Genomic DNA, 60,948 nt, shown 5'->3' with positions numbered 1-60,948 from the left:
AGCTATCCCAACATTTTTAATGACTGCAAATGTGGCACAGAATAAATAGGAATGAAAGACCCTGTTCTCTATGGACAGTGTTTCACAAAGAAAAGTACCGTTTTTCTGTGCTTGAAAAGGTTTCTGTTTCTCTTCTGTTCTCCTATTTGCAAAAAGAATTAATAACTTGTTTGGGAAAAAAAAAGTCAGGTTTGTCACAGAATTGATCAGCTAATGTAGTAATGTAGAAAACAGAGTGTTTTCATGTAATATCCGTCACAATGAAATACATTCTTCAGTAGATTTTGTACATCATGCACCGCTAAAATAGGCTGTTTACATAAAATGATAACTACTAAAATATGTGAAATCCATTCAATAACACGATGCTTAGAACTTGCCAAGAACATATTCTAATTCCCATCCACCTCCATTGCTACCTTAAGAGCAACTCTCTCCATAGCAACTGAAAACTTTTCAAGGCAGCAATAAACTAATCCTCTCCAGCTTCCAGAGCACCATCAAGGAATTTTAAAAACATTGGACTTCCAGCAGCTAAAATACCTCTAAGGATTCAGAAGGCCACAAAGCTAGATACACAAGCATTCTTTTTCCCTTCAGAAGGTAAGAAAATAATGTTTAGAAAAAAGTGCTTCCTCGTAACAAAGATGCATATTCCTAACCTCTAACAGTGAAATATATTTAAATACCAAAAGATTTCCTAGCTTTTGAAAACATATTAATCTTTATCTGAGTGAATGCCAACTTGAATTTAGCAGTTCTTTTTTCATTGTCAACACTTGGTTAGCAGAGTTGTCTTTAAAACAAGACACACATATCATGTTGTAGTTAAAAGAATCTGAACTTGCATGTAGCTGTTTAACATGTGCATTACCATCCAAAAATGTAGGTCACTGCCAGCATCTGCCCATGAATAAAATCAAAACTTTTTTTGTGGAAAACAGAAGTGAAACTCTTTCATGTCTCTTGCTCTTTGATATTGACTTAGATTATTGCTAAAGCAGAGGTGATGGTATATTAGGAAAGATAGTGACAAGACAGATTTACAGTACAAAATGTCTTTTACATCTAGAATTAACAAGTTAAACTTGCTCTTTCTGGTGCATTTGTCTTGTTTATTTACCAAGTTCTGTGAATGAAACGGTGACCTCAGTTTTGTATCTCTTTCATCTGATCATAAAATATCACTAATTTTTACATACACCCTGTTTGTTCCTGTTTTGTGTTGTATAGTTAGAGTTTGGTAACATTGGTAAAGTGTATTGAAAATAAAACCTGCTCTATATCATTTTCGTGTAACATAATTACTGCACATTCATATCAGAATTAGACTAGTAATCTTTACTTAAAGCTATTTTTGCTACTAAAACCCTGTTTCATAATGGAAAGAAAGCGAAAGCTGTAGTATTTTCCTGTTCTTACTGAAGAGGATTGTTAGTGAATGCAATAGCATAGCACTGAAATGACAACCATACACTTTACTTTTAAGAGGAGAGAAGGGCTCTTTGAGTCAACCTCTTGTTGGTAATTCTACAGAAGTTTTAAGGCCATGGTTGTCTTAGTTTCCTGCTGTTCTGAGCTGTAAAGCCCTTACAGGCTCCCTGTTGTTCAAAAACAGCTTGTCACTGCAAATCAGCTTAGCTGACCAATTAATAAATCCTTGCAAACATATTGCATTCACACTAATTAAAGGGTTGGTTGTTTTGTTTTTTTTTCCCTTTTACCATTCAGATTTCTCAGGTTTCGAGTTTAAGCTGTGAAGTGCAAACAACAATCCAACATTCAGTGCAGATCACGCACTGCAGGAAAAGGAGATGCGTTTTCTGACCAAGCACCCAGCTCTTGGGATGGTATGTTCCGCTTTCATATTCAGCGTGCTCATTGCTGAAGGACAGCTTGGGGAAGAGCATGGTCAGAATGGCAGCTATGCTTCCAGCCGAGGCTATCTGATGGAAGTTTTACGCGTTCTTTCAGCTGACAACACTGAGCTCCACGTGAACCATTCGCAAGAACTGGTCAGAATATTACTGGAGAGAACTGAGTGCCCACAGCGGATTTATGGCATGCAAGAGGATTGTAATCTGGTTAGTGCTTCAATTAATGAGGGATATATTTACAGGATCATCAGTGAGTTTGAAAATTATTTATTAGAGTGATATTCTCCTGAATATAAAACCTAGACATGTAAAGGGCTTGTTGTTGCAACAGGAAGTTGTCCCTGCTTTAATCATTTCATTCGGCATTATTATTTATTTTTTGAGCTTATGAAGAAGTATTCCAAACATGACAGGCATTCCTTTAAAATGTTGTGTTTCAGTTGCATAACACCAATAATTTTCCTTTGAAAGTCAGCAAGTGTTTATTTTCCAATAAAGATCTTTCTCCTTTAGCTCGATCTAACTATGAAAGCTTGAGTTTGGGACACAGAGGATTTCCACTGTGGAAATACATATATAAAAACTGCTGACCACTTCTGCCACTTTGTTTGTTTTTGGTTTTGTTTTATTTTTGTTTTATTTTTCCTGTATTTTAGATCATAAAAAATGAAACCCAGACTGGGTTGTCTTAGATTTATGGGCCACCCCACTGAAATAGTCAAAATTTAAGGGAGGGTTTTGGTAAGCCGTTCAGGTCAAGGAAAATGAAAGGCAGAACAAGGAATCTACAAATCCAAACTGAAACTGCAAAAAGTCCTGGGTACAACTTCACAGAGGTTTGGTTGTGTAGTTGAGTTTAGAATGTTTTCAGAACTGATCCCCCATTTGACAAAGAAAGGAACAAGTCTAATAAGATCATAGCTCCTGGTAGGATGGAGACAGTGGTGAGTGAGCAGCTTAGCTAAAGGGACTACAAATGGTTTGGTCGGCCTTAGCTTTGATTAATGTTACTCTAACTCTGACATTGTTCAGTGACTTATTATTAGCAGAGTGTCATTTTCTATCAGAATTATTAGGATGGTCAAAAAAGTGAACAATTTCACAATATACTATTCATGGCAATCTGTCAAGCCAATGTAACGGAGAACTTTTCCTCCCTTGCAGTAGAAGTCTACTTGCTTACCTGGCCCTTTCTGCAAATGCTCCTGCTTGTTGTATTAACCCCAATGTGAATTTCATACGTAAATAAGGCAAGTGTCTGTTGTTCCTTAACTGGGCAATTTTCATGAAAGAGATCATGCAGTTTTTCTCTTTGCACATCCAGGCAATGGATGTGTACCAGATACAGACTCAGATCAAAAGGTGATAACATGTTAAAAAGTAATGGGTATAGAGTCTTCCTAAACTTCACAAAGCAGGGGTCTAGACCTTCTTGTTCCCCCTCTCAGTTTCACTTCTCTTGATTGTTGTATTTTTTTCCTCTATTTGTGGAGAGCATGCACTCTGTGTCCTTGGAAGCTATCTTACTTTGGTCAGGACTTCCACTCAGTGTAGGCTTCATCTTGGTAATTTGCTGGAGGAAGAATTTGAGGTTTTTCACCATTTTCAGTACTTCTCAGTGTCAGCTGTGTCAGTAGGACTTCTCATATTCTGCACTGACAGTGCCACAAGATCACAATTCTCTATGGAAAATCCATGAAAGATAGTATCTTCAGTCACGTGCAGCCCACATACCACAGAGATGAAATCTTCCAAGATGATTTGGTAAACCAAGATAGCAAAAACTGTGCAAGAGGCACTATCGTTCAAAATCATAAACATTTGAAAAAGAATGCCACACCCTAGCTTGGCATTATTTTCCCATATTTGTTGGAAATTACTAATTGATTTCAGGCTCAACTTTCCCTTGTAAATCTAGAATTCTGGTCATAGTACATGACTGTTTTCAAATTGATTTTTGTTAATGATATCTCCAATGGGTATTGTCCTGGTTTGAGCAGTAGCAGTCATTTTTCTCCTTCTTGGTAGCTGGTGCAGTGCTGTGTTTTGTCTTTCGGGCTGAGAACGGTTGCTGATAGCAAGTATGTTTTGAGTTACTGCTCGGGTGTTTGGTTTGTCCAAGGCCTTTTCTGAGCTCATGCTCTGCAGGGAGGAGGGGAGGCCGGGAGGAAGGAGAGACAGGACACTTGACCCAGGCTAGCCAAAGAGGTATTCCATACCATAGCACATCATGCCCAGGATGTAACCAGGAGAAACCTGGAAGGGCTGGAGCTCTGGGGGGATGGAGGAGGTATCGCTCGGTGCTCGGTCAGGCAGGGTGGGGTGAGTTATGGGTTGGTGGCTGGTGAGGTGTTGTATTCTCTCCACTTGTTATTGGCTTTATCATTATTATTTGTAGTAGTAGTAGCAGTAGTCATTTATGTTATACCTTAGCTATTAAACTGTGCTTATCTCAACCCGTGGGGCTACATTCTTTGGATTCTTCTTCCTAACTCTCCGGGAGCTGGGGGAACAAGGGGGGGAGTGAATGAACGAGCTGTGCCGGTTTGGTTTTAAACCACGACAGGTATTTAAAAGCAGTGAAGTTTAACACTTATATAGACTAGTTTTTTGGTTGTAGTTATATATTGGCCCCAAGACTATTTGGACAGGAGCTGGAAGCTATTGAATGGCATTTGAGTCTTTTTTTTTTATCTCCTGAGAACACAATTCATGTATTTCTTGCAGTGGTAAGATGTTGTTTTCTAACTTGTCTTCTAACTGAGAGAAACTCAGGTTCATTGCCCAGCAAATAAGTATTTCTAAAGCAAGGCCATGCACATGGTTATGGCTGTAAAATACTAGTAACAGCAAAATAACCAGTGATGAAGAAATTTGTATTCTTGATATCTCCCTAAGGTTTATCCTCTAAGTGCTACCAATATCCTATGCAATAGCTGCATCTTTTGCAATGAACTTGCTTACTTCCAACTGGCAATATCCTTTCCAGTCATTTTCCTTGCAAGAGCAAACAACAGCCTCAGTGATTACAATTCATCCTTACTGGGTTTTCAAATGTTATAGAAGTCTTTGAAAATCTTCCACTACATGCAATATGTTTACTTTAGTATTACTGAGTTTTTGAAAAGACTAGTTGACTAACTTGAGGGCTTTGGGGACAGAAAACAGGATAGCGATATTCCTTCTAGGCCAAATACTGATGCTCGGAGACATGCATTCGGAAAAGAATTACAGATCTGTTTAGATTGAGTGTTTGTGAGAATTTTTATTAGAATTGTTTCTATTGAAAAGTAGCAGTTTCCCCAATTCCTCCAGGGTACATTGGTTTCTGAACAAGACGATGCATTTGATTCTACTCAGGTTCTGTATAAGAAAATGAATTAACATACAAAGTGAGACACACCAACCAGCACATCATGCTTCCAGGCACAAACAATTTAGTCTGACAAACTAGATTCTGTCTGGATTCATGATTTTATTAAAGCACAGCTTTGATCATCCCATGGTACCATCATGAGTTGTACTTTGCTCTCTCAAATGTACAGTCTGGCTGTTCTACAATAGTAGTTGAGATTAGCTTGCACGCCTATAACATGCTGGGAAATGAGCCAGTTGGAATAAAACAGCTACACAATGAATCAAAATAGTTGCAGGATCTCTTCAAGAAAGGTTCTTTATTCTGGGATTCAGCATCTTACTTCCCATAGTATGACACAGAGCTCTATTCATCTTCTGGTCTAATTTTAAAGACTAACTTTTGCTTGAGCTGGCAAAAGTTTCTGGAAAGCGTCTGTATCAAGAAAAATTGCAAGGCTTATATGCATATTTAATAATATAGGTATTAAAAAATCTGTGCTCAGACAGAAAGCCTGCACAACGTAAGAATATGATTTCAGCCCCTCTTGAAATGCATCTGGAGAACTAAATGGTGTTGAGACTTTGTGCAGGCTCTCTGCACAGGACCAAATGTTTCCAGTTAACAGAAATCATTGAGAAAAAATAAAAATAACTGAATAATTGCAGGGTCAACTAAGCCTCTTAACAGTGCATTGAATATGATATAACTTCTGTTTACATACCATAAATTATCTATAGCCCAGATACAGTAGTTGTCTTATAAATGAACATAGAATGCACAATTGAAAATGTTAATAGCCCTAGTGCTTATCTAATATATTTACAACCACAAATATAAACTGTTGAAGCCAGTTGAAGGCTTTTAGTTTGCTACAATGATTGATCAGCTAATCCTGGTTTGTAGTAAATCTTAAATCCCTTTGATATTTGACATTTCTTTAAAACTCAAGGGGATCTGGAAAAAAACCATGTGATCTTGCCTCTATAGAACTGCTGTGAGTTACTTGCCCCCTCCTCCTGGCATTCCATCAGCCTGCTGCTGTGTAGTCTTAGGTTCAGTTCCTTAAATATGAGAGTTGAATTCTCCTGTTTCCTCTCTCACTGTATTAACAGATGACTTGCAATGTGTTGCTTGAGTTGAATTTCCATTTATTTTTATTTTTTCACAGTGCCTTGAACCAGATGCTGTATTACTAATAGCTGGTGGAAATTTAGAAGACTATCTCAGTGAAGAAGTATTTGAGAGAATTTCTCTTATTCTTCTCTACTACATTCTTCATCGTAGAGATGCATGCTCTTCAGAACTCAGCTTGAATAACAAGGATTATAAATTTTACCTACAGAGTATGCTTAATTTAAGACATGATGAAGACTGTTATTATTTTTCACGCAATGAAACTGAAGATATTTTGGCTGCAGTAAGGCAACATTTTAAAACTTCTGAAACACAGGTAAAGAAAACATAAAAATAGCTTCATATTTATTACTGATATAGTGCCTTTAAGCTAGTTCAGACATTGTGTCAGTGTTATGGTCCTTCAACAAACTGGTAAATAACAGTAGGAGAGCATAGGCTGAACATTAGTCTTTTGTTGCACGCGCTGTTTAATACTATCTTTCTCCTTGACTTCCTTCTGGCATGTACACTTCCAGAGTCTGCTGAGGCATGGTTGAGGAGATAGTGCATATTAGGAACCATTCCCAAAAGGCAATTTAGATACAGTTACCCTGCTTAAGGCAGATGGAAAAGAGTATAGCTGTGTAGATGCAAGACCTGCACTTGACTTCAAAGGCAGAAAACACTTTCTCACCTCTTGTATTTATTAGTATAGATATACTAGCTTGTATTCTAATGGTATACAGAACAGCTCCAAAATTGATCTGGCTTGATGAATCATTTTGCAGTGATTAAATCCTTGCCAACCCCTGCACTTCCATGTCCATCCAAAGCAGGGTGGAATAAGGAATCTGTCCAAAGATATGGCTTCCTACAGCTGGGACACATACTTTCGTGTCTAATTATCTATGAGCAGAAATATGCCTTGTATGGCGACTGATACAGATAAGCTTAAATTCAAATTTTTCTTTTTTTTTTTTTAATGCATATTGGGTATATCCAGCAAAAAAAAAAAAAAACAAAAAACAAGAAAACATCCTTTTTAAGTCAGGCAACATGAAGTGATTTTTCTTACTATTGTTTATTATTCCTTAGCTCAAGTAGGGTCTATAAAATAATAGGATAATATTGTAAGGTTCACTATCTAAAGAAAAACTGGTTTCCTTGTAATGGGCAATAAAATATTTTTTTGGCAGATTAGATAACTCTTAAAGTACAGGTTGACCTCCTCTGAGAAACCCCTGAGATGTGTTTGTAATATACATTTAACTTTGGTTTATTGCAAGGTTTGAATTTGCCCTTTCCTTTTTTATATAATTAGATTATAATTTACACCATATTCTAGTAAAGTTTCCTACACAGAAGAAGATGGCTAGGAGTCCTGGCTGTGCAGTAGAATATTGAGGGACTTCAGTTCCTCTTTCTGTGTTCTTTGTCTAACCATTTCCTATCATAAATTATTCATTGACCAGTACTTTTGGTTCTGAGTCTTGGTGAACGTGCTGATTTCCAAGAACTCCAGTGGTAGCTGGGCAACTGTAAAGAGGCATCAGTGGGTATTTGGCATGTCAAGATAGAGTAACAATCCATAAAGTGTTTTACTGTGTGGTCTGCTTGTTTATGCTGGCAGTATAATCAGTTGTCAGGTCTGTTCAGTAACTGAGACTCTAAGCTCAGGCATGAAGCAAGAGGGGGTTTTATGAAAGGTACTCAAAACATTATAGTCCAAAGCTTTGAATCACAACGTTTGAATTATGGTAAGGGCCAATGATGCAGGGTAGTAAAAGCATTTTTAGTGGCTCTTTATACGTTTTGATTTCACAGAAAATATCTTCTTCTCGGTCATAGCACCTAATATATTATTTGAAATGAGAGATGAAATCTAGGTTGTGGAAATTTAAATGTGTAATGGGTGGGGAAGAAAAGAAATGCCAGCCTCCTCTCTGCAGTGTTTAGGGCATATATAAAGAGAGATGAGAATGTGTAAAATGTACTGGCTTATCTAGTTGACTTTTCAATTTAGATAATATGGGTTTGAAATGAATTAATAATGTTGGCCAAGTTAAGGGTTTGGGGTGGTTTTTTTTAGTTTGTTTGTTTGGTTGGTTGGTTGGTTTCTTTCTCAAGGGCCAACTGTTTGTGATGAAAATAAACAAGGTGGGCAGAAATGGAAGAAAGCAGGGATGAGCTTCCAGACAACTGAGAGGGTGGTACGCTGCTTTCTCACTTCAGACCTGCACATGTCCATGCACAAGTGTACACAAGTGTCTGCTGCTCCCGTTTGGTCACCCAGCTAGGAGGTCATCCTTTATCTGGAGAACTGTATCTTTCCAGATAGCTGCAACATAGCAAATTATAGATTCCATTTAATAGATAGGGAACTAAAAACATTGGGAGAATTCTTGATATAAAGCATTAAAGTCTGTATTTGAGCCAATTTATTGTACCTTAACAAAAATTCCTCCCTTTTCTACTGCTTTCTGGAAGTAGATCTAGATGCAGTTGAAGAGGAGCAGAGGAATAAAAAAAACCAGCATGAAAACAACAGCACAAATAATCTGGATGAAGGACTATACTTCTTCCCCATATACTGAGTAAAATTCCAGGATTTTTTGTTTATGTCTGTTCTCCTGAAAATGTACTGTTTCTCATTTGTTGTCAATTACAACTTTAATCTTGGTATTTTTTCTACTCTGGCTGTCTGTGAAAGCATTCTCTCCATTTTCTCCTACTGCCACTCTGACTATTTGAATGAAGGTCACTAGAGCTCTCTTCATGCAGTTTTCTCCTTATTTCAGTGTGTTGATGTGAGTACTCTGGAGAAAAATGCTGATATAATGGACAAAGATGGTGCTGATGAAAACACTCTTCCACGCCTTGCTGCTTTAATCATTACTCTGGCTCTCCAAGGAGTCTGTATGGGGAAAGCAAGTTTGCCATCCCCAGAGTTCTTTACAAAATATATTTTCAGTTCTCTAAACAGTACCACTGAACTCCAAGTGACAGGTAAGCTATTTATTCCTTGTCTTTTGCAACACACATTTGATGTAAACCATCTTTAAATGCCTAAAGGACTTTTTACACTCAATTTTAGATTTAAATGATGTTTCATTTTAGAGATGTTAAGTAGTTTGCTCTAAATTTAAAAATAAGGTTGGATAAAGAACTTCTAATTTTATAAATCTTCAAGAGGTATAAACCTAATTGTTACTGAGATCATTCAATGTGTACCATCACAATAAGTTATTAATTGCTCAGCACAGTCTGAACTACCCAAGAGAGCTCTGAGGGTGGCGATCTAGCTGTGAGAGCAGAGTTAACTGGAGCCCCACTTACATTTCTTCTTTTTGCAGATCTTTATAGATTGCAAGACTCAGTTAGGCATAGATAGGATAATTCATGTACAGTAGCCAGGTTGGAAACCTCAGTCGTGCACACCTCAATGTAGCAGTACCCCCAGAAGAGATGAAATAGTTACAGATCACTATGTTGTGACCATGTGCTCTCTGATATCTGGTTACTGTACCTGAAAACATCTTTCTGGTTTGTGCTTCCCTACTCACTTTCTGACCTTAGTACCCAGTGAGTCTGGAATATGCAAAGTTTATTTTCTTCAGGAGCTCTATTGCTAGATGTATCAGAAATACCACTTAACCATAAATAGAAGAATAGGAGAGTTCCAAGTGGTCAAAAATAATAATAATTTAAAAAAATAAATGGAAAGCACAGGTGTTAATAGCAGCTGCTACCAAGTTCTGCAAAAGATTCAGCATGTTCAGGACTTCAAGAAGCTAAGCCATCAACCCAGGGGCCTATTACAGATTTAAAGGTTTTTTGTAAGACATCTACTTTTCCTTTTTTGTTGTAACTGCTAATAGCAACACTTTGCAAGCTTTTCAAAGCACTTTAAAAATGTTACATTAAGTAGGGTTTAAAACAAGTTTAAAAGTTCGGCTGAGTATATAGGTGCTGAAATTCTAGAGGTGTGAAGCAGAAATCACATAGGGTACCAAACTGAGGAGGTAAAAAATTGTTAAAATGAAGAGTTGAATTAATGCTGAAACCAATGAAATTTTAACAATTACTTGTGATTTTATCTTTTTAAATGTATATTTTCCCATGGTAACATATCTGTTTTTTAATGAATTACTAGAACTGGAACAACTATTAAATGTGCTTGCGGCCAAAAAGACCTGCACTGTGAATGGACAATTTCACAGTCACAAAAGAAGACGTTATAGTACAGCAATCAGAGATATTGGAGTCAGAAATATTCCAGTCAAAGGAAATCATACGAAAAGAGAGTATCTGAAAGGCTATTCTGAAGATCGTGAAAGGAGCACAGATTGGGACCAGGTCAATTTATTTTTATGTTATTATAGTACTGATCACAGAATTTCAGTGATGAAAGTTCACATTGGTTTGGAAACACTACCTTATTTCTGAGCTAAAATTTACTAGTTTCAAAGTCACGTTGATAATGCTGAAAATATATTTTTATATACATATATTTGTTTAAATATTAATTGGGTTAAGAACTTCATGGATGTTGAATGTGTGATTAAAGTAGCTGAGAATGTCTAATGTAATGGTTAGTGTTAGGCAGAATCAGGTGTTTCTTCAGGACACAGAGGACTAGTACCATGGCTTCAATGTCTCCACAAATTCATCAGATTTGTTTTGCTCTTATGTCACAGAGCTTCTAGGGCCCCCTGTGCTCTTGTAGAAAGAAGGGTTGTTTTGTACTGAGAGTACATTAAGGTTTCTGCATAAGTTACTTCTAAAAGGCTTCTGTAAACTAAAGATTGGGCATTTCCAAAAACTTTTAATAGACATGGAGTCCAGAAGCTCCTTTAGAAAGTATAGAGTCTGTAAGACAGAAATTTAGCTACTACCCAGTATCCTCTTTGAGGGCTTTGAAGAGCTCATTGCAGGTGATTTTATTCTTATCCTAAGTATTTGGAAATAAACAAATTTTGCTTATAACAGTGATTAAGGTGGCATCCATTAGACTGGAAATAACTCTTTATTAAAAAAAAAGAGATTTCAAAGTATGTATTTTGTATATAGTTTGATGTATACATTTGAAATGTGTACTTCAAACAATGTGTTTCTATTATTTCCAGTTCTTTACAATTTAAGTTAACTTTAAGTCATTGTTTCTTCTCAATTCAGGAGAATAAGCAATGTGCAATTTACTTTTGCTGTGTGATTGTTTTATGATGTGGAACTAAGACAAACAGCATCTGGGTAAATGCCATTCTGATAGATATTTATCTGTGTAATTTTATTACATTTGGAATACATACTCTGTCGATATGTTTATTTCTTTCCAGCTCCAACAAAAGAAAATAATGCTGATCAGCATGATGGGGCATTTAGTGGGGTCTCAAAATAATTTTAAATAAAGCTCATTTTTAATGTGTTTCATATTAATTTTAAGTTACGAAGGATGGTAATAAGCAGTGATAGTATCTGTTCAAGAAATAAAATTGTCCTCCAACAATAGAATAATTTATAAAACACAGTTTTTGATTTCTTGAACTTCTGAGACTGTTCGTAACAACTCCCCTGCACACTTGTCTTTTTTTTTTTTATCTGAGGCTTGGGAGTCAAACTGAGAGGCAAATATTCTGTATAGATGAAAAAATCACAAAGAAACAACTGGAGAGAAAATAATTTCTCTTCTGTATTAGTTCCTACTTTCTTCTGTTTCATTCTGATTCTTTCAAGCTATGTCTGTTTTGACATATCATTCTGTCAGAAACCTTTGCGTTTCACTGTTGTGCTGCTAATTTTGCCTCCTGCTTTCTGCACTTATCTATGGCAGCCATGATGCTCCGTTAGTAACAGATGCTGCTACATATGAGGCATTGACTTGCTTATAGCTTGTATTTGCTAGCTACCTGAAGATCTGAAATTAAATTTTCATATCGGAATTATATTTGAAAGAAGTTCCATTTTATTATGTAACAAGGTCTATGTATTCATTTATTATACCTCATTAATGAAACATTAATTTTGGGAACCAAAATCATCCATACATGCAACCAGTTTTTCATATAAAAGTATGTAAATTTGATTCACTTGTGTCTTTAGTATCATCCTTTAGGACTATACACATAGTTGCTGTATTAATGGAGACTGAGTACTCTGCTTTCCTTTGCTAAAAAGCTTACAAGAGTAGGGCTTGAAACTGGAAAAGGTACAGGTCCTCATTCCTCAAGTCTTAAAGAAACATTTTACAAAATAAGACTTTTTTTTTTTTATGTGCAGTTGGACAATTTATTTTCCAGATGAGATCTTGTTTTTTATTTAAATTTTCTGGTAATAAAATCACATTAAATTTCCAGCTCATTAGTAGTCCTGGACCTCATCTTTACCTTACTTCTCAACACTGGGCCAACATCAAAGTCAGATTAAATTTCACAGGGTCATGTCCAGTTGAATTCTGATTGTCTCCAAAGAGGGAGATTCCATAGTCTTTCTGGGAAAACTGTAACACTGCTTTATTACCCTTGTTTTGATATTATTGTTATTACAAAGTGGAATTTTCCCTGTTGCAGCTAATAGCTATTGCCCTCATCTTTTTCCTGTACACTTCAGGAGAGGTTCTTGCTGTATTTTCCTTATAACCTCATTAGATAGTTGAAGACTTAAAATATTCCACAACCCTTCTTCAAACTGAATAAACCCAGATCCTTCAGCCTCTCCCCTGCACATGATGTGCTGCAGTTCCCTAACCATCCTGGTGGCCTTCCATTGGACTTCCCCCAGTTTGCCAATGTCTTTTTTACACAGCTAGTTACTAAAGTGGATATAGTCCAGATGTGGACTCATTATGTCCTGAGTGGAGGGCAATAATATTTTTTCACTGCCTGTTGGCTACACTCTTGCCAATGCAGCCCAGTATGCAGTTAGCCTTCACTGACACAAGGGCACACTGGTGACTCATGTTCTATTGTCTATTAGGACCTCAAGTGCTTTTCTGTAAAGCTACTTTACAGTTTTTCACACCCTTTATTGGTGCATGGGTGTTGGAAGCACAATAAATTTGCTGATATTCATGAAGGTCTTGTCAGCCGATTTCTTTGGCTTGTCAGGATCCCTCTAAATAGCAGCCATGCCCATCAGCATATTGACTACATGTCCCAGTTGGATTTTTTCTGTGAATGTGATATGGTAGACTCTGTTCCATGACTCAGATCATTGGTGAAGGCATTAAATAATAACAGTTTCTGTACAGTGAGAGATGCTGCTCTTAACCAGCCCCAAGCTAGACATCCAACTTGATACCACTTGTTGGTGTACCCTACTTCTAGGCCACCACTGCCCAGAAAACGCAAACTGGAGGTTTTTTCCAATATGGTAGCCCCTGAATTGTCTTAATTATTTCTTTTTCCTTGGAGGCAGAAAAGTCTAGATCCAGGTGATGAGATCAACTGTTATCCTGAAGACTTCAGTCTGGCATTCACAATATATGTATCAGTGCTTAATTCATTCAGTTGCTTAGTGAGCTACAAGGCATATTTTACTTTAATAATCGATGAACAAAGGCAGGAAGGTGTTGGGGCTTAATTGGGTTATTTAAAAGTAATGATAATTACAACTCTTTCATTTAAATAGTAATTTTCTTTCAAAAGAAACCTAAGCTTCAGTGATTAGAAAAAGAATATTTAGGAATCCTTTGATTCTCAGATGGATACTTATTCAATTGAATCACAACAGATCAGATAAGATTAAGAAGTGACAATTATTCCTTTAAATATAATAGCATATTTGATCTGGACTTCTTTTTAAAACTTTGTATAGAGATTGCCACTGGAACTGTTCTAATGCTAACTGCATATGTTTTTTACAAGAAGCTTCATCCTGGAGACTTTTCATGAAAATATAGATGTTCCTAAAAAAAAAGTTTATTTTCTTTTTGGCAAAGAGACCTTTCTAGCAAAAACAAAAAGTAATCGAAATTCTTGAGTACCTCTAATAATACAATTGTTAAGCAATATTCAGACCCAATTTAGACTATGTAACATCTAATTTGCTGACCTTAAAGCGAGATGCTATTGTTAAAGAATTTTAAAAAGCACCTTAATTTCATATCTCACTAAGCATGCAGCACAAGGCAAAATTCAAGGCAGTATCTTCTATTAATTATTGCTTCCATAATATTATTGCTATTGCAGTCATATATTAAAAGCTAAGACTATGATTTGTGTTAGCATTAATAGGTCTTTGTTAGCATATATGACAATAAAATTTTTAGAGATATTGTTGTGTCAGATCCTCATGATATTAACAGGCTTCAAGAGAAAATTTGCTACTTCATCCCAAAGATTCTGGTCTTTCTGGAATATAGTAGTATCAAGTTTTAATGGGAAAACCAAAAAATAATTAGAAGTTTTTGTAGTAATTAAACTAATATAACCAGAAATGGGTATATGGAATATATATACATATAAAACAGTGTTATATAGCATATATTTCTAGACTATATAACTGTTATTATAAGAGTCCATGTTTAATCTCATCACCAGATGCAGGTATATGCAACATATTCAGTAACTGTATATACTTTCCTGCATAGGTTTGTTTCTCTGCCAATGAACTGGTGAAGATATTTTTAAGAAACAGTTCTTCCTCCATTTCTAAGGACCACTTCAAGCAAATCAGTCCAGCTATCATTCAGCAACTGTTAAGTTGTTCATGTCAGCTTCCTGACTCCGAGAAGACAAAGCTTCCACCAACAACTCTGGAAAGTGAGTTTTGTTCTCACCAGTAAACTACTGTGAAAACTTGGATAAAGGGATGCAGGGACTTAAGTATCGGAGGCATTTCATTCATTAACAAACTTAAACCGAAGCATGATGAGATCTATTCACTCTCTAACTTGTGAACTCTGTAATTTCATAGCATACGTGTCAGATAATAGTACTATATTGAGAAGTGAGGGAATGGCCTCAATTTTATAGTGGACAGAATTCTACTTCAATGGCTTTATTTTCTTCATTTCTTAGAGGACTGCTTGAGGGGAGCCATGACAGGTCCATATCAGTGGATTGCTGTGCAGTAACAACCTATTTTGTGAAATTTCCACCAGGCTTACAGTGGGATCATTACATTGCTCTTACATATAGTTTCAAGGTCATGTTAGCTGGCGTTTTATACCATGATGTGGCAAATACTTCATATAGATAAGTTCTGTGTGCATGTTGCTATTTTTCCATGTTGTGATTATTTTACAGCAGTTAAGTTTTGAGGATACTACTGTGGGGAGAAAAACAACCAGAAAACCAGTCACATGTGCTTGTGTGACAGAGTTGGAACAAGAAGAGTATGATCAGATTGTTTCCAGTTGCTGTGGTAGTCCTCACATGTTACTGCTTCAGGGATTTCTGCCTCATCTGTTCTGCTGTTTCAACTTCTCCTGTAACCAATCTCTAGTCCACATTACTGAGAATCAATACGAATTTGATCTGACCTAAAGGCTTGTTAATGTGTTTCCTAGTTTTGTTTTCACTTTAAATCAACTATATCTGGCAAGTGGTTACAAACCTAGAGATGTTGGTGTATTACAGGGGGCATTAATTTCTTGTGGGTGACTGAGGAGCTGGGATTGAGCGAAAAGGAATGGGCATCTAACCATAATCACCTGCATCTAGAACAGCACTTTCAGGCTACAAATTAATGCCTTCAGTACCTTTATCCTAACATGTACATGACCCATTCTAGATAACTAGATATTTTAGGAGCTAGTAAGTTTTCTCCACATCCTGCTGGCCAAAGATCCTTATGAACAGCACTTTCCATTTCTAAATTCTACCTATAGTTTAAGCTACATATGTTAAGCAGCTCATCAGAATGAGCTGAGCTAACATTCCATGATGTACAGAATATTGAACTATGAGTATGAATTAAAAAAAAAAAGATAAGGGCATGGAAGGACATTTGTGGATATCCCAAATATTGTTAGAGCAGAAAAAAATATGCAGAATAGGAAGAATCATGATTGCCTCTGCAGGAGGCAGCAGTCCTTTTTATGTTATCTTTCTTCTCATTACCTGAACACCTTCCAGTCTTTACCACTTTTATCTTTTCTATACTACACAGATATGCCCATTTTTCAGATGAGGAATCAAAGGACAAAGAAAAGAAATAACTTATTTAGATCATATACAAGGTCCGCAGCAAATTCACAGTTGAGTGAGATTCTTCCAAGTCTAAGGCCATCAGACCGTTGATGACATTTTAGTGATCTCATAAAGGTGAGAGATATGTGTAGACAAGAAAAGCCGAACTATACAAACACAGAATTGAATTAATACGAGACCTTTCTGCAGCCCTTTCCCTGTGTTTTTTTTTTGCACAGGAGGGTTTCTATGACCACCGGAACACTTCTGCTGGCTTTAGAGAGACAAAGAACTTCATGTTTGACCTATGTGTGACCTAGTGACCTGAGCATAGGCTCATTAATTTTATTCTCAGTTCTATCTTACTGACAGACTGTGCTGTTTTAGATAAGTCACAAAGATCTGACCTTTCATAAATGTCTACCATACTCTTGTATTTGGATGTGCAGTCTGTGAAATTTATGGTCTGATTTTATGAGGTGTTGAGCACTTTCAGTACTACTGAAGTGTGAAACATTAAGGGACGCTTTTTAATATTTTGGCATTAGTTTCTTTATGTCTGTTTCTCATCGGTGTCTTACCTCCATCATAAGACTTCCATACTTATTAAACAGGATTCATGTCATGCAAAAGGTTGGTAATGAGAGCAGTGTGCAACTCTGAAGAATTATAACTACCAAAAGTCCCAGTAATGTGGGAAAAATAGGTCCTGATGTAGTAAATAAAGGAGTGCATGTCCACAACAAATATGTAAACATAATTTTGACAAAAATGTTTATGCTTAGAACCTAAATTAGATGCCTGCATTCCTCTGAGGTTTTAGGCCCCGGTTTGCTTACTGAACATGATTTGGGTAAGAGGTGTTGACAGTAAAGATACACAGGTGTGGCATATGAGGACATGGAATAACAAGCAATAAGTCTGTTAAGAGAGGAAACAAATGCAGGCCAGCATTCACTGTGCTGCTCTGAGTGTCTGTAATCTGCACAGTCTATTTAGCTCTTTGAGGTCTAAAATTTGGAAACATTAGACTGTATTTCCTGTAAAGCATGAAAAAAATGAGTGTTTTGTAAGCTTCCAATCCTGTAATCTCTATAACAAACGACTAGATAAATCTGTGTGCTTGTACACAAAGGTAACAAAACACAGCCTCAAAAACAAATACAAAACCAAATACTCAGACACAAATAGAAATACTGAACGATTAAAAGGTGCCCTTGTTTTGTTTCATTTGTTTTTTCCTACAGAATATGGTTACAGCACTCTTGCTGTTTTACTTATTACTATTGGATCTATGTTTGGTACAACCCTCATTTTATTTAACTCCTGCCAAGAAATCTATACACTCATTTTACAGCTGTTTGTCGGTTTGGCTGTTGGGACTCTTTCTGGAGATGCATTGCTACACCTTATTCCTCAGGTAGGTAACACACACTTCTGTGCTTTTAAATATACATGACATATACATGCACACACACAACACATACTCAGAGAAAAGTTTAGTTTAAAGCTGGCTAATATTCATCTGTTTAAAAATAAAGCTTTCCATGAAATCTGTGTACCAGCTATCCAGCATTTCAAATACATTTGCACTTTGTAGTTCAGAGACAGATTCGCAGTAGCAAGAAGCAGAAACCAATGAGTAATGAATTCAGGGAAAACCAAGTTCCTATTTTCACAAAAAAAAATCCAGAAACCCCACAAGTCCTGTGCAAGTTATGTTTCAAGATATATTAAACTCTTATGAGGCAGATTCTGCAATGCATCTTAGGAGAAATTGCTCAAAGATTGTATGAGGCATCCACAGTCCCCTCTACATATTGTTCCAGAGAACCAGGGCTATTAACCTAATTAATCTTGCTGCCTAGAACTGTAATAAAATGAGTTCTATGATATTTTCCTAAATTAATTAAATAAATGTTAAGAATAAAACAATGTGTAAAACAGAACCCAAATTTTCCATGGTATATTCATTTATCTTGGACTGAGTCTCATCTGATAAAATGCAACTGTTATGAGTAAGCTTCAAGTGGTTGTTGAGAGACCTTCACACCTTCACTTGAGATTCTGGTCAAAATGTTCTTTGTACTCAATACACCATCTCTGGAAACAGAACTGGGAGAGTGTTTTAAGAAAGGCAATTCTCAGTAAATATCAGAGAAAAGACTGTCATTTAGAACACATTTTGAGTGTGAAAGTATTCTCCTTCATCAGTTTTAAGTGACGAAGTCAGTAGCCTTTAAAAGGCCCACATACAGAGCAAAAGAAGGGCCACCATCCTGTGCCCCTGGAGTAAAAATGGAAGCACACCCACCAGCAGAAAGCTTTCTGGATTCTTTTCAATATGAGTTTTACATCTGAAGATGATGAAAGTAACTTTTTAGACTTAAAGGATCAATGCACTCTAAACAAAATTTACTAAATATATATCTATATGTATGTAAAGGGCAATTTCGTTAAATTGTCTCTAAAATCACTTTCATCACTGTAAGATTTAGCAATTTAGCAGAGGCTCGTAATAATTCATTTCATCCATCTACTGTTCAGCTGATTAACTCAAAACAAAATCTAAATTTGAAAGAGAAGGCAGAAGAAAATGTTGATAGTAAATTGAATTAAGACACTATGGATTATCAAAAATTAAAGGATTGTCATTTTAATTTTTTTTACTTTATCCCTTTTTCTTTAGACTCTTGGTTTACATAAACATGAAGCACAAGAGGTAGAACATTTCTATGAGGGGAAAGAATATATTTGGAAACTTTTGGGAATGATTGGAGGAATTCATGGATTTTTTCTGATAGAAAAGAGTTTCTTTCTTCTGGTAACACCCCATGACCAGGTAAAGCTTTTACAGTTCATCCATTAAAAATCTCTTTTATTTTGAGATTTTATAGTGCAAACAATGTAAAAATGATTGGAGAAAATAATTATAATTTGTGTGAGTTAAGTGAAGTTCTAAAAACTGCTTTCCAAAGTCTTCCTACCAGCTTGACATTTGATTTCTTTTTTTGCTTAGCTCTATGGATTTTGTATCCAACATTAATGTGTTCTGTATGTCTTTGACTCAAGAAGGGAACAGTTATTTGTGCGTGTTCCTTAAGAATGCTTTCATGACTAGCACTGGAGCAGGTGAAGAGTATGTATCTATATGAAATAGCAATGACAGTTGTTTACCCTAGGCTTTGTTCGAAGAGGAGGAAAACATAGAAATAAGCACAAAATAATTTCAAGAATGATGTCGTAAAATTTCCGAAGTGTTTTTGACCCCTATCCTAATTTACCTGAAAATCCACTATGTATGTTGCTGTCAGTGGAACCTAATCTTACATTAAGATAATATCTCCTTGCTCATTGCCTCGTTTATGGTAATTCTATTACTGTATTTCAGTGTGGCTGGTGCCTGAAAATACGATTACACACAAGGATATAATATAACACAAAGTGTGATGGCTCATTAAGTTTATCAGCATGGGAGGCTAAAAAAAAAGGCTAAACCTTTGCTTCCTCTGTATTACCAAGACTGTCTAATGACTGGCCTGATTTAGATACGTAGCAATGAGTCCCTTCACTATCTTTGAGTCAGCTATAAGAATATCACATGAGATTAATAGAATGAGAATATTTTGATGATGGTGATATTTTGCTTGTTTGGTAAAAAATAGTCCTTTTTGCTACTTATTTGGAAAGAAGGGCTTTATAATCATTCCACAAATTTTTAAACTTGTTCTACTGAGAGCTATATGAATTCTCAAAATTAATTTTTATATCCTTCTCAGGCTCAAATGTTAATCTTCAATTTTAATACAAAATAAGTTTTATCAGACTATTACAAATGTCACTGATTTATCTGATTCCCTTTTCAGGCTTTTTTTTTTAACCAAAAAAAGCATTAGGAAATGTTGATGCCAGACAACAATCTTTCTTTTTCTATAGGGTTTGTTTTGTTATAACTAATTCTTATAATTGTAAGGTTTCACAAAAGCCTGAAAAAGACTATACCTCTGTTCATTGGGTTTCAGAACTAATTGCAAAGCATCTTCATTCAGCAGGGCTTTTCTTTAGTTAATGGGCACTGGGGACATTCCCATGATCTTCCAGTGGAATCTGAATTAAATGAACATACAGGCAGAGGCAAATCTACTTCAACCATACAGTTGGTAGGTTGCAAATATGACATATTTCCCTGATTTTATATCCTTCTTTTTCTGTTCCTCAAAAAAATGAACCAAGTTAATGTCATAAATCAGTATTATTTTTCAGTCTTTATTAATTTTTCCTTTATTACATGATGTGATTGTCAGGAACCTCTAGGTTTTGAAGTTTATAATGAGCTTTTACAGTGATTTTTAAAAGTGAATTCTTACAATAACTTTTCTTAAGTGTGTATCGTATTGTTGTAATAATACACTTTCTGTTCTACCACTTGCTGATTAAATTTTGGAAAATTTTTCTTCTTTCTTTTAAAAAAAATTATCACATGTAAGGGCAGATTCTCTCATGGGAAAAACTTCAGGATTTTCTTTAGTAAGAAGTAAATGCACAGTTAGTGAGCAGATTATCCTGGAATTTTTTGGGCAATTTCCACAGTTTTGAAGAGTAACAAAAACAAGCTGCAAATGTGGGAGTAGTGTTTACCTATAAGAAATTACATAATTTTCTATTGGTGGAGAGTATCCAGCCAGATATATCTTTGCAAACTAAATTGCCTCATACCTTTTAACCTGGGTTTGGCTTTTGTTTTGTTTTTTTCTCTCAACAAATCTCTTCATTTTATGTGTAGAATCTAGATACGTACGTTCCTGGTTATTTAAATCAGGATTGCCAGAGATCTACTATAATGTGACCTCCATTTTACTTAACACAGTTGTGATGGACAAGAACCTCATGAGGCACTGCTAATTTTTCAAATACAGTTGGGGAACCCTCAATTAAATGCAGTGCAGCAGACCATTGAAGGATGTTTACTAATTTGTGAACCACATCATAGTTTCCTGCTTACGATAAAGAACAACCTTGTCATTCCTCTCAGCTGCAAGATCGCCGTAATATTCTGTGCAGATCACATGAACTAGCCTTGCCTAGCTAGTTTGTACAAGAGTGGCCAATTTTTCAGAATCATGTGAGTAATAGTAAGACAAACACTGGCTGACTAAGAAAAGCTTATAAATCCTTCAGGTCAGTGATTAGTCTTGCAGTTTGGACTCAGAGTTCAAAGAAGTGGCATGTGAATAAATATTATAAGAGGAATGAAACAATTACTGGAATTCATATGACTGGCTGCAGTCATGGGAATGAAAGACTTTAATTTTTCCTTTAAAATGTAGACTTTAAAAGCCAAATCCTTTCTCTTCCCTCCTTATGCTGCTACAGCACATACCCCACATCACAACCAAGCTAATACAAGCAGAGAAACGTATTCTGTTTTGCCACCAGTACACAGCTCTGCTACAGTTTGTGGAGTGGTGGCTGCAGTCCCTGACAAAGCACTCTTTCAGGCTGATGTTGACTCTTCGCTGGCTATCATAACAGTTTTAATATGCTTTTTTGGCCAATAAAAGAAAAGATAGTGATTATAAGTTCATTTTCTTTCTGATTTCTGGCAAATAAGGTTTTCTGGTTTATCTCACCCTTGTACAAATTTCTGATAATTTGTCTCACCAAAAGGAAAAGCCCCAGGAGGTATGGGGAGAGAGGTTCCTCATGTTCTCTCTTCTCTCCCCACAGCAGCAGTTTCTGCTAAGTAAATACTAGGGCTGATGCATCAAATTAACTCTCTAGGATTAGGGCAAAGATACTTTCTCTCTCTTCACTCACCCACTGCAGGGGAGTGTACTTATGGGCTTCTATACCCAACCAGTGATGCCTGATGCTAACCAAGACAAAGCCCTAACTAAAGGCCACAAGGCAAGGCACTGGAGGCTTTATCACCCTGAATAAAAAAAAAAAATCTATATTTTAACAGGGTGTGAGACCTACTTATGATCATCTTTTTTAGTCTTGTGTTTTCACAGAGTAACTCTGAAGTAGGTGAACTCCAAACAGACACCAGTGTTTACCCGTTTTTCCTTGGAAATCCTTTAGACACCCTATCCATCAGGAAACTACAATTATCTGGTCATAACAAAATCAAAAGATACAATTTGAATTATAATGTCCTTTTTAGCTCTGTGTTTGGCTCAGATTTTTGTGTATGCAAGCAGAAGCATGATTTTCTTGGGTTAAAACAGTGCTTATGAATATCTGTCTTCCTACCTGAATTAGACTGTAATCTCCTCTGGGCAAGGAAGATTTCTTTTTTGTGTGTTTCTGAAGTACCAATCACGCTGCCAGTGCTCAATAAATTATTCTAATGATATCTATCCAAATAACACCTACTATCTTTAATTCAAAAAGCTTGAACTTATTTGATATTTTCGTGTATTTATAGCAGCAGCTGGAAGAGCCCCTTAACACTGATCTATTATCTTTGCTTTTAACTAGAGAAGCCCAGAAGATTCTGAGTCTGCTGAAGATCCTCCACAGAGTAAGGCCATCAGCAAAAAAAGTTAGTATCAACAAAAAAGACTAGAGAAGTTACAGGAAAAATCTTCAGACCTAAGATGGAATTGAAAGTGTGAAGCTGGCTTAGCTCTGCCTTTGCTATGCACTACATCACCACCTCTGATGGTGCTTGGCTACGTAATTTAATCTCTGCCTGAAGATCTTTTCAGCTGCCAACCCTGTAGTTGTGAATTTAATTAATCTTATAATGTCCATGCTTTAGTGTTTGTTTACTCACTGTTGCAAACTATTTTTCTACAGCCTTTGCTTTAAGGAAAATATTCAAAATCTAATGCAAACCAGATTTTTATAATCATAAACTTTGCTAGGGCTTTTATTTCTGAAAGTAGTGAAATGATGGGTTTGTTGGCTTGCTGTACTAACACAATTCTGCTTCCTTCTTTTCATACATGGTAAAGCAATAGCCTTTTAAAACCAATAATTATTTGTCACATGTATGGAAGTATGGGCTCGTGATGGCTCTCAATTTTAGGATAATCTGTTTTCTCCAGAGAGCTTCAAAGTAGTTCTTCTCTGTCTTGCGGATGCCTCTTCCAAAAACCAAGAAAACAGAGAATAAAACAAACTCTGCCTTCGACTGTACTTGTGTGACCTTGGTAAATTTCATATAGTTGTAGTTATTCATTTTAATTGAAATAAATTTTTTTGCTATAATCAACTCCCCCTTTTTTTATGATCTTGTATTTCAAGTCATCAGTTTGATTTATTTGAAAATGTCATTATCTTCTAAGTTTTTAATATTCTTTGCTCTGGTGCACTCCATTTCCATTTCTGAGGCTTTTGAAATTGGGATTTCCATTGCTTCAGTCTCACCTATCCAGCAGTACACAGTCCAGTGCCAGTTTCAGGTGTATCTAGTCCACCTCTAGATGTTTTCCTTTTGTTCAATCATCACTACCTGCTAAGCACAAACAAATTTCTGGTGTTCTCAGCATTATTTGTTTCAAACAACTAAATTTATTGTAAAACTAAATTTGAGATAGTTTCTCAGTAACAATGTTCTTTGTTTGGTTCCATTTTTATCTCATACCCCAGTTTTACTTCTATATTAGAAATCAGTGAGAGGGAGCATATTAGGAAGGAGGCATTTTTTTTAAGAGCATTTTTTGAGACTACATGTTTTCAAAAGTTTTTATTTTTAAAGATCTTATGGATAGCAAAATGTATAAACATGTCTAGCTACTTTGGTACTGAGTTAAACTTTTAGGTGGGTTTTTTCCCCAAAATGGAATGGAATCTACAGCTCTAAGACAGAGCCTGACATCTCCAAAAGTGCAGACTTCTCTGTAAATAAATGCATGTCAAGTAGAACTGCAAGACAAGTCGTCACCTTAGATAGCCAGTGAGTAATTCAGAAAGCAAGAAGCTACTCCAAGAAAAAGTTGTCTTAGTGGCCTTCTCCTTGTTCTACCAATATCTGAAAAGATCAAACATTAGCATTATATGCTTGGTATACTCAGTGAGCCTTTACATTAACTAGAACTGATTTTGCTCTATAAGGAATGAAAACATTAAGAAAAGGACCTATTTATTGATAAATATTTGCTTTAAACTCTTATTCAACATTTAAAAGGCTTAATCTATGGTGGGGGTGTTGTACCCATCAGCTTTATGAAAATTATGAAGCAGAATTTGCTATGAGTTCTGATCACCAATTTGAGAAAATGATCAAAAAGTAATGCAGAATTGTTTAAGAAGAGGCGTCTTTGTAGAAATAGGGTAGTAAGTTCATAGTTAATAGTCACTGTTGCAGCAGTATAATGCCATGTGATAACTGCTAATAACAAAGTTGCTTTAAAATAGGCTCAAACTAAATTAAGATAAACATTCAATTTTGTTTATATATGCATCATCTTAACTTTCAGTCAAGTAAGTTCACAAAGCTTACATTCGCAATTGCTCCATAATGTTAACCTGATCCCTATGTTACATTATAAACAACACACTGGAGTGAGTTCCAGTAACCATGGTATATCTTCTTCAACATTCAAATACTTGAATAAAACAGACTAATAATATCTTAGGGCAGGCCACAATTTTGTCCTTGCTGGTGTTTATTACAAATCACAAGCTTAATCTAACGCAGCAATCTATTATTTCTATGTAATTCATGCTCTGCACTATTGATTATAAACTGCCCGTAGTGTTTAGAAATAACTGTGTAAACTGGGGACATCCACTTCCAGCTCTGTAAGCTGGCAGGAAAATCTAACAAGCCTGCCAATTTTTCTGAACCCGCAGAGCTCCCAGGCAACTAGGGAGGATTTTCTGAATACAGTTGTTAGGCTTTTATGTGCTATGTGTTTTTTTTATAATAGTCTGAAGACTTCAGTTCTAGCCAGTTTCTGTAAGAAAAAAGTCTCCCCCATCACCATAAACCGGTCATCTTTGCAAAAACATTGCTGAAGTGAAAACTTGTAATAACTATATTCAGACAGTTCTGTGCAGCTTCACATTAGCTCCTTAGACTGTCATGTCTCTGTGGGACCATCAAAAGTCAAGAAATTACATGTTTAGGATTTAAATCACGACCCTGTTTTTTCAGGTGTAAAAGGAATCATTTGCGAAGTGTTCTGTCCATACTATGCAGAGGGAAGCTGGATGAGTTATCTCAGACACATTAGGAGTTCCTGCATGTAAGATTATGAATAAAATGATTGGAACAATGTATAAACTAGTGGAGCCAACTATATGTTGCTAAGCCTAGATAGTGAGCCAGTAAATGGAGCCTCCTTGCTACCTGAGGAGATAAAATCCCACCCCACGAATCATTCAGCATCTTACCCAGCTGTCTGTGTTACAGGGTGGACAGAGAGATGCTCCATAATTCCCTAGCTTGTTATCAGTATCACTACTAGCACCTGTCCACTCATGTCTGATGCCCAATGATGAACATAAAATGTACTGTTCCAAACTAAAGCAAGGTCACAGAACAGTATGGATAAAAACAGCCACTGCATCCATGAATGGCGCTGCAGGTAGGAGTACTATAAGCATAACAGCCACTAATTGATTGTAACAAAAGTTGGAAGTGAGAATGCTTTAGTGCTGTAATAGGGATGCACTGAGGCTTGTTGCCTTTCATATCTATTTTTCACTGCAATACAATCTCATAAAAAAGGACTGAAAATAATACTCAGTAGCAGCATGCTTTACAGTATTAAAATGATCAGCTGCATGAGACCAAACATTTGTCTTCAGTATAGCTATATATTTCTACAAGCAATATTGGGAAAATTCACATCTTTCAAAGAAAAACAACAACAACAACAAAAAAAAACAACATAAGAAAACATGAATTTCAGCAACCAAAGAAAGATTACCAGTAAAACTTAGGATATGTAATGAGGCTGGGCTTAAAACATGTTCTTATTTTTTGTCTAGTAGTTTACCTAGTAAAAACAAGGAAGCTACTTCTTGGTATTTGTACCTCTGACGTATTCTACACCTACTTTTTGTTTCAAATATACCAAGGGAAACAATAAGAAGAACAAACAGGATAAACTATTTTTCTCTGATTGTTATGACTTTTCATAATGTTATATGTGAAGTGACCAAAAACCCAAATAATTTGTAACATAGCAAAAATTACAGTATCTGTGTTAAAAATGCTGGGCTTTTTTGTTTTTTGTTTTTCTTAGGTAAGAAAATTAGCTTGTTAGCAATAATGGTTCTGGTGGGTGATAGTCTTCACAATTTTGCTGATGGCTTGGTAATAGGAGCAGCATTCTCATCCTCAACAGAAGCAGGTGTGACAACAACAATTGCTATTTTATGCCATGAAATTCCTCACGAAATGGGTAAGAAATATAATTTGTATTTCTCATTATTGTCTTTATAGTTCCAGGTTTTCCAAATAATTCTTTCTTGTATGACATTAGTGGGAATTCTCCTTGAACTCTAAGAATTCAGTGTTCAGTTCACTGAACTCATGAACTCTAAGATTAGTGTGTGAGATGGATATATAGAGGCTGTGTTCACTAACTACTACATAAAAAAGAAGGGAGGCTTCTGCCCTAATTATTGGATGCCACCCCATCTTGCCTTCTCCAAATGTGAATGCCATCAGATCAAGAGTGACCTGTTTTTCTCAAATATAGTGAAACTGTGAGCAAGAGCATAATAGATGCATAATAGGTATGCCTGACACTGGGCTATCTAAGAGTGTTAATATGCAGTAGAGCCATTTAACAATACATTCTTCATGCTACCCTCATTTCTCCTGCTAATTAAGTATAAAAAGATAATAAAGGAAGATATATGAGCCATTTTATTAGTGGACAGGACAAGCAGATCATTCTATTGGACATTGCCTTCAATCATCTCTTTGTGGTAAATGTTTCAGTATGGCTGAAGTTTTTTCTGATGTTGCATTGATAGACATATATAACCTGGCAAATCTGAGGGGAGAACTGCAGGTTCCCATTTCTGTTCTTAAATTAATGGAGATTTCATGCCCTGTGTACATAGAAAATTACCCCAAATAAAAATGTGGGGTGGACAATTGCTGTAAAACTTGAAACTCCTATTTGCATATCAAAGAAATTACCAGAATACTGAACAATCAACTCTAAAGACAGACCTTAATCTTGCGACAATAGTGGTCTGGTGTTAAGGTGGCATTTCTACATTCACAGGGAAGAATTTACTTGCAAAATCTTTTACCATGGGCCTGTTGCAGGATTGTTTATGTTAGGAGAAAAATCTATTCTGATGTACGATTTGCCAAAGCTAAACAGGTCTGAAACCAGTGGAATTAAACAGGAATCATACTGGCACAGGTTTTTCTAACTTGCAGCACCTGTAAAAGACTCACAGACCATACTGCAGATATACTTACATGAATTGTATCGGCAAGTTGCCAGTTGAGAAGGATTTAGAAACACTGGGAAAGCATGTGACTTCGCTTTTACATGGATCCAAGTTGGAAATGTCACAGAACATCAAGAGCTAACAGAAAGCCACTCCTGTATACTGTCTGCTATCTTTAGGAACAGCTAAACAAATACAAGTCAATATGGGGGTTTGGGGTTTTTCACACAGGATGAGTTTATAATTAATTCTACAGAAATCTAAGGGCAGTCCTCCATCATGCCCCATGCATATCTTAATTATTTTCCTTCATTTTTTATTACAAAGAGCCTTACAAATACATTTATCACCTAAATAATAAATTTTCTGTCTTTTTTTCTCTATGCAGGTGACTTTGCTGTGCTGCTAAGTACAGGGATCCCCACAAAGATTGCAATTATGATGAATTTCATAAGTGCACTAACAGCATTCTTAGGACTTTATATTGGCCTTTCTGTATCAGCTGAACCATGCATTCAAAACTGGATTTTTACTGTTACAGCCGGAATGTTCTTGTATTTATCTTTAGCAGAAATGGTGAGAACTTCAGTCTATCGTTACATTTTTCTTTTAACATAGCCATATCACAGATGAGTGTCAGACAAATGCAGGTGGATAAACTTGGAGAGAAAAAATGTTCATAGGCTTCTTGGGAAGAGCATGTTGCCTGCCTTGTGTTTGTACAGTGCTTAGAACAACAGTCTGCTTCTGTTCCATGTCACTGCCATGACAGCAATAAAAAGATGAAGGCAATTAGGAGGATAATATATGAGAAAGACATAAGGGAATTTTAAAGGGGAAAAGGTGAACAGTATAGTTTTTTGGTCTGATAGAGTTACTTAGTCAACATAAAGAAACATTTGAACATTCAGGGGTTTTTTTTAATTCCTGAAGCTGGTTACTTTTTTTCTCTTCACTGCCCTTTTCTTTATATATTTTTCATCCATTGTTTCAACATGAATTTGATGTTTCTGAGCTAAAATCCAAGATGCTTATCCTATGCTCTTCCTGGTCAGCTTTTCTGTCTCAGAGAGGTTTGGATGAGCTCCTAGGCAGTTACAAATCCATCAGATTGCCTCAACTTTTCCATATTTGGCCAACATTTTTCATACTCCCAGTTCAATAGCAGTGATCTGACTATAGAAAAACAAAGTGTGAAGACATATAGTAGGAAGAAGGTCTAAGGACTGTAGAATAATGTGGTGGAATCATAACTCATGCCTCAGGCCACATCATTTACTGAAGAGGCTGCTAGCTGTTACACTTGTAACAGTGCAGAACTTAATTACCTTGCCAGCTTTGACACATGGCTTTTTAACTAATATGTGTTTATGTAAAGTTGTTTGTATGCTTCTGAACAAAGATAGAATGCTTAGAATGATTAATCAAGAGGTAAAAAAGAGGTCTGTCTCTTGCTAAATTATTACTAGATTTTTCCCAAGCCTGACTGTCTGTTGTGCTCATTACCACTTCCCACTTCATACCTTCAAAATCATTCACCAGGTTCAAGCATAATACTTTAAACATGATGTGCCATGCCAGCTTCAAAAATCTACTTGTAATAATTGACCTTCGCTTTGGGTATATTTTAGTCTATTTTTCCTACCTTAACAAAAGTAAAATAACATAAACTAGTCCTAAGAACTTGTGTGGGAACTGCCTAAGGATTGTGGATGTGTCAACAGTCCTGACTAAGATGGTAAACAATAGACAAGAACACTGTGTACCAAGTTGCATCTTGTTCTGGCACAGAGAAACATAGAAATGAGGCTGCCTACCTACTGAATAGGCACGGGTTTACTAATGTGGCTAAGAATGATTTAGGCATGTTTTTCCTTCAGTGCAGGTTCAGCATCCATCAGGGATCCACAGGCTTCTAGAACACCATGTTTTCCCCTGAGTCTGCAAAGCAATGTGACAGCTGTAAAACCCAAGAGATGACACAGTTCCAGACTGAGACTGGGACATATTTTCCCTTGTTCTCAGCTTGTCAACATAATCTTCTTCTTGACATAAAGAGGAGAAAGGAGGAGGGAGAGGATCTTATTTCTCTCATCTCACTTTTATTAATATGGTTCCAATCAGCTTTTCTCTGCATTTTGACAAAAGAATTGCCATTGGGTTCCTCACCTGTGCTTGTCAGAGGTGCAGGTGTTAATACCACTGGGGTTATTTTAGTTTAAAAACTGTTCCCATGGCACTGCAGGAATCTATAGGTCTGAAAAATTTTGTGTGTTTGTATAGTACATCTCAAAAGAAAATTAGCCATTCTTTATGTATTTTTCAACTTTCTGTTCAGAAATCATTTTTATTCTCTGCTGCATTCTCATTGGCAAACAGCAGTCATCAGTGTCACTGCCAATAGTGTACTTCATGGTGCACAAAGCTTAGCTGTAATTTTCAGTATTTGTTTTATGGGCTTTCAGTTATTCATGTACTTGTCAGAGCAGTAGTTAAATAAAACCGAACAGCCTCACAGGTTTCTGCACTGAGGAACGTTGAGGAGTATGAGTGGAGGTTCATTGACAGGACAGCACTGTGAGACTGCTGCTGCAGCCAAGGGCGCACAAAACTACTTCTGTGGTTAATTAAAGGCTTTTCATTTCTACAAATGTCATTCTAGCTCCATTAACAAGTGGGGGTAGACTAAGAATTATAGAAATCTGAGGAAAAGGACAAAAGATAAAATTATGCACAACATTCACCATTTTCCACAAAGGAATTCTGCAAAACTACATCTTCCCAGTAACTGGGGAAGGTGGAAGGGAGGAGTATTTTGTCTTGCAAATGTGTTTGCACAGGTGAAACATTGCAATATAAATTGTTTGTTGCTTCAAGGTAGGCATGTTTGTAAACACCTGTAATTTTGTGGGTTTAGTTGTCATTTAACCATAATTAAGTTCCCTGAAAAACAGCTTTTTATGAGCAGTAAAGTGAGATTTTTTTGCCCTTGGTGTCTGTTTAGATGTCAAGTATAAGTATAATCATAACTTTGCGCTGTTTCCAAAGATCTTTTCATTAATAACATACCATTTCTTTAACATACTTTTAATCCGAACTGAAACTTGAGACACTAATATATGGAATGGAGAAGACCAAGTCACTTCTGAGGAAATGGGTTTTTTGACAAAATATATGCCCTTTTCCTCTTGGGAAACAAACCTGAAAATTCTGTATCAGCCTCTTAAATGTGTCTCTATGAAGCAATCATTACAGATGAATGTTTATGAAATCAAATGTATTGTATTAAACCCCAAAGACTGGATGTCATTTCTGAGTGATTTTACAGATCATAGGGGTTTATATGGTTCCTGACCAGAAAGATTTGCTGTCTAATTTGAAGGAAGGGAGATAGCAGCCAGAAAGAAAATAAGGATATTAAGAAATAGAAGCTAGCCAACCACTCCTTGAGGTAACTTAACTGACTTTTTCTCTGACTAACTTTAAGAATCTTTGAATTTTGGAGATCACAGCAGTAATATCATATATACCCCAGATTGGTAGAACTCCTGTTTAGCCAGCACATGGTTGAGTCCCTCAACAGCCTGCCTCAGCCTGCCTTTGGCATGCTGCTTCCTAGTTCTTTGTATCTTTTGTGTGCTCATGATAATGAGCTGCAGTATTAATAGAGTAGTCCCTTGATTAACAGTAACTATTTTGCCTCCAACAGACTTTAAGCATTAGCAACTGCAATGGCATTTAACAGCTTGTATGTTCTGCTATCTTCCCTGAATTTGTGAAGTGGTTTGCATCTGCCAGTTGAACAGGCTTATGCTTCCTAAACAAGCTTTTCTCTGCCGGAGCACACACATTTGTGTCCAGAGAGAGCTGGGGAACCATAGTTGATACTGTGGCGTGCTTTCAGACATAAGCAGGGATGTCACACTACGTAAGGTTGTAGAAATGATCTATGTGCTTGATAATATGCACATAGGTTAGGTGGAGGGAGCAGACATCTGCATTGGATATAGGAAGGGCATTACCTGCTGAGCCTTCTTTTTGAAAACATTCTTAGGAGCCTTCTGTGCATGTATGTAACTCAGAAATTGCATTGACAGGGATAAAAAAATAACTGGCTTTTGCAGTGAGAGGAGGAAAAGTTTCCTATTTAGAGAATTTATTCACTCAGGAGCTGGGAAAGAGGACACAATAGACCAATTAACAGGATAAATAAGAAATACCAAAGGTCTACACTGGAAACCATGAATTCAGGCCTAGGCCTTAACAGTTTTTACTATATACACAACAAAACCCACATGCTCCAAACACTTACAAGCTGTCAGTTGAGATTGAGATTTTGCTTTACATCAGAACTTTGAGGTATTTACATTACTTTAGATTGAAAGTTTCTGATGAGCCTTAAATACAAATTAAATATAACTATGTAAGTTTTTAAATTGTAAATTTGTACCATAATTTAAACTACTGCTAGCTGTTATGAAGAGCTGGGACATTTGGGTTTGCCTGTTATTTTTATGCAAAACCTTAAAGCAGAGGCAGATTTTTCACTCCAGTTTTCTTCTGGGCCCACGCCAACTTCCAGAGAAGGAAGAGTGCAGGAGAAGCAGAGCTGGAGACCCCCCTCTGACAGAGGGAAGGACAAGCATAGCAAATAGGTGCAAACACACCCTGTTAGCTTCCTTGGTCAGCACTGCTGCACTGTCTCCCAGCGGCTGATGCTGATACAGCTCCTCTGAGAAGGCTCTAAACAGCGGAGGAAATAAGGAGCTTCATTCAAGCACAGGCTGGGAGTGGAGCAGGAAGGGAGGATGGGAGAGTGCCAGGACCACTCGCTCTTCCTTTGAAGTTCACAACAAATAAAGAAAGAAAGCAAAAAAGCCCAAATCAAACCCAAAGGTCAGTACCAGGCCATTGCTCTACATTTATTTCTAAAAATTGATGTGAAAGTATCAGCAGTCATTAGTGCCTCCCCTGATGCCTGTAATACATAGAGCATAAATACTGAGCGTCTGAGCCTGCAGCATCATTTTCACAGGGTCTGTTGAGATATATATTTTACTTACAACCTTGATGAAAGACACCATGTAGAGTGGAAGATCAATGTAAGTAGCTTTTAATGTGATTCTGAATAGCTGCTGTTCCTTTAATTGATTTAAAACGCCCAGAAAAAAATATTAAGCATAATTTTTTTCAAGCATATTTTAAAAATCCTGTTTCCTACTTGTATCCTTAGTAAAGCCCAAGCAAACAAAAGGGTTGCCAATTATTTCAGTAAGAGTAGGATTGACCTTATATATAGTACTGAAACAAAAAAACTCAAATTAGTTTATTCCCTCAAAAGGGAATCAGTGAATTTACTAAGTAAGCATTTCCTTACAGACAGCTGTATAAGATTTTTAAAAGCTATTTAGAAGTTAGCAAATTTTGCAATCTCATTTATAATTGTTGTTGGTGCTGATAAAAGAATCAAAGCAGGTAGAATTTGTTTAATTTAAATATGTCACTGTCAAGATCATTGTTGTTGCAATGTACAGAAAATGCTACAGCTTAATAACTGTATTTCAGAAACAGCATTTTGAAAGGGTTTTTTTAATGAAGTTTGTCTTGTTTTCCCATAAGAATTTTTTTCCCAGAGATGAATATATCTGGCTCTCATTCTGGTTCTTATTCTTTTTTTAGCTTCCTGAAATGACTCATATTCAAACACGGCGACCCTGGTTGATGTTTCTCCTACAGAACCTTGGATTACTATTAGGCTGGCTTTGCCTCTTACTTTTGGCTCTATATGAACAGAAAATTAAAATATAAGTTTTCTGCTGGAAACCTTGAAGTACCACTTATGACAGTGGATAGCATTATTCACAATTGTGTCATGTCTGCTATAGTGATATATAAATTGAGTTGCTGGGATTTTATATCTGAAAATAGATAACTATTTCACTTTATTAACTTATTGTTCAAATTTTGGTTTTTGGTTTTGGGTTTGTTTTTTTTTTTGTAAAAATGAATGTTTAGAATTACGTTTTATTTGTTACTGAGTCTACCAGATACCATGCTCAAACTCACAGGAGCTTTTAATTAGTTTTTATTGAGACTATTCTAGTTGAATGCTCTAAGTGATCTCTACCAGTCTGATTTAAGAATAAAATGTTTTTATATACAGTAATTAAAGTGGACTAACCATAGCTGAATAATTTGAAGCAGAAATGTTTTCTGCCTCTTAGTACAAAAATAAATGTGTTTCTATAAAACTAAAAAGTATTTCAAAACTAAATTGTTAAATGGCATACAGCATCTGCTCTATCTACTTTGTCAACATAAAGATCCTCAGTAGTCATATATTACTGGTCCACTGTGGCAGGTAAAAAGTGACAAGAGTAAGTATTGAAGTTTATGATCTAGAAATCTGACAATGACCTTTTTTGACTCATATATATCTTCTCATATGTGTGATGAATCTGTGACAGTAAAGCATTGGGCTATAGCAACTATCAGAGTAACCACCTTCTGCATTATCCCAGCTCTGATGATTGCTCATAGCAAATGCTTCTGAAGAAATATGTTAACAAGAAATACGTTTAAATTGTTTCTCCCTGATATTGCTACCAGGCTTCTCAAAACAAGGGATTGCTTGAGCCAGATGTTGGTTCTGAGCCATCATGTTTAATAAACACCACCAGTGCCTTCCCGTCAGCAATTAGCTTATTCATACAGATGCGAAGTGCATTTGTGGAAAAAGCATTTTCAATTGTCTAAAGTGCCTGTAGCTGTGCTCTCTAAGGGCCTCATGGCAACTCCTTCTATCCTGAGTGATTTTTGTTCATTTAGCCCTCTTGATTTCAGGTGAATTCTGCATGATATGACTCATTTAATTTAGTATTGCAGAATCAAGCCTAAAATAAATATGCAAGTTCTGCCCTGATACTGAGGTGCTGAGCAGCCTCCAGGAGGTAGTGAGCAACACTCAGCTCTGCAATTTCTGCTACTTACATGCTATCAGCTTTTTGTGCAAGAGCTCCCCCCTACCTGATTTGTATTTTTGTATGAGACCTGAGATGTATTCTTTCTCCCTCCTCTGACCAACTGTGGAAGTAGGAAGAATAAGCTACAGAACAAACGTATATTCTTTATGCAGCAAGTGGATGTTTTCTTTTCCATGCTTTATCTTAAGCTTCAAATATGGCTATATTATGATGCAATGACTGTCTCACGATGTGTCCTGTTTATTTGGCAGCTCCTAGTGAAGGTACAATTATTCTCATATTACAGAGGGGAATAGAGTCTACTGTCCTAGAGCAAACTGTCAGAACTGACAGTTTTCAAAGGCTTCATAGGCACCATACTACTTATTTCAATATGCAAAGTGAAAATAAATCTGAATATCATTAGCTATAATAGCCAAGATTCATGGGCTTGTGAACTCCTTTGTCACCCACAGACCCTTGGGAAAAACACTGAAAGATCATTTTAAAAGTAGATAGACACTCATGTAAAGTGCCTGCTAGTTATGAGAATACCCCAATACACATCTAAATGTACATCTAGGTATATATGTACCTTAAGAAATCTTGTCCCAAACAATTTATCTAAGGTCATACATGAAGTCTCTATCTGACTAGGGAAACCATCTGAACTGCTTTAAGCTCCAAAGGAAATTCCTAGCTTGTTTTATTTAGGTGTGGAAATATTATGACTGCTTTTTCTGTAGATTTAACTCTGAAAGATTAGCTGAGAAGCTATGACTGATGCTTTTCTTGTCAAAGTTTACATTTTTCAGGAGTTTGTGCTTGCTTTTTATTTTTTAAGTGGTTTCCCAGTGTTTTATCTGTTTTTATGGGCACCGAGTCACTCCATGACCTTCAGCTGTGACAGTCAATTCAAGCAATAGCAGGACACCACTGGACGTAAGCAAAATCTATTCTTCTATCTGATGGTGCAAATGAATATTGGAAACATTTGTTATTTCAAAGAGAAGAGCTACTGTGGTTTGAATGTGTATGTATTCATAATATTCACTAGCACAGAAAACAAAGTTACCAATATGATTGTGTTTTGACGATGTTGTAATCTGAAATATTAATCTACTATAATGGATCTGAGGGTAAGTGATTTCTGGTAGTGTGTGCTTTAAAGCTTCATACATGCACAGGTTCACATCATGACATGATCTGTGAACATAATGTATGCATCTGTTCAGAAAATGCCATCTTTTGGCTGTACAGATTTATCAGGTTTCTTGATCACATTTCACGACCAAGGAATATTTTTACAGTTTCCACCACATGCACAAATATGTTGATCGGAATGTCGGTTAGTCCTCATTTCTGCCACAGAGCTCATAGCTTTTGTGGTAACTGTTAGTAAGTGAGCAGTTCAGTCACCATTTTGCCCTAGTGTCAAGTCTGAACACCTGATGTCTAGTTAGCATACAGAGATTTGAATTCCTATGGCATTGTGAACTACTTATGCCTCTGATGTAATTTACTTGAAATTAGCATCTTTAAAAAGATACTGAAGGTGGAGTATTACCACATGTAAAGAAAGACTAGATTGTATATTAGGAAAAATGCATCATAGAAGGCTGGAAACTGTTCCTATAGGTAACTGAATTAGAAGTGTAAGTCAGCTTAAACCTAGAGATCCACCTGCGGGATTTAACTTTTTTGTCAATGTTTTCTGAAAATCCCAAGAAAAAAGGAAAGAAGAATGTGGGTTTGTGTCCTTACAAAAGAAAAGGTGGTGCACAAGTATTCCTAGGATGCATTTTCTTTTTGTTTGTTTTAAATTCTGTAGAGTTTATTCATACAGATTTCAAACAAGACTCTATTTAAAGCCAGGTATTTCTTTCTGTTCCTCCAAACCTAACAGACAGAGAGCATAATATGCCAATGTTTTCACTGAGTCGAATCCTGAGTAAGGACTGCAGAACTTCATCACTTGCAGCCCTTAAATCATGACTAGGTATCTCTCTAAGAGGTATGCAATTACTCAAGCAGATGTTATGTGCTTGATGGAGAGATTACTTGGTGAGGTTTTACAGCCTGTCAGGCAGTTCTGACTAGATAATCATAATGTTCCTTTGAAACCCTAAAATATACGAATCTATAGATAAGATATTTTTTTCTGGAAGAAGATGGTTAGTATTTCTCTTTCATCTGTTCTTAGTTTTCAGACCCTCTTGGGATGAAAAAAAACCAGAAAATATTTTACTTCCCTGTACAGAAAGTGAGAAAGAAAAGGTTAAAAGATTTTGTTTGCTACAATATTTTTTCCTGGAAGTTAAGTGGCAGACAGCCTCATTAAAAATACTTCCAATTCCAAACTACCAGGGCTCCTAAGCATATGAGAGCTGACCTTGTACCTCTCTTTTCTGTATATGTTACACATTACCCAGTGACTCCTAAGATAAATAGTACCTCCTTTGCAGCCAGCTATGCTAATGCCCTTAGAAGTTTCTGGAGCTCATCTGCATGTTTTAAATACTGCCACCCTTTTCTTCACTGTATTTTTGCTTTTGGCATGAATGTGGCATTTCTTCAGAGACAAAAAAATAATAATCTTTTTCATATAAGAAAACATGGTTAGTTTTGATATATGTATTTGGATGTTTTTCCTTTAACCTTGCTGTCAGATTTGGAAAGCATATTTGCATTGCAAGGATTAGGGCTGATGATTTTATAAGAAACATGTATTTTATCAATATTGTTAGTTTTTCTTTCTTTGCTGTAACCTTGTGTCAAGTCTTCCCCTCAACTTCAGCTTAAAATAAGCTGCCTTCTATTGTGAATGTAGCTGTAGGAATGTGACTACAGAAAATACAAGCAGTAGTTACACAATGGCTTTAATCAAAACAAAAAGTCCTGCAATTTATTTTACTAGGCCCACCTTCATTCCCTTCTCCACAAAAGAACAGAAAATCCAAATGCAGAGCTGTTGCTCTGGGTCATGAACGGGAATGTAAGAAGTGCCTCCTTCCTTTCATGTCTCTGATAACAGGACCACGCTCAATGGGAGACCCTGCATAGACATCTGGTTGTATTGAAGTTGCTGCCAAGCTCCCCTCGGCAGTGGCGCGAACAGCATCCTGGTGCAGGAATCCCAGAGGGATGGTGCTGCTTCCTCTTGCAGAGAAGGCTGGAGACAGAGTTGGCAGGGGGACTCCAGAGGGTTTCCTTTAGTGCAGCACTTCAACACTTGTAGCAGAAGGATCAAAGGTTTTATAGCTGTCTCTGCATCATCCTGCAGGAGCTCACTTAAGGGCAAATTCTCAGACGGTTCACATTGTCTTGGCTTTGGACATGAAGGATGTCATGAAAGTGATCTGGCTGATAACCCTGTGAGTGCAGGCTCCTGCAGTGCAATAATCCACAAGACCCCAGCAGTCACGGTGACCTGAGGGAATGCCATTTCTCTGCAGAGAAACCTCCCTCAGTACTGTCATTAATATGGGATAATGCCTGTAGTCTTGGTCAGGGTGGTACACCTCCACATTACAGCTGCAGAGCACACAAACTGAAAGCGATGTGGCAGTCCCTCTTCACCAGGGTCTCAGCACTGACACTGCCAGAGTGTATTAAACACAGGATTCACTGGCAATCTGCCTAGCAAACATTTACATACTGGCCCAAGATAATGCTGACCAACCACTAACCCATGCTATAGACGTGTCTATATGTGACAGCATTTTGGCCCACTGTGGCTGCCTGGGGATCCCTCTCTCATCCTTTTCTCAGGGACCAGCAAGAAACTAACTAACTTGACCTATCCCGGAGAGATTACAAAAAATATGCCTAGGGGAATAGACTAGTAAGTTATTATGACACATTCCTGTCTTAATTTAAGACCATTCCAAATTCTGCTGTCTCTCCACAGACTCTCATAGTGAAGGGAAGGCACAAGGACAATGCCTGCACTGGTCTGTTGGGTAGCTGCCCAGACTGTCGTAGCCAGGTTACATAGTGGACAAGCAGCAGCTATATGTCAGGCCTGACAGCTGTATCCCAGGTGTCCCTGTCATGTCATACCAGATAAGGCATCCATCAGCAGACCACCTCATACAAAACTCTTTTTAGCTTTTCCAGCAAAGACTTTCTAGTGTTTGTCCTGTCACCTGCTTGTCTGCACTACGCAATTATCATAACCCATATGGTATGGGCTCTTACCTGTTCTCCCTCAACACCCATACTGATGCTTTTGGAGCAATGTGTTGCAACTATTTGTGACTTCTGATGCTCAGAAAGGGCAACAGAGTGCTGGATATTTCACCGAGAACAACACAAAAGGGGAAACTATTCTTTACACAGCAATTTGAATCTTCTTGAGAGGTGCTGCTATGAGTAGTGAACACAAGCACAAGTAAGTCTTTCATTCATATTCGATGCCAAAGGGTCTTGGTGGTGTCTTGGTGGTCTTGGTTTTATCAGTGTATTGGTAGTGTGTTCTAATTTCAGGATTTCAAAGGCCATCTTCATATTTCTATGTGAGGGTTTAGCATGAGCTTCAGAGCAAGAGTGTGCCCACTTTATGGCTGCTGTCCCAATCCAGAAGTAGGTGGGTATTGCAAAAGTCAGCTATATACATGGTACAGTAGCTTAGTAGCAAGTAGCTTAATTACCAGCAAGTTTAGAAGAGTGTAAGTGGACAATATACGTTTGGTGGTTTAGTATGCCCAGGACACCATAGGAGCAGTCAGAAAACATAATACCCACAAATGAGCTATAGCTATGAATGAAATGCTTTTCCCAGGTACTGGGACAGGAGGTGTCCCATGAGTATAGAATCATTTTGTCATATTGCAGGACTTCAGTGATTACAACTTTTTTGTGCACTTTGAGCAAGGCTTTAAAGGAAAGGATGCAATGGAGAATAAGGTCTTTTCTGTAATCTGATAAAGAAATTAATACAAGTGGCAATGCACTCTAAATTGCATAGTGATTCGTCACCCTGCACAAAGGCAAAGCATCTACCCATTCACTTTGAGACAAACAGGGCAAAACAGATGCATAACAGGAAAGCCAGAACAAGGAAGTCTCCAGGAGAAAGTTCTAGTTGATGACTGTGCAAATGTCAAAACAAACAACAAATATGTAAAAACTATTACCCCCTTCTCATTGTAGTTTGTTCTCATTTGGTAAACACAAAACCCACACAGTTCTCTGCAAATGTTCCTGGAAAATATTGCATCTGAGAAGTCAAGCTTTAACATTGGAAATAGTTTAAATATTACGAAACAGATGACTTTTAATAACTCTTAAACTTGAGACATGCATTGAAAATATGATCCATATGTTCATAGCCATATATTTTGGAAAATACATATTCATAGTTGATAAAATCAGTATAATTTCAGGCACAGGATTTCAATTCTATCTCAAGTAATGAGAAGGAAAAAAGCTTGTGAGAGCACAGTCCATTTTCTACTATTTCCTACTACCATAAACCCTACTTTTTAATTCGACTTTTTTGTACTTGCAATTAGCAAGAATATGCCATTTGTCTAGACAACAGAGTAGCTGACTATCTGGCATTTCTGGCATTATTAGGACTAAGAAAGCACATGAGTATTTGTTGTAAATTCTTTTCTAGTATGTAATATTGTAATACACCATCAAAATTCTTAGGTTGGATTGCACTCAATTAACCCTTCATTTCTGACCTTGCATGGAGCTGTTTCTTAGAAGTAATTATTATGTACTTCTTCAGTGAAGTGAGACTTTTTGTTTTATTCCCTTCCTTGCATTTCATTTCTCCCCCAGTACAATTTCTGCTATGTGTTAAGTTTCAGTATTGGGGGAGAAAAACTGATTTTTCAGAAGATTTTTTTCCAGATGTTTTATAATTATGGTGTCTGTTGGATTAGAGTAAAAAGGGACCTGAGAAAGGATGGTGTGAATTCTAAGAAAGCATAAATAGAGCAAGAGCAATTCCTACCCACTTTTTGTTGGTATCAGAAAGCATACTCTAGCTTTAAAGGGGAAAAAACAACAACAAACCCAAACAACCAAAACCCAACCCAAAATATTTAACTGGCATGGTGTAAATATTAACACTGGTATTCACTGGTACACAGTTTGTTTTGTACCAGGCTGCAAGCGATCAGATCTCCTCACTTCTTCAATAACTCTTTTTTGAAGTTACTGCTTCCCAGCTGAGACATATTAGCTGACACTGGGCATGTGCCTGATCTTCTGCAAATTCTTGGTAAAATACGGCTAACCACTTTCACTTTTACAGCCTACTAGTATTACAGACAAAGACTAGAAAACAGTTTCTAATAATGGAGAGCTATTTGATATAGGCAATATAAACTGAAAATTCCTGATGACTTGCAGTAGATACTAATGAATTTGCAATATGCTCCTGCAGTTTACACTACTGGTCTGAATGTAAACCACAGCATTAACGAGAGTTGCTTTTGAATCTCTCGTATCTATGTCAAATGAGATATTTCATGCCTTCCCCTCTTCTTCCAGAATTGACAACACAGAAGGTGTCTCAGATTCAGGACAAAGAACAAACCTTCAGGTCTCTAGCTTTCTCAAGGATTACACTTTGTATGTTCAGACTGGCCATTTGAATAGCAAAAAGGACTTTTCCTCTCTTTTCTGCACTCTTGTCCTACTTATTTCAGAAATGGCCATTTTTGACAAAGAATTGTCAGCATTGTTTCCCAGCACAGTTGGTGGTTCACGTGGTAAGAAACAGTCTTGGCAGAAGAGACATTCATGTTCACTATATTCATGGTTACAAAATAGTGGCAGATGCCAGACTTCACTCTCTAATGCTCTTATAATCAGTGAGACTTAGTTCACAGCAAGTAAATGCATAAACCTTCTGAATTCTCAGGTTAGTTCTATATCACTGAAAGTTTACCAAAAGCAGTAATTTCTGCTTTATACTATTTGAAACAAAAGAAAACATGGGCTTTTGCATTCTTTGTAGCAAAACCCCAAGTCTGCACAGTGCCTCTGTTGCTGAGATTACATGATAAGGAAATCATCTGAAATACAGCTGGCAACTAGTACTGTTTCTCAAGTACTGAAAGTTCCTAAGCAGTATGTTTGATGAAAAACATACTGCGTGTTCATTTATCCCCTATGTCTATTTAAAATGTGAGATATAAACATCTCTTCTACAGACATACTCAACAAACCTATATCTGGTTTACATCCTTCAGTCACCGCAATGACATTTTGTAAGCTAATTCATTGTGGAACTGATTCTTAACAAAATGGAAGCAAATTCAGTTTGTTAAGTTTAACCTGATCACGCAATACCTTTCCAGTAAAGTCTACCACTATGGCTCTGGCTGCCTTACATTATTGTTTTCTGGTGACAGATAGGCTGCTGCAAATACTTCTACCATAATTAATCTGCTTCAAGGGGAGGAAAGGAAAAAAAAAAAGAGTTGAAAGCAAACTTCTAAATGATATGGCTCTGCACTTTACAGTGTGAATACAGTGCAATTTTTAGCTCTAAGAAGACAAGTAGGACAGTGCAAGCCCCCATGCAGTGACAGGGAAGAAGCAGTGTTTGATACTCTGTGACTGACAGATAATAATCAGCGATGACAGTGTAACAGTTTTGGCAGTACCTTGCTTCTTTTCAACTCTGCCTGTTGGCTACATCTGCTATTTTCACTCTAATTATACAGTGTTTCACATTACCTATTTAAATCAGAAAATAATTCAACCAGCTCTCTCAGGAAAGATCTAATGAAGAAGAGAATCCCTTCCCAAATGAGATTTTTCCATGCTTGTCCATCACATTACCCCATTGGCTGAGCCTGCAGACTGGTAAGAAAATTGGAAAGACTTCCACAAGCATTCAGTAGAAAAATCAGATCACAGGGTTTTCCCTAAAGTTTAAAAAGGCACCTGTGGGTACTTCAGGTAACCCCTAGGGCTTGGTAAATTTGCCAATTTGTCTATCAGTAGTTAGGTACAACAAAAGCTTCTTCCTTAGGTGCATGGTTTTATCTTTGCATTAGACTTCAGAAGAGAGCATGAGGGCAGTAGAATAAAGTTGTTAGTGGAAAGCCAAAAATATCCTGTACAGAAACCACCCATTTCTAGAGATAGCTAGCGCAAAAGGTAGCAAAATGCCTGTAGCAGGCTCAGCTAGAGAAGGTTGCCCTCAGCCATGCCCAGCTAGGTTTTCTGAACCTACGAGCATGGAGACTTCACAACCTCTCTGGACAACCTGTGCCACTGCCCAGTCACCCTCACAGTAAAAATCTTTTTTTCTTTTATGTTTAAGTAGAATTTCTTGTATTTCAGTCTGCGCACATCACCTTTTGTCCTATCACTAGATACCACTGAACGTCTGGCTCTATCTTCTTTACTGTTTTACTTCAGGTATCCATGCTCATGGATATGCTGCCCCTAAGCCTTCTCTTCTCCATGCTGAAGAGTCCTGATGCAGCAAACACTTCAAGCCCCTTACCATCTTTGTGGATCTTTGCTGACCTTGTATGTCTTTGTGCCTCTTCTCCTGGGGAGCCCAGCACTGGACCTAGCACTCCAGACATGGCTCACCAGGACTGAGTAGAGAGAAGTCACCTCCTTCATCCTGCTGGCAATGCTCTGCCTAGTTTAAGCCCAGGAGTCTTTTGACCTGAGGTGCTGCAAAGACACATTGCTGGCTCATATCCGCAAAGCATTTTCTACAAAGCTGCTTTCTAGCTGATCCCAGCCTGTACTGGTGCATGGGGTTATTCTTCCCCAGAGGTATAACTTGGCATGCCAACCGTATCCTGGGCTGCATCAAGAGGAGCGTGACCAGCAGGTCGAAGGAGATGATCCTGCCCCTCTATTCTGCTCTCGTGAGACCTCACTTGGAGTACTGTGTGCAGTTCTGGTGCCCTCAACATAAAAAGGACACGGAACTGTTAAAACAAGTCCAGAGGAGGGCCACGAGGATGACCAGGGGACTGGAGCACCTCCCATATGAAGACAGGCTGAGATAGTTGGGGCTGTTCAGCCTGGAGAAGAGAAGGCTGCGTGGAGACCTCATAGCAGCCTGCCAGTATCTGAAGGGGGCCTATAGGGATGCTGGTGAGGGACTATTCATTAGGGACTGTAGTGACAGGACAAGAGGTAACGGGTTGAAACTTAAACAGCAGAGGTTTAGACTGGATATAAGGAAGAAATTCTTTACTGTAAGTGTGGTGAGGTACTGGAATGGGTTGCCCAGGGAGGTAGTGAATGCTCCATCCCTGGCAGTGTTCAAGACCAGGTTGGATGAAGCCTTGGGTGATATGGTTTAGTGTGGGGTGTCCCTGTCCATGGCAGGGGGGTTGGAACTAGATGATCTTGAGGTCCTTTCTAATCCTAACTATTCTATGATTCTATGATTTGTTGACCTTCAAGTCATTTCTGTTTGCCTATTTCTCCAGTCTGCTGAGATGAGATCCCTCTTATTGGCAGCACAACCCTTTGGTGCATCAGCTACTCCTCCCAGTTTTGTATGACCTGCAAATTATATTCCGTTTTTGCTTTCTCTCTGACATACTAACTTAAATTAATTCTTATAGAGTGCTAATGAGAATAGAGGAGTGTCTTTCCTCAGAATGATCAGTAAGTGTAATGTAAGCATAGTCCTCTGGGGAATAGGAGACAGGGATTTCAATGTTCTCCTGATAAAAGCAACAAGCCAGTATCCCCAGTAAAGTGCTCTATGCATTAGATATCTTATGTAAGTATAAGGATCTGTGCTTCTCTCCCAACCATCTCTGGAGAAACAGTGACAATACTTTTTTTCAAAGTCCAGTTCAGGCTACATTGGGCAATTTTAAAGAATGTCTTCACAGGGCCCTAGAAAATGCTTATTTCTAGATCCTGAATCCTTGAGATACATTCTGATTTGCTCAGACTGTGACAGAAACTGAATTTTAGGGAGCTTACAAATCAAATGGGAGTTACTCAATGTGCTTATGTACCTCTAAAAGTTATGCATCAAATAAGTGGATGTTCCAGGATTGCAACTTTTAAACTGGGTGATTAACTTCTGCTTAACTTCTTCTCCAGACATCTTCATAGTCCAGAAGGATTTAATGCGGGAAAGCAAATGTCACAAGCTTCTGGTCTGAAACACATGAAATGTAGCAACTTTAGCCTGATTTTCCTTTCCATCCAGCCCTATAAAGCCCCAACATTGTACAATATCCACTTTAAACTACTGGTGCAGACTCCAGAGAAGGGAGGAGAATTAGAGACAGATATTGCATAGTTATTTTATCCTATCATCCCTAGCCAGTCCACATCCCTGAAAATTAGTACAGTTTATACCGTACAAAGAGTATTAAAGCTACAGATTTTATGTCTAGAAGTTAAAATACGTAAGCATTTTTGAGAAAATAAGTATAAAACTTTCAAACTCTACTTACTATCTATCATCTCCAGCCATCTCCATTTCTGCCAAAGCTATATGAATACATGAAGTATACAAATACAATTTTGTTAAGGAGCTTGCTTGGAAATCTGAAATTCAAAGAATAACAACTTCTTTTCATAAGTGAACAGTTTAATTGCTATCTATAAACTTACTCTGTTCCTGTACTGCACAGTTCTGACTGTAGCATAAGCTTTCCACATTTTTGTTAATCCTAAAATGTGCCCATCAGATAAAATTTTCTATTTGGATAGCAATTCTTGTCTTTCCAAAGTTGCTCATAACTCTGGAACATTGGCTTAAAAATGCCAAATTACTAAGATGTCTCTTTATCTGAGTGAATACATCCTTAGTTAAAGTAATAGTGCCTTACATTTCAGAGATTGCCTTGAGAGAAACCAGGAAGAAATTAAAGATAAACAGGAGTGAACTATAACAATGAATCAGATGTATCTCAAAGGTGATTGCAATGCATTTTAAATGTATAATTTAATTTAAGACAAATTTTATAAATAACAGACCCTTTGATAAGAACATTTTTCAAAGCCCCTTCTTAATTTCTATGGCAGTTTTGGGCCTGACTTCTCCTTGAAGTAATTGAAATTCATTGGCACAAAACAGTTTTGCACCCCCACAGGGACTCCAAGGGGTTGTTTTAACAAAAATACCAGCTGACAAACTTCAGGGCTCCTCTGGTGTCCAAATATAAGAAGAAAAAACGATACCCATCTGAGAGAATTGGTATAATACACATGGATAATATGCAGAACTGTGATTCCTTCAGGAGACCAGGCATCTGTGGTAGAATGAAAGCAGAATTTTTGTGTTATTCAGTATTTCAACAGAACAGGGAACAAACAGCAATTAGGTAAAATAGGGGACATGGGAAGATCAGAAGATGTTAGATGAGACAGTCCATACATCAGAAAATGGTTGTCCCACAAGCAGCAGCTTCTTTCCCTCCTGAATACATTATGACTCTCACCTCTGCAAGCTGAGAGAGAAAAATGTCATCAGGTTTTGACCCACTGACTTCTTCAGCTCATATTCTAGCAGCTGAGTTTGGCTTGCTGTTCTCTGTGAAGGCAAACACTGAGGTAGTGCTCCTCCATCTAGACTAGTCTTTTCAAAAGCTATGTTACAACTTACTCACCCCCAACTCTGGCAAATTTATCTGAGAGAAAGCAGGGGACAGACTGGTTATTTGATCATACAGCTTTTACATTCCCCTGAAAAATAAGCTAAAAAAATCACCACTGTGGGATGTAGTTCACTCTGATGGTCCAGGCTTTAACAGCATTTTCAGTTTCAACAGGGAACTCTAGGAAATTTCATACTCAGGAAAGTTTGTTTAAAGGCACATGAAGATTCTACAATGCTATTCAAACATGACAATATCCAAAACAACATCCAACTCTCAAAATTCAAATAAAAAATTAAGTTTGGATTGCTTTTGCTTTATAAAGTGATGTCTCCCATCTTCTCAGGTGAGCTGTATGTCTCTAGTTAGCCTCATATTTATACAGGCAGGAAAAGAAAAAGGTGTTTCACTTTGGTCTAGAAAATGATGAGAGTAATGAAATGGTAACATAATTTTAAAAGATATGGAGAAGACGTTGCCTCTAAGTGTAGCAGTCAGTCAATATGTATTCATCCACCCAAAAAAATGGAATTGCTCATTTCTTGCTATCAAAAAATTATCATAGTTTATAGTTGTAAATGTAGTTATTTGATTAATATTTCCTCTGTAGAAAAATAAATTTGGATTATTTCTTTAACAATTGAACAAGTCCTTTGGAAGTTTCCAAACACACACTTATGTGCTGTTTCAAGATCACATGCCCTCTCAAAGTGTTGTTTTTCTCATCAGGTGGCTACAAATAGTTAGCACTTCACAAAGGTGCTGCAGGGTAAATTGGGGGATATTCAGTGAGCTTATTGCATCGATACTTGCTCTTGTTCACTCTTTTTTGAAAATGTTCTACGTTCAGTTGCTCCATGAACAGCTCTTTTATTCGCCTTAAAAATAGTATTTTAATGTAGTAAAAGGAAAGATAATCTCTTTTTGTGCTTTAAACAGCTATAGAATTGTGAACAATACCAATTCACCCAAGGAATGTTATGCTTCAATAATATTTAATTCAAAGTAAGCGATTTGTTTAACATGATAATCTTTAAAGATTTCCTTGATAATTTCTTATTTATTTATTTATTATTTATATTATTATCATTTTGTTAATAAATATAATTCCTACCCTTTGAATGACACAGGTTAGTAGGTTTATCATTATATGCTCTTTGGTTTGTAATCCAGACTGATTTTCAGTCGGATTTTTTTAGATATTGTTCCTTGACATCTTTAAGTTATAAGCACTATAAACCAGAAGCTGATTATATGGCCTTTTTAGAGAAAGTAGTTTCTATTTTCTAAATGCTGCAATTCTTTCTGAGTCAGCTACATACTGCTTATAAAATCATAGTAAATAACAGTTCATATCATAAATCATATGAAAATACCAACATTTTTAGTCATGACCCCTACCTGTATATTGCATGTTTGCCCTCAGAACACATTTATGGTCTGAAGAATATCTGGAGATAATGAAAGTGGCAGTAAATGCATTCTTAGGAATACTGTATACTTCATACTAATCACTTATTTATGTGTGGGGCAGATCCATGATAGTAGAAAAGAAAATTAATAGCTATTTTCTGGCAGGAGAGCTTGCTCCATTATTATGCAGTAGATATCACAACAGAGAAGGGTTGTTTCTGTTTGGGCTCTTCCAGTGAATTGACAGGACGTTTGGCTGTCATCCTTAAAATTTTTGGATATACAAAACCAGGCTTTGAAATAAATATTTACATTTGTTGTTTTATATAAAGCACTGTGCCAAGACTGAATGAGAAAATGGCTTTAAACCTTCAAAAATGTTGAAGTAATACTTAGCTCTTCTCATTTTAAAGCATTGCTTTCTTCTAACTGCAATTGTGCTTCTCATTTGGGAATTCCTAGAAAGATCAAATTGTCTGAGGCTTTTAACATAATGGAAGAGAAAATCTAGAAAATGCTGTGGAAAACAGGTTATCATCTCATAAACTTGTTTACTACCCAAAGCTTAGCTTAGGTAGATATTTCAGGTCTATTCAGTGAGGATATTTTTTTGCAAGGAAATAATGATATCTATCTGAATAGATGTCATCCTAAGGGCTTGGGTATTCTGAACAGTAGCTGGTACAAAATCTTGATAAAAATCTAATAAACATTAGTTTATTTATTTATGAAAGAGGATCACAATCAAAGTAGCTAAATTGCACTCACATGAAGCTGCTACTGAAAAGATGGCAGTAAATGTAGCTAAGGCATTACCTACTTTTTTCACCAGGCTGTAGGGTAAGAGAATATGAGTGGGAGAGCTGGATTTGCTTCGAATGCCCAGCTCAGGGCTAGGTAGTGCACTGCATTGTTACTTTCCCAGGTTTCAAATTTCCAGCAGCTGTGATTGTACAGAGGACTTGTGTCAGGATGGGAATTAGATAAGTGTGTCACTCAGGTTTGTAGATTATGAGCCAAACTTTGATTCTTTAGTATTACAGTATGACATTATTGCATCCATATAGTGAAGAGGTGTACTCTTAAAATTCCAACCTGTTTTTCAGGCTGCTGTGCAAACAGGTCTATCTAAGAGCTGTCAGTGGTATAAATTCTCTGAAGAGCAATAGTTCTAGCAAATTTGAAGAACTGCAATAAACCAGTTTCATCCCATGGCAGGTTTAATACTTGCTAGAAGCCCAGAGCACTGGAACAATCAAACTAGAAAAATTTGATCTCCCCTCTGGAGTGACTTATCTGGCAGTGCTCAGAGAACCTGACCTAATTTCAGCAACCCTTCTTGCACTCATGCTAATATGAAATGTGACAAGAGCACTTAAAAACTATCCCTGATAAAATCTCAGGGGCAAAGGGTGGCTTGTATATGTATCCTATCTCATTACTCCACCAGGCAGCTCTGCAAGCTGAGCTGTCTTAGCTGAAATCCAAATGACTCATCATTTTAAAGACAATTGTCATACTAACATAGATTTAAAGCAAGAATTCTGTAGTAGCTTGAAACATTCCCTATGGCCTGTAAAGGAGATGACTGTTTATAAATAAGAGTGGATGTTTATATTGTTAATGTTTTCCTTTTCTCTTAAAGAGTTATGATAACTGCAAAATAGTGCATCCATATAAAATGAGTTTCATCAAAAGTAATTGATTGTTTTAAATTATTATTACAGTAGCTAGAGCTTGCATGATCTCTGCCTCAATTCAGAACTCTTCTATAGGAGTTTATGAATCAAAATAACAAATAAGTTAAACCAAATGGATATGCTTCTGCTGGCTTACTGGTAAATGTGGTGTCACTCAAGAACAGCTAATATTACAGAAAGGATTTCTTTTTTAATTATTACTACTTTCATACTAGCCTGCTTGATAAAATATACTTTATTAAACTGAATTTACATTTATGGAGCTGAACTAAAATACTGCCTTTTCAAAAACTGCTGCCTAGAGCTGATGCAGTATGATGTGATTGTCTGCCTGTCACACCATTAACATGGGTGTGACGTCTACGTGTTCCTCAGGAGAGTTTTACTGCTCACAAGTAACACTGGTGAAATGTTACTTTTGGAAATGTTATCATACATAGCGTTTTTACCAGTGGCATTCTTGCACATGAGACTATCTCTGTTAGAAGTGTGTTCACAGCATCATTGTTAATCTGAGAGGCTTCCATGACTGCTGCAACCCTATATGCTTAAAATAACCAGGATGCAAGTTCTGTAAGTCTCTAGTAGTAAAATCCCCAGGTAGAAGTGCATTGATAACACAAATTAAAATCAGAATAAATACCAGAGTACAAGGGCATGGAACAACATGGAATAATATAGAATAACATAGAATGGCATCAAGCAATAAAGCAACTACTGCTTTGATGAAAAGGTAGGTTCCATCAGAGAGCAGGCTGGAGTTTTAGCCTCAAAAAGATTGATCAGATTTATTAGGCAACAAACTGTATTTTCACTCTGTATAATGGCTTCAGTAGCTATTGGATCAGTGTTGCAAAATGACAGATATTTGATTGGTTGCTACTCCGTATGCCAACCTGGTAGGTACATATAAGTAGCTATCAGATAAATTTCAAGCTCTGAAATAATCATACTTAATCTATGTCAATGAACCTTGAGTTTTGATTGTGATCACCTTACAGCTAAAACTTTTTCTGTGGTACCTCTCAGCAGAGTGTAGCTTTTTGACATTTTGACCCTTCTCTAAGTGGGATGTACGGCTCTGAGCATGTTTTTCTTTTAAACTTCATGAAAAGCAACTGAGGATGTGCAGAAGCAAAGGTCTCTTGGCATATACATACTTACTAGAGTGAAAGGGAATTAGTCATATAAGCCAACATTTTTAAATCCTTCCAAAATAAGATTAATCATCAGATGTTCCAGGAACTTTATCATTGGTCCAGTCAGTCCTGCTGTCCTTGCTTTGTGGTACATGTGATACTTGCCTTTTTGGCACTGTACATTATTTCCTGGAGGGCTTCAAGGGCTGCAGTTACCTGCGTTTTTGCATGAATCAGTTTTACTGCGCACCTTTTTAAGCTACAGGAAATATGAGAAGTCTGTATTGTTTCTCTTGGTCATAGTGCATTCTGGAAAGTACCACCACAGAATTCTGATCTGTCTTTGCTCTCAATGCATGGGGATTAGTGCTAACAGAAGTTGCATGTGAGAGTTGCTCACAGTATCCAGAGAATAACCAAGCACCACTTCCCATTCGTGAAATCCTGCTGTGTTTATCTTGGGGCATTTTGGCTTCATAGTTTCCATGCATGTAGTCATAACCACATGGAGCAATCCTCAGTTAAACCATCTTCCCTCTAAAACAATAAGGAAAATAAACACCAGCAACATTAGAGGTGCTCTGGGAGCCCTGCACTTAGCTTACCTGTGAATTTCAGCATGTATCCCACCATAGCCAAGGATCACAAAGGCTGCAGCTATGAATCAGAGCTCATTTTACGATAGCTGGCCTGCACAGAAAGCATGCTTGCAGCAGGACAGAGCGCAGTATGTGCCAGACACCTGAGTACTACCAGCTTGCTCAAGCTGAGTTCACAGCCAGTGCTGAACCTCATTGCTTTCATGTTATCCATGCTTGCTCACTTTGGTCATTTGCCATACAGGCTTCTGGCTGCCGGGGGATGTACCGCAAGACATCTTTACACACCTTGCTAAACCATGCTGTCACAGGCCAGTTGTTCCACAGCAGGCTTTCATTTACCCTTGGCTCTGTAAGTCTTTGTGGATCAGCAGTGGTATTTCAAAATCATTTTGAAGCATGGGAGAAGGTGATGAAATAATTTGGATTTCCAATTTGGAGCAATTTTCTCTCAGCAAAGCCACTGGCTGACAAATATTTAACAACTCATATGCTTCTTGCTGGAAATAACAAAGATGCAATCTATCTGCAGATGTAATTATCTACAGTATTAACACCATCTTGGAGTATTTTATTGAGAGCAATATAAATTGATACAGAGATTATGAAAATGCCTCTTGACAAGGCTGTTGCTTCTAAATCACAGATCACAAGGAGATTTATAATTTGTTACTGAGGAAGATAGAGAAAGATTCAAAGACCATGTGTTGCCTGTAAGAAAGACCTGACAAACAGTGAAGGGCTCTGATAGTACTTCTGTGGCAGCACAGCCTCAGGGCTTCACACTTTCTGAGGATTTACAGTACTGCTCTGATATTAGTGAAATGAAACAACCTGGCAAAGGCTACAACCTGTCCATGTTAACAACATGATTTTCCTACTGCTGGTCTGGATGGCTAAGTAAAACTAAAACTGTTTGGAAAAGATTTTATATTCTACAGAAGTTAGAGAATTATCAAGTAATTGCATCAATTTATTCTAAAGATGTTTGATTCCACTGATTTGGGTGATGACAGTGATTAGGCAGCAAACAATACTAAACCTTGAAAGATTTAGTTTTGGCTGGGGGGTAGGGTATGTTTGTTTTTGTAGTAAACTGGTCCTCTACACCTCTTGCATATGGCTCTCAATCTGACCATTCTTTTAATGTAACACAGTGCTACTTCTAACTGTCTGAGCTCTGGAAAGATAATCAAACTACCTTTTCATAAGATTGTACCTGCTACCTAAGTTTATTCATAAGCACTTTCCTTACCAAAGCATAAGTTTAGTAAGAAAGATTCACTAATAGCAAACGTTAGTGAATGCTGTACCTTCCTGTGCACTGATGGATTGCAACACATCATTGTACCTCCTGGACATAAAAACATTTTTTAAAGATTTGTTTTTTAATGAATTATTTTTAAAACATTTTGCTTTGTAGTATTTCTATGTTTTGTACTTGTCTGTTATGTTTACAAGCATTCTACCTTTTTAATATTTATGTTGCTCATCATGAAAAATATGTATGTGCATAAAGCAACCAAATGTATAGTAACTGTGGTGAAAGAGGTTCGGTTCCTGTTTATAGAGGTACTTTGGTTTATAATCTGATATCTGCTTCATTACCCCAAGACCACAAAAGCACATTTTTTGTGTGTGTAATATCAGTTTTGTTTACCACTTATGTTTTCAACACTTTTTGTCATGTTTTTCTAGTTGGATTTGGGATTTTTTGTTTGACTTGACAATCAGATTGGATTTCCTCTAAAAGACGTTGTGTAGTATCTCTGAAATTTAAGCTACTTCTAAAATGTAAGCTTTGATCTACAAATAGGATTACTCTCATAAAATGTGATCTGAACTGAGGTTCTGCAGTAGTAAACCGCAAACCTGAAAAGCCCTGCTGGGTGCCAAGTGATCTCAAGGGCACTCAGCTCAACGGCCATCATATTTCTATTTTGAGTTGCAGCTGTGAGAAAGACCAGGTAACTTTTTCCCTAATAAACACCTATGAGCATGCTTAGATCTACATTATTTATTTGTCAGGAGGTTTCTGTAACCAGCATAAACAGCATATTCTGGAAACAAGGTTTCTTGGGACTAGGAAGGGAGAGGGAATTAAATATCAGGTTTTAATCTAGTTAATATTGAATATTCCAATAAGACGGGAATACACTGAAATTTGATTTCTGTTCTAAAAGGACATTTTAATTTATCCAGCACTTATTTTGGTTAAAAAGCCAGAATAGTCTCACCTTGAAAACATTTAACTGTTCTGTACTTCTTTCTTCCTGATCTGTAAGTTATAATTTCACTGGCTTATTATGCTAATATTTGTAATCAATATTATATAACAAAATGTAAAAAAAAAAAATATTTAAATTACATGGTGCAACACAATTAGCAAAATTACTAATTCAGACATTCAGAATAATTAAAGCATTAAAGGTACTGGAACGCATACTTGTGCATGAAACACACCTATCTTGAAGTTGGTCTTCCCTTTCTAGTTGAAGCCTGGTAGCAAATGTAGAAGATCTGTGAATTTTTCTTACAACACACAGACTGCAGCTATACAAATAAGGAGATTATATATAAACAATATATTAGATTGTAGTAAATAAACTCTTAATGCAGTAGCAAACAGCAAGATGAATGCTAATTAAATAGAGTTTATAGACTGTTATTGCACAACAGTGTCAGTGCAATCCAAGAAAAACAGAGCAGGGACTCAGCTAGGTAGTGAGCTGAGGGTGCACTGTGGAGTAGCATGTGTTTTGACAGCAGCACTTTAGGAGGGGAACTCTGGAGCAGCACCTAATCTTCAGTTTCTGAAGTCTCACAGCAGGAATGATCTAAGGTTTTTTGTGTCTACATGATCTTCATGTTCTGCCTGATACTTCAGTGTGCACTCTGCAGGGCCAATTGATAAGAAAGGCACGTAAAAGCCCTTGTAACAGCTTTAACCTTGTTTATTTAGGATAAAGAAAAAATAAGAAGAAGAAAAAGAAAAGGAAAGATTTTCTGGTATATTAACACTGTCAAAAGTTCCTAGTAGAAGCCCTTTTATTTTACACTAGTGGCTGAGAAAACACTGCAGTCGAACTAATGCTTCTTCCAGAAGAAACTACACAGCAAATGGAGTTGGATTTGCTGAACGGGTGACCACCCTCAGCTGGCCACTTTGATGCTTTAGGACATTGCTGCCTCAGCAAAGAAGACGGCCACATGGCTACTTTACTGGTTGGAGAAATATTGCACTCAACTTATGAGTGAGAACCACAAATTAATCTTGTTTTAAATTAGCATCCTGGATTTGAAACAGCAGGAGTTCAGGAGTTGATTCATGAACAATGGTTTGGCTGCAAATGGCTAAAGTTTTGGTCCTGACTATCTCCTTGTGTTTACTGCCATTGTTCCTTTATGCTGGGCAACATATATAGCAAAACTGAATAAAACAGTATTGGTTTTGGTAAAAGCATGCAATACAGAATTTTCTCAAAGAAAACAACCTCACAGTGAACCAAACTGAACCAAAACCAAATCCCCAAGCAGTTAATCATGAGAGTCACACTTGTATACTTATGACAATACTTATGACATTGGCCATATAACTTATGAAAATAGCCATTCAGCAATGTACTTTTCTGTTGTTAAAAGACTTACTCTAACAGACACTGTTGGTTTTTTTCATGTGTGTTTGATCTATTCGGAATGTTTTGTGTCAGCCTGTAGGAACAAAAACATGGGCTTTGCTATGTGTTGAATAGTAGACAAGCATTTGGAAGATATCAAAATATTTACTGCAGTAAATACTGAATTAGTTTATAAAAAGTGCTTTGGAATACTTGCATGAAGTAAGAATTGCGTTAGTATTTACAAGCCATACTGAAATAAATCCAATGCAAAAGAAAACTTATTGTTTGAGATTCTGGCATCCAGTCAAAAACTGGTGTAGATCACTTCTTTAACTCATTAAGGGTTCTATGCAACGACAAACGAAGCTACTTAATGTGAATGATTCTTAGGATTCCTTTGGTATCTTTATATACAGCTCATTCACAAATCTGGGAAAACTAGGCCTTAAGTAATAGATGAATATAAATTGTTCATTTTTTGGGGGGTCTTTTTGATGCTTCTGTCTTTATGTGTTCATCAAAAATGGCACTGCAGTCAGTAGCACTAATAGCAAGGTCTGGGCTGCAGGGTTGTATCCAGATTTGCTCTTCTTACCACTAAAATATTACCACATTTCCCCTCAGTTTCTCTAGACAGATTTGGATGTCAGCAAATAAACAGGTGATTTTCTTAGCTAGGAAGCCAACAATGCTGAAGACTTATTGAGAAGGTGGACTTCAGCAACCTACACATGCATCTTTATGACACTCTAAGTTAATTTACCACAATATCAATGTCAAGTGTCTCTGAAGCAAGCTATGCTTTAAAATTGTCTCTGACTAGCTATTTTGGGGGTCAGAAATATATTAATATCACTAAAAGCACATTGTTAGAAGAAAATAAGAGACTTTGGAGTTTGTTTTTGTGGCCTCTACAGTGACTCGGTCATGGGAAAATACAGACTCGTGTATGTTACTGTGAAAGCTGCAACAACAGATTTAGAAGATATTTATTCTTGTGGTAGCATAATCCAGGTAACCACTTAAAAGAAATTAAGATGTATCTGATTTTACAGATCCTTTTTTAATGTTGGCTTTGATTAATATGACACTCAAAAATTATTTTTCTGTCCTTATTGACTCCTTATACACAAACAGTCCACAGACACTAGTCTTGCGATAAATAGCTTCATCATCCTGTTCTTATAGTAACTCCTAGTTCAGAACTTCATGCGCTGTGAGTGAATAAACAGATGCATGCTGGCTCTATTTGAATAAAAAACCAACCAAACGAAAAACAATTGGGTGACATTGATTTGAATATTGCCCAAACAAAGGCTGTAAAATCTCATCCTGAATTTATTTTGTTCTCAGGAACAATCATTCAATGTGCAGAAAAATTGCTAATTACCAAAGTGTTCCACTTCCATTCTTGAGGAGGAATTTTTTTAAGGCTTTGCTCATTATCACTGTCTGAAATGTATTTTTCTTCCTGTTATGCTACAACATGATCCACATTTCATTGTAGAATTAGGGCTCTGGCTCACAGGCTGCTTCTTTAGCATTTGTTACCATGGAGCTTCCTCTGCCTGTTGAATTCACCTGAGCGGACATCAGATGGCACACTGAAGTTGACTGTCTCTTGCTAACATATCTGTGGAATTTCATAAAGGCCATAAGGAAAAACAAGTCTTGTTCTCTCTTAAGAGATTGTTTTAAGGAAAATTAAAGGTTTGTTTTTTCACAGGATGCTTTGTGAGATCACAGATGGCCTGACATTCCCTCCTTGAAAGCATAATGCTTTATCATTATTGTTTTTTGCTGCTTTTTTCAGAAATACCCATTCAGGGAACTAATCCAAGTGTGAACATGGATGCGCTTCACCATGGCATTCACCAGGAGTGGCAGTTCCTGTGTTACCCAGCTGGGTAGTTCAGCACTGTTTGAGCTCTAAAATTCTGGGTGTCACAGCCTTGGACACCAACACATTACCTGTTGGCTTCTAATGGATACATTGTTTTAAAAGTTGATCCTTTCCTATTATTTTTATCAGTATAATTCCATCATGTAAAAAAAAACCCATGTTTTTTTGTCTATTTAAAGATATTTTCCATACAAAACAGAATAGGGCAAAACTGAAGGGAAATTAGTTTTCTTACCCTCTAATGACATGAAGAAAACATCAAGATTTGAGAAACATGTCATAGAAAGTACTTGAGTGTATTTAAATCACATAGTTTCAAAATATTATTAAAGTACATATTTAGCTATGAAATGTACAGTAAATCTCATTGATGTATGCCAGAGTTTTCTGGGTTTTTTTCGCACACAATTACGAACAAAATGTTGCTACTAGGCTTCTAGCATTTTTCCTACAGAAAATGAAATTGGGATACCATTGTGACGTTACAATAAAAATCTACCATCTCAGCACAGTCTTGGTTCTGAGGTTTTTGAAGGACAATTCAAGGACAGTTGTCCTAACAAAATGTTGGGTCACAAAGAATCAGAGGGGAAGTTAGTGGAGCCATAGTCACTGTTTTGTATTTCAGGTGGACAAATACTTCTTTTAACAATTTACTGTGGAAAGAGATAGAGTGGTTTAGATGGCAATCAACTGACTGTGGCTAATATAGCATTTACATCACCATACTAATATGACTGCTGATATCTTTCTTTTCAAACACTTGAAGGCTGACAAATCTTTGTTGAAAATCACTTTCTTACAAAATGAGACCTTCAATCTTGGTAAAGATTGGGGAGCAGCTGAGTAAAAAAGGCTTAGCAGTCAGGGAGAAAAAGGAGGAACAAAGAAAGCTTGAAGACTTGTCTTTCCTCACCCTCCTTTTGAATAAAAAACTCAAAGTACTTAGAAAAAAATACTTTTCTGAAGCCAAACCAATGTTATTCTGCAGTAATGTTTTAAGAACAGACCCTTGTTGCAGTTTGATGTTTATAGCTAAGTTGCTCTAAGGGCTGGTGTGCAGCCAGGAAGGAATTCCTGCAACCCTGCTCTAAGCTGTGTATTTCTGCTGTCCACCCTTTTCCCCTTTCACCCTGGCAGTTGCAGTACTTGGACTTTATGGTAAAATGGCTCATGGAGATAAAGCAGCAGAGAATTAACCCTAAAGAAAGGTAATTAATCTTCTGCTAATTTTAATTCTTGAATGGAGTCCTTCATGTTCAGAGAAGTACAAGTGATGTGCAATGGAGGATTGGGTTAGCGCAGCTAAGGCAAGAAGGGAGGGAAAAAACTGGCGAATGCTAGCTGCTGAAATCGACTTGATAACATGGAGCTGTGCCATCAGTGATCTGCACTTCAGATCTGTGCATGTATAAATTGGCAAAGTATTTGTAAACTCTCAGGCATATTAAATCTGCCAACAACCTTGGTAATGATGCGTTAACTGTCAACCATGTTGATGGTTTTGCAACCCTCATACAGATTAGAGGTTGTCATTGTCTTTTCTGACACCATGTATTGTGAATGAAGTTTTGCTTCAGTGCCACAAATAAGTGATTGTCTAGCAGTAAAAAAAAAAATGTCTTCCCTAAAGCAGAAAAACCCAAGCTGATCACAGGGCTTAATGAAGGGTAGTGGAAAGGCCAACCTCAAGGAGCTAAGAAGAGCTTGAGTGCTGTCCTTGGGTACAGACTGCGCGGTCTATTAAAAGCCATCTCTTATGTCAGTAACTCACACGGGCTGAACATATTTGTGGGTGAGAGTGCTATAAAGCCTTTTTTGTGCTCTTGTGATTCAAGTATTTAATAATAAGACAGCAATAACGCTATAAATAGGAACACCATAGTTGGTAAGGACTGGGGATACAAAAAGAGATATGTGGTCTCAGTTATGACAGGAGGGCAAAGAAAAGGGAAAGAAAACATCAGCTGAAACCAGCAACTTCTGCAGAAGTGCTTAATCAGACATGCACTTTGTATACAACCCATAGACAACAAAATTGCCTCTTGCAAAGTGAAGAGCTTGAATACAGGAGCATGCCTTTTTTGGTCACGTATTGCAAAGGGCTTAAAATATGTGCTTAGTAGGTATTGTGGCTTCTGCACATATTGTAAGCCTTTCTGTGCATTAGGAGCATTTTTGCCAGTATTTGTATCTTGCTTGTATCTTCCATCACGTAGAAACCTTGCTCCTTCAATCCTGTCCTCGCCAAATATACTGTAACAATATCAGTCAAGGTTTTGCTGCATGGCACTTACATCCTTAAGAAGAAAGCACAATAAACACGGGCTGGAAGAATGGATCAGCTCATTAAATCCAGCCAGGCAGTGCTGTGCTCTGATACAGACTGATAATAGATTCATAAGTGAGGCTGTCTGGAGTGGTTTTGTCCAGGCCTGTTGTGTGAAAGATAAAGTACAAAAATAAGAGAAATCTCTTTAGTTTGCTTTTGTGACAGCCAGCTTCCAGTTTATCACTGGAGAAGAAGATGAACTATCTCTGTTCCACTATATTAAATCCAGGTAACCGAGTTTTTTCATGATACTGAATTCCCAGCTATAATGCATTTTAAGCAGGAGGTGGCACAGCATAATAAATGTCCAGCACCTCTTTTTAGCTGATATTCCTAAAGAAATTCACTGTATCAGGTCTTTAAAAATATGTCCACTTAGAAGTACTATAGTAGTTTGATTACAGTCATTGTAGGCTCAACAGCCTATATTTTATTCAGGTTTTTAATGATCTCCCTTGGACTTAAGTTATTAGCTTTTTGCTGCTTTTAGACAAGTATCAGCATCCTAGGCCTATTTTTTTGCACATTCAGGTGGTAGTTATAGACTAAATCAATCCTGTACTCAGAGTACATATGTGCAAAGGTTATAATATGGTGCTGATGCCACATTCTTATATTTGTGTTAAAGGACAATTAAGTATGCAAAGTAATACAGTGTTTCTTGCTCTGTAGAAATACCTAATCTCTCACAAAACAAACAAACCCCAATTTTTTGGCACCCAAATCAGGTTATGTTCCTTGTCAGCTTAATGTTTTTGAGTTGTTTTAAAAAGCTCAAGCAATCTAGCTTATCTTTTCTTCTGGTCTTCTAACATTTACATGCTTAGAAAAATCCAAATAAGCATGCACAACACTTCTCCATTGCAGATAACAGCATAAAAAAATGCAGCAGAGTGTTTTGGTTTTTTTTGCTGAAAAGTATTTTGCATAGCAGGTTGTTTTTCCCTTTATAAAGAACGAGCAATTTGGAATCTTTGCATATTGTTTTTACACATTGACCCTTGTCCTAGAGCAGATGTGGCCAAAAACAGCATGCAGAGGGATGACTGCATGTGTCTGGTCAGCTCAAGGATTTTCACTGCACATTTCAAGGTTAGAGAACTCCATTCAACTGCTAAACAAGAGGAGGGAAACAGAGTAAGACACTTTCTTACATTTATTTTTCTGGGCTAATCTTCTAGCCTCTCATTACATCAAGGTAATGAACGATAATTGCTACTGAAGAACAGTTAGGTGGAGTACTTTCTTTCAGGAAGACAAACAAAAAACTTACTAGAACATTGGAGGTGATGAGGGGATGGTGTGGATTTGTTTGTTGTTTTTTTTTAGAGAAAAATGTACAACACAACTGTTTATATTTAACCCTTTTTTTTTAAAGTCAGTGAGTTCCCTTTTGTTTATTTTGTGCCCTAAAAAATTTCCTGAGTCTCTGCTTCCTACAGCCCTTGTATGTGTGTGTATAAAGAAGCAAAATCATTCCCTTTATCTTTTTATAAAGGAAAGAAAAGAAGACAAAGTCATCATAAAAGATATAAGACTCTCCAAATAAAAAACAAACTTCATTTGATATATTCAAGCTCTAATTTATGAGGGAGTAGAAATACTCTTTCAACACAGATACAGAATTTATGGTTTTAGAAACTGTAATGCTTCCAAAATGATCTCTACTACTGTTAAAGAAGAATGATGTGCTTGAGAAACAAAACAAAACAACCTATGTTATTTATATACTCTTTTCAAAGCGAAAAATCCAGAGGGCAATATGAAGGACCACTGCTACAGGATTAAGTAACTTCCATTCCCTTCTTTGTGTGATAGAGAATAGGTGACCTCTGATGGATACCTGAATATTA

The 60,948-nt window shown here is 37.0% G+C and overlaps 1 protein-coding gene across 2 annotated transcripts; it reads left to right on the top strand.

Moving 5' to 3' along the window:
• Positions 1 to 421: 421 nt before the first annotated feature.
• SLC39A12 (solute carrier family 39 member 12) lies at positions 422 to 34,115 on the top strand. Of its 2 annotated transcripts, XM_031052515.2 has the most exons (13): positions 422 to 603; positions 1,732 to 2,084; positions 6,404 to 6,685; positions 9,150 to 9,357; positions 10,505 to 10,707; positions 14,939 to 15,110; positions 17,729 to 17,901; positions 19,171 to 19,323; positions 20,531 to 20,641; positions 22,965 to 23,028; positions 26,687 to 26,845; positions 28,246 to 28,433; positions 33,537 to 34,115. In XM_031052515.2, the coding sequence occupies exons 2-13, from the start codon at positions 1,815 to 1,817 to the stop codon at positions 33,663 to 33,665; spliced, it is 2,112 nt and encodes a 703-aa protein (XP_030908375.2). In that variant the 5' UTR covers positions 422 to 603; positions 1,732 to 1,814; the 3' UTR covers positions 33,666 to 34,115. The 2 variants fall into 2 exon arrangements, with proteins under 2 accessions (XP_030908375.2, XP_030908376.2); XM_031052516.2 differs by lacking the exons at positions 20,531 to 20,641; positions 26,687 to 26,845.
• The last annotated feature ends 26,833 nt before the right edge of the window (positions 34,116 to 60,948 follow it).

This window comes from Melopsittacus undulatus, chromosome 1, assembly GCF_012275295.1.
Source record: "Melopsittacus undulatus isolate bMelUnd1 chromosome 1, bMelUnd1.mat.Z, whole genome shotgun sequence".
Classification (NCBI taxonomy): Eukaryota; Metazoa; Chordata; class Aves; order Psittaciformes; family Psittaculidae; genus Melopsittacus; species Melopsittacus undulatus.
This window is presented reverse-complemented; position numbering and strand designations above follow the sequence as displayed.

Coding starts and splice junctions, on each gene's coding strand:
- SLC39A12 (XM_031052515.2), top strand. CDS start 1,815: ATGCGTTTTCTGACCAAGCACCCAGCTCTTGGGATGGTATGTTCCGCT. Junction 23,029..26,686: donor TAAGGCCATCAGCAAAAAAA/GTTAGTATCAAC, acceptor TGTTTTTCTTAG/GTAAGAAAATTAGCTTGTTA. Junction 26,846..28,245: donor TGAAATTCCTCACGAAATGG/GTAAGAAATATA, acceptor TTCTCTATGCAG/GTGACTTTGCTGTGCTGCTA.